The sequence below is a fragment of the Ambystoma mexicanum genome, chromosome 3q, assembly GCF_040938575.1.
Source record: "Ambystoma mexicanum isolate Mex_15411 chromosome 3q, UKY_AmexF1_1, whole genome shotgun sequence".
NCBI classification, from domain to species: Eukaryota; Metazoa; Chordata; class Amphibia; order Caudata; family Ambystomatidae; genus Ambystoma; species Ambystoma mexicanum.
Window position 1 is genome coordinate 761,600,992 of NC_090926.1, and position 72,089 is coordinate 761,673,080.

Here is a 72,089-nt window from a genome sequence, read left to right on the forward strand (position 1 = left end):
TTCCTCTACCTTTACTGTTGTCTTCGTGCTCGCTAACTTTCTACTTTTTGTTCGAGGTTGCTGCCGCTTATTTTGGTAGGTTGCCTCTCCGCTTCCCTGTTCTTCCATCGCTCTAACTTTCAATCTACCATTTTTTCTTAACGCCACTGCTTGGTCTGCATCCTTACTCCGGCCGCGAGGGTGCTTCTTCGCACTGTGCTCCGCGTCCGTGAACAGGAGCTTCCCAGCTGGTCTCGCTATCGGCTGTTCTCTCAGCCCTTCTGTCTGGTGTTTTCTTTCTTTAACGGGCGCGGAGGCGCTGGGCTTCGCCGCTTCTGCGTTCCCTTGAGCCCCTGTTGCTAATCCTACCTTCCTGCCTTTTTCGGCGTGCTGCCTTCCGGCGGGTTGTTCCTTTCCGCTCCGCCGTGGTGGTTCAGCGCTGCTTCTGGCTACTTGGGGCATTCCTGCTTTTCGCTGCCTGACTTGGCACAGTAGTCCCTTCCTGTTGTATCTACTCCTGTGTATCTTTACTATACCTTCCTTACCTACCTTTCTCCCAGGGTCTGATACCCTTCCACTCCGTATCTTGGCATTTGCTTCTGGGATTCCTGCCTTCAGCTACACTGAGTACGTTATCATACCTGGTATCTTGGAACTGCAACCTTAAGATCTGTACCATCTAAAGGACCTGTCTTCTGAACCCATCTACGGACTAGGGTTTTTTCTGCCTTCAGGCTTTTTCCCTAGAGCTGAGGCTGGCCCCCTGGGGTTCCCCGGTGACAGGTCCACTCCTCTGTCGAGGTGGCCTTCGGAGGGGCCAGACCTTACCTTCACGAAAAGAAGACCAGAACACCGAAAGGCAAGGGTCCAAGGGCTAAGGAGAAGCCCGGCAAGATTGAGACGGACCCTTGCGAACTTACCTCGGAGGAGTCAGGTGAGGAGAAAGGGGAGGTGTACTCGGATCTTGACAGTCAGGGTCCATAGACCACCAAGCAAATCAGGTCAAGTGGATCATGAAGACAGGCCTGGTGGACAGGGAAATCGGGGGGTCGGACCGCAGGACACAAAGCTGATGAACAACCTGGGTTGTTAGATCACGGGGAGGTTTTCGTGGCCACCAATCATCAGATCAGAAAGGTGAAAGAATGCCAGGCACAAGCAGCATTTGGCCATAGTGCTTCAAAACTGTGCAGCGGGTTGGGGTACCACACACCATAGACCACCAAGCGGGTCAGGTGGATCACCATGACAAGCCTAATGGACAGGGAGCAACATTGGAAAAATGTGCATACCAACTGTGCAGGGGCCCAAAGGGGTCATAATGGAGGTATGAATTCCTCATTAAGGCCATTACAAAAGGAATCAAGCCAGTGGATCCACTGGGCTTCTTTAGATAGAAGACTCGCAAGAGCATTTGATGAGTGGAGAACTATGTCTACTATCCACCAAATGATTTCGTCAACTGAATGGTGAAATTCTACATAGTGGCTTACAAGTGGTGCTCTCATGATCTTACACCGAATTCTAGAACTTCACAAATTCTGATGTGGGCCGCGCGCATCGTCTGGCCCACGTATCGGAGGCCATAAGGGCACTCGATAACGTACACCACTTGTTTGCTTTTGCAGTTCATAAGGTTGCGAAGCGTCCACGGCCTTCCATTAACCAAAACGTCCTTTGTCTTTCTGGTAGATTTACCAGAAAGACAAAGTGACCCACAGCACTCCTCAGATTCCATAGTCCCACTCTGGGTGCTGGTTTGACAAATCTAGAATGAACAAGGTGGTCCCTTAGGGTCTTGCCACGTTTGTACACAAATCTGGGAATTGGCTCATCCTGGAGGCAAAGACGAGTCAGGGGCCAATATTTGAAGATTAATTAGCAAATTTTTTGAGAGTGGGTCCCGTGTGTGATGACACAGGTAATACTGGTGCGCGAGTCTGGAGTTTTAGTTTCAGGTGTCAGCAGGGCCTCCCTATTGTAGAATCTGGCACGATTTTATGATTTGGAAATTATATGGCGTGGGTATCCTCTCTGGGTCAGTCTACTGTCTAGATCCTGTGCATGTTGGTAAAAGTCTTCAATGTCCGTGCAGTTACGCCTAATTCTCAGAAACTGGCCAAACGGAAGGTTCTCTCTAAGATGTCTCGGGTGGTCACTGAAAAAATGAAGGAGGGTGTTTCTATCGCTTGGTTTGCAAAAAAGATTACATTTTATTCTTCCTTCTTTGGGCAAGGGACGGGACAGGGGAGAACAAAACAACGATCTTCCTAGGCCCAGTGACATTGAGATTGTGCAAGTGCATGGGAAAGGGAAGGGGGAAAAGGGCATGGAAGAGGGAGAGTGGAAAGTGCAGAGCAGAGGACAAACAGATAAACAATAATAAATACAAATAAAATATATAATGGAGCAATAAACAGGGGTAGTGCAGCCAGCAAGTGGCAAGTGCTGTGTTTACGGCAGCAGAACTGGGTAAGTCTGATAAGTGCATAAAAAGAAGAAAATGGGTGTATGGGGGACTGTATGGGTACAGATACAGTCCCCAGTGCAAGGGGTGGCAGGGAAGCAGTGCAGAAGCGTGGCAGGGTGAGCAGGTAACTGGGCCAAGGGGACAGAGAGTGGCCAGGTGCACAGTGCCAAGAGAGAGCAGATCAGCAAGGGAGAGGGGGAGCAAAGGCAGATGCATAGAGGAAGGTCTTGAGGTGCTTCCGGAGATGGTTCTCCTCAAGTTTTAGAGTGGCAGGGAGGCTGTTCCAGAGGGAGGCCCCGGCCGAAGACAGAGATCTACCTCCGACTTGTTTCTTTGAGAAACGACTGACCCTGAGGGAGTTAGAGGTAGAGGAGCAAAGAGCTTGAGAGGGGAGGTATTTGCGGAGGGATAGCTGAAGGTATTTTGGACCCAGGCCCCAGAAAGCCATGTGGACAATGCAGAGGGTTTTCAATTTAATCCTTGCATCCACTGGGAGCCAATGGAGAGATTTCAGAGCCTTGGCATTTTGGAAGATTACCAGCACATGAAAACAATAGGAGGGCGGTGAGAACGACACAGAGGTGCTGCTTGTCCCACTGAGGTTACCATTTCTGAATCCCTAGGCCACAAACCAGGACATTCAGCTTTCAATGTTGCACTACCTTGCATCTTTTGTTCCGAGAACTGTATGGGAACGAAAGTCTATGGGGGTCATTACAACCCTGGCGGTAGGGGGTTAATAGGGCCGGTAGAGCTGTTGGCCCCGTTAACCCCCTACCGCCTCATTACGAGGTCCGCTCGCGGGACCCGCTAAGGACGCCTGGTAAAACCAGTAAAACCAGGCGTCCTTTGCGGGTCCCGCGAGCGGTCCAGCTTGCTAACAACGGGCCCGTCATTAACGGGCCCGTTGTTAGCATGCTCCCCATTCCCATTGAGCCCTATGGGGGCTGGAATGGGGATGCACAGGGTCCGGGTTCCCTGAATGGGGAAATACCCGGCCCTCCAAGGTTGGAATGGTCCGGTATTTCCCCATTCAGGGAACCCGGACCCTGTACCCGGAATGGGGTAGCCATGCCGCAAATAGCGGCATGGCTACCTACATAGTTGTAATGACCTCCCATGTCTGCCTGTGTCTGAGTCGAATGAAAAGACACTATTCTCCAACTGTAGGTCACATGCGTGGAGACCACATTTCAGATTATTCTGATCAGCATTTATGAAGATTTTAGTGATATTTACTGTAGGTGTTGTTACCTCCTCTTGTCTCAAGAGACTTGTTCGAGCTACCTTTCCTATCAATATTAAGTCTGGGTTGGTGGGAATCTGACCTTCCAACATTACTTGTTTCTTTACTAATCAAAGAAGGCTGTCTCACATGTTTGGGAAAGAGTATCGTCTGTACGTTTGGGTGCTGATTCAAGCTTGTATTCGTTGTTTAACCTTGTCACACATGTGCTCTTTATTGTCTGGCCTGTTCGGCTTGGGTTTTCTGCTAACACAGAGAGCCAGCTCCCTCTGCAACCTTGAAGCTTCGCCACTGTCTTCCATTCAATCGTGGCTGCGGTACAACTGCTACGACTTTTGTTGCCGGGTCGAGACATTGCAACATAGCCTACCCTGCTCCCAGCCCAGACTTTTTTCGCCCCGTTCCTACCTTTCTTCGGCCGAGACATACGTGAAGCTGCCAGCTTGCAGGACGTCCACGATACGGTGAGGAGCCGCGGAGACGCCGTGGAGACTACAGACACAGGAGCGGTGGTCCGCCCCTGACTACTCCGCGGTCGCTCCCCTTGCTGCTAACTGTGAGAATCTGAGTGTGTTACACACTTCACAGTGCAATTAGGTAGATAGCGTGAGACTCCTTGCTCACAAAGAACATCTCAGGAAACGAACACTAGCGTGATCACTACCCCGACTACGGGAAAGTAATTTGTTTGTTTGTTTTTTGGGTTTTTTTTTTCCTGTTTGTTTGCATAGTCAAGTAAGGAGGAGATTGTGTGAGTGGAGGCCCTAATAGTGCCAGTATCTCGCTGACAATATTCAGTTGAAGAACTGCAGGTGTGGGAGTGGACCTTCAGAAGCAGGAGACTGCGGGACGGTGTCCTTTGATCCTGCTTGTGAGTTGGTCCAAGGCTTAATACAACTCCTATTCTGATATTATGTGCCATCAACTTTTTTGCATAGCCCGCAAGGGTCCTTTTACTTGTGTGGTGGTAGTGGGCCAACGGAAGCAGGAGACTGCGGGACTGGGTCCTTTGATCCTGCGGGGGACTTGCTCCATATTTGACCACAACCCGCAATCTGTTGCTGCGTCCCACCTATCTACCACAGAGTCCGCCTGGGAACGGTGCTTGTGAAAACCTGTTTCAAGAGTTTCAAAGGGGGTGCTAAACTGATTGAAAGGTTAAACTTGTATTTGACACAACTTGCCCATAAACACACCTTTGATGGCGACTGGAACGAGACCTGCAACTAGATCAAAGAATAAACTGGATACAACGGTGGAACTGCTGTCCCCTGGACTTAATCAAGGTGATACCGCACAAGTTCTGTTGACAAAAGGAGAGACAGTGATACCAATAAAGACCTTAGATGACCTTAAGCAAGGAGGTAATATCCAAACCGAGACTAATAAGGAGTCGATTCACCCAGACAATGATCCACTAATGATAGACCCGATCCCAAATCACGTACCAAAGGTCCAGACAGTGATACACAAGCCGTTATTATCACAAAAGGAAAAGGCCATTGCTGCAAAAAAAAGTTGGGAGCTGGCATACATAAAGACAAAACTAAAAGAAGATGGCGGACACTTGACACCACAGAGGAAAACTAACAGGCAAGACCGCCTTTCGATGGATATTACAGAAATTGAGGATTTGATGATGAATCAGAGCAAAAGAAAGGAAGTATTTAACCTGCAGTCAAATATAAAGGGAGAGCCATCTTGGTTAGCCTCAACACCACGAGCCTTAATCCCTCCCGTGACGACAAAGGAGCATCAGACTTCTTCTATAGTAAACACCAGCATGCAACCTGGAGACAGCTCCCCACTATCAGGTAACAACCCAAACACTAAGCAATTCTGTCAGTGCCAATCTCATGTACCACCTACTAAAATAACAGAGGCGATCCCCACAACATTGCTCGACTTACAAAATTTGCTGTTAGCCGTAACCTCTCAAGCGATGATACCTTTCATGAAGTTATTAGAGAGTAATCATGATGCCCAAAAAGATCAAGCTACCTTGTTGGCTCTTATCCACTCGAAGCAGATTTTTGTGGAGTCCTTTATGAACACGATACACAACCGACTTAACCAAGAGGCTGAAACAAGCGCCCAATGGCAGTCGAGGCTATTTGAAATAGCGAGAAGAGATAATGAAGAGAAGGCAACATTGACAGCAGGCATGATGGAAATCATAGCAAAGGGCCATGGTGTGCAGTCAATAATTCGAAAACATAAAGTCGAAAGTCATAATCTCGAAAAAAATAAAGTCGAATTATTTATTTTTATATTTATCTTTTTTTTTTGGGGTCCGGGGTAAAAAAAAAAAGGGGTAAAAGAGATAAAATTATAAAAAGGGGGGTTGGGGGGAACCCCCCATTTCGAATAAAAAGCTACCTAAAAAAGAAATTGGACATTTTTTTTTTCGACTTTATTTTTTTGAGATTATGACTTTCGACTTTATGTGTTTCGATTTTATGACTATAAACCAAGGGGCATCAGCCGCCGAGTGTAAAATCACAAAACGAAATTGGACAAAGGGAATCCATGCCACAAGTAATAGCACAAGCACAGTTGGAAAGTGTGCAGGGCAGAATGGACACATTGACTTTGGACACCACCCAACAATGCGGGAACACGAATGAAGTTATGGAGGCTTCGACCTATTTACCTGAAAAGCCAATGGAAAACTTTGCTATTTTTGATAACAATAAGAACAACAATAACATGCCACAACAAACACAGAAAAAAATTACTAAAGTAACAAAAAAAAAGAAAATAAATGGTTCTAGAGCCTTCCTACGAAATTTGACAACCCCTAAAGAGAATAAGACGACACAACAGGGAGGGAAAAAAGCTGCAATGGAAAGTAAGACAGTGGAGCCACAAAGAGTTGATAGGAATGAAATGATACATATAGATATTACTATGATGGAAGAAGTTACACCTGATCCAATCATAGATCGACAGCGAAGAGATGTACTTAGCCAAGAAGCATTGATGAACCTATCAACTTACTCTAAAGAAGAGGAAGATAGTAACTGGGACTTGCAAGCCTCAACTAGTGAACAATCTCTAATTATTGTTGACTGCTATGAAGAAGGCTATACCATAGAATCTATCTACACAGATCTTAGCTGTGAAGACATATCGGACTCCGAGCTGGAGATGTCGAGACTTAGTATGGAATTAATTTCAGATAGCGAAGATTTTACATGGCAATATTCGGAGAGGAGTCAAAGAACTAACCAATCAGAAAATAGTTTAGACACAGATCCTAGATCTAAAGTGCGGCAACTTGTGCTTACTAATCCTATAGAAAATCTGCAACATACAAAATTAAAAATTTAGCAAGTGGAAAGTAATAACTGTCAACGTGAACTGATACTAAACAGAACAAATACTTTGCGATTGATGCACGCAATTCCTGCTCTTAGATGGGTCAATACAGGACACATAAAAGTGGTGGAATTCATGGATGAAAAGAAACCAGACGTGATTCTCGTACATTTTCATAATACAGAGAATATTGGAAAAGATTGCGAATGAGGCACCCCTCTTTTTGAAATTAGGATTTTCATGTACTGCTGTAACAACAAACATGAAGAAACCTATACGGGAATATCAGCATTATGTGAAGAGAACAATAAAACAGGAGAGAGAGGGGAACGATGGTACACATTCCCCGGGGAATAATTTAAAAATCAGAATGGCTAGCTCTGCAGAAAGAGTGATAAATAGATATAAGCAAGTACATTTTACTAACATGCCTTTTTGGAGAGAAGAGGAAACCCCAAATAGGAGGATGACAGCAATGAGAAAAACCAAATCATAACCATCAATTAGAAGATCTACAACTACACTGCCTCTATGTAGTTGGAACACCAGAGTATTTTCTCATCTCTTTCGTTTAAATTCAGACAATCTCTGTAAACACACGTTTATATGTTTACAAGAAACATGGATTGACATCATGCCTGGATGTGATGTTATACAGTGCTCATGAATCCTGCAATATCCTGTAAAAAAGGACGTCCATCAGCAGGACTATCGACTCTGATCAAAATGGAAGAGAATATCCAAGTGGCAAACTTTACTAACATTTCACCGTGGATTCAATTAACAAAAGTAGAAATTGTGAGCACCAAGATGTCATCTGGAACCCTGGTACAAGTACCGGCGCAGAGATTAGCAATATTTAATATATATTGGAACCAAGCAGCGACCCAGATGGAAGAATTCATTGACACTTTATTCTCGGCTGTAGATGAAGTAGTGTTGGACTCTAACGACACTGAAATAATTTTATGAAGCGACCTTAATATTCACTTATTCGACCGACAAGGACTAGCGATTGAGAAAAAACTCCTCTCAGCAAGAGCGAAAAATTGGATTAAAGAAACCACATGGCGACAGCTCTACTGTACTAATCAAATGAACCACAGCTCAAAATGTAGTACTTGGAGGAATGGAAAGGTTTTTGCGACTTTAGACTACATCTATATGTCACCAACTTTAATGTCACAAGTAAAGACACAAGACATCACAAGATCAGACAATAGCGATCATCAAATTGTCAGAATTACATGGAAAGGACCGTATAGTGAAAGTAGTAAAGCTCACTTACCTCTCATGGAATCTAATACTGCAGTCACTCGACTACGTATTAGTGACAATCAAATGAAGAAACTAGTAAGCACATACATCAGTCCTGAGGTGTCTGGCATGGAACAAATAAACTATGAATGGATACTTTTACCGTTTTTACGAAAGATCCATAAACAAGAATCCTCGAGGAATACCCATACTCACGCATACAATTTGCAAGTAGTAAACAAACAAAAAATAAATTGAGGAGAATGCTCACGGAAATAAAAAGAAAGAACGAGGCCAACTCATGGAATGCCATTCGACAAGCAAAACAAACGTACAGAAATTGGACAAAGAATGCAAAAACACTGCTCTCTCAACAAGATGCAGAAGCAATCCTAGCTCTTTTGAAAATCAACAATATGCGAGGATTGCGGAATCTACTAAATCCGCAAATGGACAACCAACACAAACTAATCCAAGGGATTGAAGAATCTGTATGGATTAAACATTTTATGTCCATATATAAACGAACAGTGAAAAATCAACTCATCAGAACGGAGCAGAGTGAATCAATTGTTTGGTCAAATTCTTGGACATTGGAGGACATATTAACAATCATAAAGAAGCTCAATTCATCAAGGGTCCCAGGTCCTGATGGCTTAAGTAATATGCTCATAAAGAAACATCCAGAAGATTGGGCCAAATTCTGCCTCCATCTATTTGCCGCAATTGAGAAAGTGAAACAAACCCTGATGACATGGACAACAGCTATTTTGATACCAATATACAAAAAACGCAATAGACAACAGCCTATAAACTATAGATCAATCGCACTCTTGGATCCGATTGGGAAGATTTTTGCAATGCTCCTCCTTAACAGACTCAACATATGGATCAAAGAAACCGAGCAATTTGATATCAGGCAGCCGGGATTTACTAAGAGCACTGGCACTCATGTAAATCTTATGATCTTGAACCTATTGAAACAGGAGGCATTGGTCAATAACCACACCACTTATGCAGCATTTATAGACCTGCATATGGCCTTTGATATGGTTAATAGGACCACACTGTGGGGAAAATTAAAGAAGTGGAACTGTCCATTGACGCTATTGGAACCAATCAAACAACTAAATACCAATACCACTTTAAGAATTAGATTATCACAAGGTCAATTGTCGGCACCGATTGAAGTGGAAAATGGTCTCAAACAGGGGTGTCCCCTTGCAGCAACGTTGTTTAAGTTGTACACCATGGATCTCCCTGAGCCTCCTCGCTTTCAGAAGGCAAATCCACCTAAATTAAACAACCACCAGATTCAGCATTTGATGTATGCAGATGACATAGTTATTCTAGACAAAACAGAGCTCGGTCTACAAAGAAGTCTCAGATAATTGGAAACTTATATGTTGAAAAATGGCCTAGAGATCAATACCGCCAAAACAAGAATCATGCCACTCTCAGCAAAGAAAGGACAGAACAGAAATCAACAATCCTTTCAGTTCTACATGAATGAACAAAAATTGACCACGGTAACTGAAATCAAATACCTAGGAGTCCTAGTGAATCAATCGGAATTAGAAACACCTTGGATAAAGCACCTGAGAACCAAAACAGCTTCACTGGTGAGACAAGGGTTATTCATACACAGACAATTTGGAAAATACTCCTTACAACCAATCCTCATATTTTATCGACAAAAAGTGATTGCAATCCTGAGTTACGGGAGTGAGACTATGATTAATCTTGACCAATCTATCTGGGATGGTTGTAGGTCATATGGTCGAAACAAAAGGATCGAATGCCTTTTGATCGACACTAAAATGATCGAAAAAAATTGTCGATTTTTTTTTTATGGGGGGGTTCCACCCCCAACCCCCTGTTTTCTTTATTAAAAACATTTTTCTACCAACCCAAACGAATATATATATATAAATAAATAAATAAAACAAATCAACCTTTTTTTTTCGACCATTTGACTGTCGATCAAATGGTCATTCGATCCCTTATTTTCGACCATTTGACTGGACACCATCTGGGATATCTTGGAAGGCCTCTTTTGGAGGAAAATCCTTGGGTTATCGAATTAATTCCCGATTAAAAGAATCAGACATGAGATTGCGACACAATCATTAAGATCGATAGTCGAGTGGAAAAAAAATCGACTTGTATAGAAGAATGATTAATGAGGATGAAATCCCTGCATATAAACTATTCCAACAAAGAAACATTACTGTGGCCAACACGGCATTAGCATTATGGAAGAACGTAATGAAAAGCGTGATGGCAGCAAACAGTATGACAACGGAGATGCTTGTGAATCGCCCTCAATGTGCTAAACGAAGACTACAGCAAAATGATTGGATATCTACTCTAACAGAGAAAACAAGATATCAGATGAATTTGCACTGTGAATTGGACAACCGTGCTATCAATGATTTGCCTGCGTATCTGAAGCAATTTTCAGATAGGAACATAAGGGGTCCATTTTTTAGACTACGACTAAATCAATTATCAACACAGGAACTCATGCCAAATAACAGGCAAATCCTGAAAGAGGAAGGATTCTGTCGATTCTGTAAGAATAAACAGATGCTCGAAACCATTCATCATATCATCATGACTTGCCCTGCGCTAGCTGAAAAAAGAAACTGGTTTTCGAGAAATGATAACAACACCTGGGCATGAACTCAATTGACAGGACAGATGGAATTTAATACTGTCAGGGAATAACAGGAGTCTAACAACTGTTATAATTCAATTTTGGAATCACATAATCATGATGACGGGGACATAACCATTTGAAAGGGAGGACTTACAGTAGTATTGAATGTAGAAAGGAAATGACCTTAGATAGTTTGAGAGTATGGGCAATGGAAAAATATGTGTGCTAAAAAATTATGTTTCTCATTATTGTGAATTTTGTTACTGTACGACTGTATGGATAAATGAAAAGTTTTGAATAAAACTAGAACATTAAAAAAAAAAAAAAATATGTGGCTGCGCCGCCCATCTTGGTTTGCATGGCCACTCATTTTGGTTGCATTCTGCATAAGAAAGCATTATGTGTATTCTTGTGCGTCTTGCATTTCAGAATAGAGAGAGAGAATATGTTTTGTAACCTAATGGATGCCAGCACGTTCTTCATGTCTAAGTGCACTTTTACCTATTGTTTGTGTATCTTCATGGTGGATGTGTATGTGTTTCATGTCTAGTGCATCTACGTGTGTCAGTGATCAGCAGTGACGTCATTTTGATCCCAGCACATTCATGCCCTTGTTAGCCTGTAGGTTTAGTTCTTCTTCGACCCCTGTAGGGTAGGGCTGTCCTAGCGAGTACCGTCTCTCTCATCTGTGGTACAGTGGTTGGGATGAGTCAGGGACCACCAGTGATGTGTACCTGCAATTTCTGTAGCATTGCGATGGGGACAATGAAATCAATGGCATATTCATTTGTATCTCTTCATGTTTCTTAATATCGTTGTTTAACATTCCGCCAATTACACAACTGAAACCCCTTTCAATCTAGAAAATTTGAGCAATTTAGTAAGATATTTCCTGGTTTTCCTCCATTTTGTGAACTGCCTTCAATTGCTAAAATAGCATGCAACACCTCGGGTGAGGAGGAAATGCAGTCTGAAAAGCCATCAGAACATCAAACTTGCAAAGTAAAAGATTTCATTTTCTTTTACCTCCCCAGCCAGTCGCACACCTGCACTGCCTCTTGGCAACCCCTGCACTTGGGCTCTGTTTTCTGTACCCCTACAGTCCCACTACCAGCACTTGATACCTGTTTGTCTGCACTTACCCTTGCACTTGCCATTAGCTGGCCGCACTTTACCTATTGTTATTTATTATCCCATGTACTGCACTGTCCCCTCCCTTACCCCCCCGCACTTTTCCCTTTCCCTTCCCCTGCACTTGCGCGATCTGAATGTCACCTGGCCTAGTAAAATCGTTGTCTGTCTCCCTCTGTTCCCCCTCCCTCGCCTTGTCGCGCCTTGAAACACTTGCGTATAGGCGCTTTATAAATGACTTATCATATCATATGTGTCTACCAGTGCCACATAATCAGTAGTAGGCACACTGATAACAGAAATTAGTGGTAGTATTAATAGTAGTATTAACAACCACAACAGTGTCATAATTAGTAGCCTGAATAGTAGTGCCAGCACTAGCAACATGAGTAGCACTAGTACTACCAGTTCTACTAATAATATGGGTAGCAACAATAGAACTATTACTACTTCTGAAATATTGTCGCACTCATACTAGTAATACTATCAATAGTAATAATGCTAATATAACTCTAACTAATGATAGTAGTGATACTAGTAATAATGAACAAGTACAAATGGCAAATGTTTTGGCTTTGGCGATGCTTGTTGTTTCATTGGGAAAAAAACGTTTCCCCATCTTCTGATGTAACCTTTGAGGTAACCTTAACAGCCTAGGGCCCACATTAGAGGCCCCAGCGACGTGAGGCCAGTGCTTAATTTGTGCCAGTGGTTGCCGGTGGCCAACACCGGCAGTCTTTTTTGGGCACCGGAACATGATTGGGCCGGCTGGCCACGTGTAATTGCTTCGGCTTCGTTGCAATTGCTTTGTTGTTCAACTTTCTTTCCTGCAAGCTTTAGCTTCCATCATAAATCATTCATTGCTTTGCAGGGCCTCAGCCTGGCCGGGCCTGGGAGTTCACGACAAGGACAGCCAATGAAAACCAACATTCTGTTGTGTTTGATACATTCTGTATAGTAACACAGAATGTATAGTTTTCATTGGCTGTTCTTCTTGCGAGCCACTGAAATGACATGGTGACGTGGGGGGGGGGTGGGGGTAATGTGGGTCTGTTGAGTGGCGCGCCACCCTCACTTCACTTGTTGTTGTTAAGGCGTGGTTCACTGGTTGCAGTGACTCGTGAGAGCAGAGCCTCCCTCAGTCTCCTTGCACGAACGTGTGGTCCCGTGACGTGCATTGCGGCCTAGAAGGTCTATTGCCTAGTTGCTTCACGTATGTTTAATTTCCAGCTCAGTAAGTAATTTCTTTTTGGACTGTGAAAAAAATGATGCATTTTTTGTTTGCAAATATTTTGTATCATCATGTCGGCTGCCGCCGGGCCTACATTACATTATTATTGCGGCGGCTCCGCGGCCGCTGCCGTGGATATGGTGCCGGGCCCGTGGCCGTGGCCGCCGGCGCTGCAATAATATTGTAAGTAAATGCTGCAGCAGCCATCTGATCATGATCATGATATGAGCCTCCCTTCTTCATGCCTACATGCGGCGGCCCACCGTAATCAGATGCTTACCCTGACAGCCATGATGCCCAGCAGACACGGACATCCATCCAACACCCCCACTTTCTAAAATGAAGGCCCGCGCCGCGTTCCTCCCGGCTGCAGCTTCTGCCTGCGCCTTGCGCTCGCGTGCTCTGACCGCTTTGGGCTTTCTAAAATGTCAGCAACCTGCCAGGTTTTATTCATGAGAATTTGGGAACCTCTGCCGACCTTTTCATTGATGAGGGGGTGTATTAAACGGCTAGAGGTATTATTAGAGGCAGTGTGAGTGGATGGACGCTCCCGTACCATGAGAGATGAAGTGGCGTATAGATAGGCCTCTTCAAAGCAGGCTGCGGCCTTTCATTGTGTCAGAAACGACACTTCCCGCCTGCACTTTCCACTGTGTTGACGCGAACAAACGTGCTATAAAACACGATTTATCACCTCTTCACGAGTAAACATCAGCCACGGCGTTTCTTTTTTCAAAGCCCGTTTCCAAGAGAGCCAGAACAGATAAAGGGGACGTGCAGTGCTCCTTTCTGACAAGCGTTTAGTCATAGGACGCAAGTTTCAGTGCTTTCTCTGAAGGCACTGCAAATGTAATAAACAATGTCAAAATCTCCCATAAATCTATACAAAGTGGGTTTATTGATAATGATTTGTTACTGAAATAGCGCTTTCGCAAAAGCGCTGTAAATAGAGAATGTACATACACATTGGAAGCTGCAGAGGAATGCAGAGGAGTTAACAGTCCACTTTCTGTGATGTTGTCAGGGTGAAAACGGTGTGAAGTCCCTTCCCTATCAATATATTCAAAGGGCATATGATGCCATTTCCTGTTTGTGATGGTGTCCAACTAAGGGCACGTGAAGTCCCCTCCAATACAGCTGCTGTTTTGGCAAACTGACAACGTTTCTCGCACCCAGTAGCATGAAAGCCAGTTCCTACCTCCTTGGGGGGAGTGGGGGGTTGCGGCGAGAACTGCTGACTTGCCATGGGGGCAGATTGCAGCCCAACGCATCTGCCGAAACTGAATTACTTCAGCAAACCTGGCGCACACTGTTCTCCCGCTATTGTTCCTAATTCTTTTACAGTGGCTAACTACCATCAATTAACAGAAATAAAGACAGTTGATAAACGAGGTGCACAGTGGGGGAGTGGAGCCTGCTTCAGCATAAAGTGCTGGCATTTGGGACACTAGAAGAGGTTGGGGGCATCCCATAATGACGCACTAATATAGCACAGAAGACACAGCTGAAATGTGGATGTGACGGGTGTACTCCCCTCACACGCGACCTTTTTTTCCTCTAAGCCCCATTTATACATGTTTGAGTACACTTCAGGTAAGTGCCACAAAAGATGTATGATGTAATCTCCATCACCTCAATATAGATGATGGATTAGTTTCTCACTCCGCAAGCAATTATTGCTGGGCTGGTTTATTTATTTTGCATTTTTTAAAGCACTCACAGCCCCCGGGCATGGAGATGTTGTTACAGGTATTGTTTGTTTTTCAGTATCGTAATTGTTTTTTTTTGTCTTGGCTGCGTATTTATAATGCGCTTCAAAACCCAGAGGTTTCTAAGCTCGGACCCCGGGATCGAACCTGTGTTGTTTCGTGTAGTCTTGCTTCCACAGTGAACACGTTGACCCTGAGCTACCCTCTACTTTTGTGGCCGATTGTGAAACACTGGTTTACTACTGTCAAACTACATTTGCGTTTTTTTGTCTTTAAACGCACCGTTTTCAAATGGGATTACCGTACACCCTGGTTCAAAAAGGCGGCATCAAACACGTTCTCACATTTGCCAGAAAAAAGGCAAAAACGTGTGTTGTAATGCTTGGATGTGTAACTGGGGTTTATTTAAAGCGGGTGATGTAAATCTCAGTCAATAAACATGTGACCCAAGAGTGCCAGAATGAGTGAGCGATAATCCATGTTGGGGCCGGATATGGTGGCCGTGGCCCGCGGCCGCCGCAATAATAATGTAGGCATGAGCATGAATTGATTGAATCAATGATCATTCATGCCTACATTATTATTGTGGCGGGCGGCCCCGGGCGCCGTGGATATGGTGTCCTCCGGCCGCCCGCCGTAATAATAATGTAGCCCCGTGGAATGGATATTGTGGCTGTGGCCCGCGGCTGCCACAATAATAATGGAGACATGAATTGAATTTGAATCAATCATGCCTACATTATTATTGCGGTGGTCATGATGCCTACATTATTATTGCGCTGGCCCCAACCGCCGTGGATATGGAGGCCCGCGGCCGCCGCAATAATAATGTAGGCATGAATTGATTGAATCAATCATGCCGCAGAATACATTATTATTGCGCCGCCGTGTGGATAATATGGTGGCATTGGTGGCCCGCGCGCGGCCTCCGCAATAATAATGTTGAAGCAGACTAGTCAGCAGAGCAGAGGAATCAAGTCCAGTCATCAGCCGCCATTTCAAGTTTCTTGGCTATGCACTAGTCTTGCCGCTTGGTGATGGACAGTGTTATGAATGCCAGTCAGGATTAATGTCTATCCTAGAGTGGGGTGATTGAATGGTGATTTTGAAGGTTTGTACTGGAGCAAAGTGATTCCGCGTCGAGGGCCTCCATACTACAGTTGGGTGATTGATTGGGGTTTAAAGTCTATCCTAGACCTAGAGTGTGGTGAATGATAGTTTTCACGTGTTGTGCTGGAGCGGGGTTGTGGGCTGGTGGTGGGCCGATCTAGGTAGGTCTAGCACTGAACTGGCGCGGGCCGCGCATCCGCACTGTTGGGCGGGGCCGCGCCCGGCATTAAGGGGTCAATATTTTTTGGGCACTGGCACTTATTTTTTTACAAATTAAGCACTGCGTGAGGCCCTTAACGAGGGTGCCCGGGCCAGTACATATAGATATTGGCACCATGGGCACGCGACCTGGGACGCAAATCCTTAAGAAATGCGGCTTTGACCACCTTGTGCTTATCAAATTCCTTCAAGAAAATGACAAAGACAAGGAGTCCCTGTGATGATGCGGGTCTGGGGAGGGATGTGGAGGCCTGGGGCGGAGGGGAGGAGGAAGGGAGCAGGGGCGGGGCTGAGCTGGGGCCAGTGCGGTGCAGCGAAGGGGCCCCCCTCGGTGACATAGAGCGCATTCCCGGGCCCTCGACCCCAGATTGCAATGTGCATATGAGTGCCTTTGCTTTGGCGGAGGATGTCAGACTGAATTACATGCGAGTCATATTGTTTTCTTTGGTACCGGTTCTGCAATTGTTGTGTCTACACACAGGACCATGCAGGGTTGGCCTGGATGAATGATGCTTTTATAATGACGCAATAAGCATGTATTAACTACAACTCCGTTATCACCGAGACCGGATATCGGCGCTGGGAGCGAGCCGAGGAAGAATGGGCGCTATTGTTTGGAGTGTGCCCGCAATGGGTGCCGAGTGGCTGCAGGGCACCGCTGTGCACAAACGGCCATTTTGTGGAGGACTGTGTTTGGCATTTGTACTGCAGAAGGGGCTTCGTACATATGCTGATGTCCTGGCCCTCCCAACCGCGCAAGGCGGCACAACTACACTGGTGAATAACATTGTAATTTAACGAAAAGGTCACGGCAGGTTCCTAAAAAAGATGAGTGTGCCCGCCATTCAGTGTAGCATCGATGCAGGCACGTGATTTCACCAGGATAGAGGCCGAATCAGAAGCCGCCCCAAGAGAGTGTCGCGAGATTTCATATCTCGCCGCTTTCGCTGCCAGAGCAGCCCCCGCATTAAGGGTCAGGCCTGGGTTGGCACAAAGAGAGTACTTCATGCCAGGCCCGCGTTGGCATTATTCCAGGAAACGGTCTGTGGTGCAGAGCTGGTCTCTGGACTTGGCTGATATCTGTCGCTTGACGCGTGCATTCATGGGCGTAATTTTAGGGGGGGTGACAGGGGTGTTTGTCCACCCCAACTTTCAAGGCACACGATTTTGTCCCCATTCATTTGAATGGGGCATTTTTTTTCCAGATGACATGTCCCCCCAACGTTTTCAGCAACGTTACTCCACTGCGTGCATTTGACATTTTACAGCAACATAATATAAATAGTCTGCAGACCATGAACTGGCCGCATTTTATTCACTACTGAAGTGTGCATGTCCATTGGGTAAGTGCTGCTGGGTACGGATCCGGGATGCGCACTCAAGTCGAGCACATATTCTGGAATTCATGGCCTTTACAAGTCGCTTTCAGTTCGGCCTTTCAATTGAGTGGAGCCGACGAATTTAGACCCCTTCCATGCGCCCAGCGTTTACACGCGCGCACAAAACACAAGGAAGTGCGGGACAGAGTATTGGAGGCGTGTCCCTGTCTAAGTTATGTTGTGCTTTTACTAGCAATGCCAACAGCAATCTCCAAGACTGACCATCGAAGGCCCTATTGAGGAACTCCTGAAGATGGTAAAATTGGCGGGGGGTGGGGGGCTCTACTCCTTGGAGTACGGCATTGTGATCATGTTTTTGTTCTCTTGGCCTCCAGAATGGGTTGCGATTTTTGTTGAGCTCCTTCAATGTTATACTTACCGGTTCTATGTCATTTCATCGACACCTGTTTTTACAGCGTGTGTTTTTCCGCAGAATTTTAGCTGGAGTTTTTTGGACATTTTTTTTCATTATTTTTGGGTGGGCCTCCCAAGCCCACCGTCAATTACCTATTTTTTTTATTCCCGAGCCCCCACCCCCTCCTCCCGCCCTTTATATTAAAAAAAAATCCACAGAAATACACCAGTCGGAAAAACGGGTGTCGATGAAAGGACGTTGTACCAATCTACCAACCCATTCGAAAATAATAAAAAGGTGTAATCGGGGATACTGCAGAGCCCTGCAGAAGTCTAGCCAGAAAGGTTGAATCCGTTCCTGGACTCTAGGACATAAGATTAGGATGCAATGGTCTACACAGCGTCGCAAACTGGCAACAGGTCAAGCAGCGCCCGGACCCCTGCCCGCAGCCACCCATAACGCTGGTGGGAAATTGGATTGCCACATTATCAACCAGGGGTGTAAATCCCAGAATGCAAAGTTAAAACCAGGACTGGACTTTATCTCCCAAATGGAACGGATCCTGTTGAGATGTATGGCTTCACCAGGCTAATTGGCTTCAAGAGGCACAGGCACAAAGAAACGGCTTCACCGGCCTGGATTTTTTCCATCTACAGTTCGTGGTTTCGGTGCTGCTGACTTGGTGTTCAGGGCTCTCTAGGCATTATCGGGAGTACTCCTGACCGCAGCATCCTCAGCTTCCATGAGTTCATTGCTTATCTCCAGCGCATCCCTTTTCACAGAGAGCCCGGCTTGTGCTTGCCTGAAGAGCACATCCTATTTCTAGCTTTCCTAGCCCAGCTTCCACCCAAAACGCTGCTCATTTAAAAGTCTTACAGTCACAAAAAGTCACTATTTGCCAGAACATTCTATTTTTTCAGCAGTTTAGTATTGTTTTTTTTTAAATATGGTTCAGGTTATTTTTTTGGCTGTCACTTGTCAGTTAACCGGGACCTGCTCTCCACGAGGAGAAGCTAAACGGGATTTATTTTGATCCGTGCATCAAGAACCTATTAGGGGCTAAGTTAGTTTTTCAAGTTCTTTTTTTTAAAGAAAGTGCCTTGTGTGGTCCCAGAGCCCAAACTTCGTGGGCGAAGAGGGAGCGAGGTGCACCATGTACTGAGCAAGGGGAGCGAGGCGCACCATGTACTGAGCAAGATGAGAGGTGAAGGGTGTACAGAGCAAGGGGAGCGAGGTGCACCATGCACTGAGCAAGGTAAGAGAGGAGAGAGGTGCACCATGTACAGAGCAAGGGGAGTGAGGTGCACCATGTACAGAGCAAAGGGAGCGAGGTGCACCATGTACTGAGCAAGGGGAGCGAGGTGCACCATGTACTGAGCAAGATGAGAGGTGAAGGGTGTACAGAGCGAGGTGCACCATGTACTGAGCAAGGGGAGCGAGGTGCACCATGCACTGAGCAAGATGAGAGGTGAAGGGTGTACAGAGCAAGGGGAGCGAGGTGCACCATGTACTGAGCAAGGGGAGCGAGGTGCACCATGCACTGAGCAAGATGTGAGGTGAAGGGTGTACAGAGCAAGGGGAGCGAGGTGCACCATGTATTGAGCAAGATGAGAGGTGAGGCATGTACAGAGCAAGGCAAAAGAGGGGTAGTATGTGGCGGTTTGAATTGAGAACTGCCACCCATAGGCCTTCAGCCTGTTGCCATCTATCATGTCAACATAGTAAGAGCAGTTGTCTGCGACTGTCTTGGGGCGATTGGAAGTGCAGTTGCACAGCTAGTTTCACACCTCCTGCTGCACGGCCACCCATATCGGAAGTGTAGCCCTTTAAAGCGCGCAGTCTGTTGCCTTGCAGGAATCCTTTCCAGCCTATGCATGTTGCATGTCACATTCCAACATTGGGCACGGGTGAACCCAGTATGGACCTTCCATCTGTGTGGCAGACCGTCTGGAGAGTCACATGTTGCCGACGCCGCGCTAAGAGTTTCAAGGCAGGGGGCCCTGTGGCTCCTGCCATCTATAATCGCTGCCCAGCTCGGCGCTAGACGTTGATCGCCAGACTCGGTCATGGCAGCGGGGAGATCTGCTGGTTTCAAGAACCGGAGCACACCCTTCCTGCCCCAGGCGAGCTCTCGACACATGGTCCGACGCAGCCACCTTCCTTTGCAGAAGGCACTCACTGCTGCAGCAGAAGCGTGCGAGGTAGCCATTCCCCGGCCGGAATGTCTGAACTGCAACCTCCGGGCTCCTGCAGAAGACGAGCAGCCGAGCTCGGCTTAGGGGAGCTCGTGGCTTTGGTGGCCAGTCGGGCCGCCGCCGCCGGGTCCGAGACAGAGCTGAGACAGATGGAATGCCGGAATGTGAACAGGTCGGGGTGGCTGGCGTGTACCCGCGCCGTCTCCCTCCTGGGTACGCGACGTGGCAGTGGTGCATTGTGCATTCAAACCTTGGATCTGACTGAGTCCTACCTCGTGGGCCGGCATCACCCCTGCGGCCTACCAGCATTCTGCCAGCCCCCGCGCGCGCAGGCCGAGGGCTGACAACTTAACAATGGCGACGAGGCGAGATGAACTCCACTACACGCTCGGTGCTTTGAAGGCACCCTAACGCCATACAGCCATCGCGGCGAAATTTTTGGACACCCGGTGGGGGTGGAATCACACACGTGACCCCCCACCCCAAAAAAAAGAAAAAAAAAAATTTTTTTTTTCCTCGATTCCTTCTCTCTGCCACTCCGTTTTTCGCCACATCCACCATGACCAAAGCTCTTCCTCTGGGCACTGGAGAACCCGGTGGCATCTGGCATCCAACACCAGAGGGCAGCAACACAGTGTGACGGGAGTGCCAGGCCCGCCAGGCCCTGAACTGTAACACAGCGCCTGGGAACGGCAGCACCTCCAAGGTAGGCCCGACGTCGCGGCGCTGGTAGCCGTCGGAAGAACTCACGACAACACTAATCAGATCCACGCCAACATGGCGGCCGGCACATCCACGCCTGGGCCCACCACGCCGTCCAGAATTGCGGCGAACCTATCCATGACGTCACCTCCACCTCGCACACACGGGGTTTCGTCGACACTGGTCCAGCCGTTTGACCCATTCACGGATCCATCATCAAGCGGACCCAGATGGCAGCTGTGGATTCAGAAATTTGAGATGGCGATGGAGTGCAAAGAGATTACGGCGCCCAGGAAACTGAAGGCACACCTACTACTCAGCGTGGGTGACGAGGTACTGCGCATTTTCAACTCCCTGGTGGTGACACGAAAGCCTAAGCAGCCTGGAAAGGTGCGGATCTGCATAGACATGCGTCTCCCTAACACTGCCATTAAAAGAGAACGCCACATAACCCCAACGATCGACGAGATCGTGGCTGACCTCACAGGGTCGTGTATATTCTCAAAGATTGATCTCAAGGCGGGGTATCATCAACTCAAACTCCGTAGAGACTCTCGCTACATTACAACGTTCTCAACGCACTTGGGGCTGCGGAGATACAAACGCCTAAGTTTCGGAATATCGTCTGCTGCTGAGGTATTCCAGCAAACCATCCAGGAGGTCATCCGAGGCATCCCTGGCGTCCTCAACGTGAGCGATGATATTCTGATTCACGCCCCCGACAAAGAAACACATATCAAGAGGCTTCACGCTTTACTGGGCAGACTACAAGATGCTGGGCTCACAATACACCGGGAGAAGTGTGAGTTCCTCAAATCGGAGATCACCTTTTTCGGGTACAAGTTTGGCAGCACAGGCATCTCCCCTGACCCGCAGAAGGTCGCAGACATTCAGGCGGCAAGCCCACCGATGACCCCCACAGAAGTGCGCAGTTTCTTAGGCATGGCCACCTACTGCGGGAGGTTCATCCGAAACCTGGCCACACTATCTGAGCCGTTGCGGGAACTCACCAAGGCCAACGTCAAGTGGGAGTGGGGGCAGACATGCCAGGACTCGTTCGAAAGCATCAAGGACTCCCTCTCCGCCGACACCAAGATGGCCTACTATAGCACCGAGCTGCCCACAGAACTGTTCGTGGATGCAAGCCCTGTGGGGCTCGGAGCCATCCTAATGCAAGTCACGAAGGAAGGGGAAAAGAGACCGATAGCATATGCATCGAGAGCCCTCACAGAGACCGAACAAAGGTACTCACACATCGAAAAGGAGGCCATCGCTGTGCTGTGGGGGTGCCGGCATTTTCACCTCTACTTATATGGGCGTCGGTTCACGACGATCACGGACCACAAGCCCCTACTACCCATTTTCATGGGGACGTCAGCACACCCTCCGGCACGAATCACCAAGTGGTTATTACACCTCCAGCAATATGACTTTGATCTCATCTACCAACCGGGCAGCGGAAACCCGGCGGATTTTCTCTCCAGGCATCCGCGAGAGGCCACCCAACAAGAGATCCAAGTAGCTGCAGAGACGGAGGAACACATATGTCAAGTGGTGCACGCAATGAGACCCAAGGCGGTGAGCATCGAGGAAATCGAGGTGGAAACGCTCAAGGACCCGTGTTGTGACTTAGTGAAGGATGCCATCCTCTCCGGTGACTGGAAGACCTTCATGAGAAACACGCACAACAGAACAGCGGAAGCAAAAGGGTTTTTGTCCGGCATATTCACAGTACGGCAAGACTTGTCAATCACGGAAGGTGGACTGATACTACGAGGAAACCGCATCGTAATCCCTCTCAAAATACAAGACAGGATAGTGGCCCTAGCGCATGAAGGACACCAAGGACTGGTAAGGACAAAAGCCCGTATTCGGCACCGAGTATGGTTTCCCCAGATCGAGGAGCGGGTCGAGACACTCGTTAGCACGTGCCTATCCTGTCAGATAACGGGGGCCCCGCCAGACCCGGAACCTATCCTATCAGCAGAACGTGGCCGCTCTCGCTGGGAGGCCATCAGCATTGACTTTTGCAAGCTACGAGAGGGCCTCCACCTGTTGGTGGCCGTCGATGATCACTCCCGATACCCGGAAGTTGAGATAGTTGAATCCACAGCAGCTGAAGTGGTCATTCCGGCCCTAGAAAAAATGTTCGCAACTCACGGGCTACCGATCTCAATCAAAAGCGACAACGGGCCGCCGTTTACGGGAGAGGATTTCAAAAAGTATCTACAGGACCTCAATGTTAAATATCATCATATCACACCAAGACACCCCCAGGCAAATGGGGACGTAGAAAGGTTTATGAGAACTATCAACAAGGTGCTCAGGGTGTCCAAGGCTAACGCCAGCCCCTGGAAGGTTGACCTCTTCCGATTCCTCCGGAACTACCGGGTCACGCCCCACAGCACAACCGGCATACCACCAGCGGACCTCATGTTCGGCACCGTCATTAGATCTTCGATCCCGCATCACCCAAGCAGGACCCCGGACGCGGTCAACGAGGAACGCACAGAAAGAAGGAGAAGGGATGCTAACGCACACATGAGTGGCAAGCGGAGAGCGAGGCCGTCCCATCATCAAGTGGGTGACCAGGTCATCATGCTACGAAACCCCTCCAAGTCAAAACTTGACACCAGGTACGAGGAACTTCCATGGACCGTCAGTAACCGGCATGGAACCATGGTAACTGTGACACGAGGACGCCGTCAAGTGACAAGGAATGCGTCATGGTTCAAGGCCATACCCCGTACCCTGTGGACCGATAAGGAGGGCCATCGGGAAGGCGAGGACACTCATCCCAGCGAAGAAGAGCCTGAGGCCATCCCTGAGGAGATAGGAGCGAGGGATGGAACCTGGGAGCCGGTGGATGCACCCGGCCTCGAGGGCCCGAACAGCGAAGGTGAACCAGAGCATGAAGCAAGGGGGAGTGCTCCCCGAGAAGGGCGATACAGGCTGAGAACAACGACGAGACCGCCAGCCAAGCTAAGTGACTATGTGTGGTAACTAGTGCCCTGGTGCCATGAACCCCAATGGCAGGGTAGCTGGGTGTTGAAGACTGTAAGTTCATGTTGGACTTTCGCCGTTGTTTGGCAGTTAGCGTGATGTTTTGTTTGTTTTATAATAAAGGAGGAATGTTAAGTTCCGCCCTGCGTCCCGCTACGCGGTGACGCAGGGCGTCCTTAAATAAAAGCCCCGCCCCCGCGTTCGGGAGGCAGTTCTGGGGCCGACCAGCAACCGGTGTGGGTGTGTAATCCTTCGGCTCCCGCTGGAGCTGCGCAACAGGCCGTGCGGCCTACCAGCATTCTGCCAGCCCCCGCGCGCGCAGGCCGAGGGCTGACAACTTAACAACCCCCTCCCCCCGCACCAGATGCAGAATGCCACCAGACAGAGCCGCTTGTAGCTTACACAGGTGAGCGAAACGATAGGCCACAGGTGCACACCAATAGCTCAATCTACCTAAAACAATGTACATCATAAATTACGCAGTTTAACGAAATTTCCAGGTGCTGCGGAGGTAAACATGACCTTGACACACAGGTCGCAAATACAAAGAAAGGTGTCCCAAAGTGCAGGATACCCCCGTGCCCTGCACAACATTACACTGAAAAATTAGAAAGTAATAATGAATAAACGGGAAATTCAGAAAATATTACAACAGAAATCTTTTCAAGTGAAATAAAGGTCCGGTTAATCAACATAGCATGCACAAATTAAATAAGGATGAGCTCTGCGCGTTTCGAGGCAAATCTCTTCCGCAGGAGCAAATAGTTCAAATATCTGTCAATAGTAACGAAAACAGGAAAAGTTAAAACTAAATAAGTGTTATCCTGGTACAATATTTTTGTTAATAAAAATGAAATTATAATAGGATCTACCTGAATAAACACCAGCACAGATTCTGGTAATGGACCTCATATATATATAAGACCTTAGGGAAATAAGAGTATTTATGAATCCATCACCGAGATACTCTACCGTGGAGGTTTCATAGAATGGCCTGGCAGGATCTGTCCTAGTGACTGATTATACTTTTATTTTCAATGTAAGCAGGTATTCAGTGTTGCGCAGCCCGTCTTTCATATACTCTGGGATAATTGGCCTGTTATACGGTCTTTTACTACTTCAAGATGGTGGATAGTTTACATAGGATTTGACACTGGTCTGCATGTAGGTCACATGACATTTGAATGAAACAACTTATTCGTGAGCTTTCCCCCTCTAAAGTGGAGGTTCGGTTGACTGGACTAGTGACTTATTATACTCTTATTTTCAATTGTAGCGGCTATGCAGTGTTATACAGCCCGTCATTGTCTGCTTGTTTTGTGGTCTTTTACCATTTCGATGGTGGACAGTTTACATAGGATCTGACAGTGGTCTTCATGTAGGTCACATGACATCTGAATGAATGCTGCAAAGGCTCTATAAAAAGCGGCCATTTTGTTTAGCATACATGGATTGGTGGCATTCTATGGAGTGGGATGCTGACTATATGTACCGTTACAAGTAGACTGCACTGGTTGCTTGGAAAGTGGTAAGGAATAAGTTACTTACCTGTCACTCCGGTTCTCCACAATTGGTATCCTTCAGAGATTCACATGCTGTGAATATTCCCCATCGCCAGGCTGGGAATCCTTAGTAACATAGAGCAGTTTAAATTTAAACTGAAATTCTCTGTCACTTTTGTGCTCTCCTATAGTCCTTTTTGGGTCATACTGCCCACAAACAATAGGAACACCTCCCTTAGCTCCTCCTCTGTCAGCCATCTTCAGATTTGGCAAGCGCACGTGAGTGGCAGTAAGAGCCAAAAGACGAGCAACGCGGGCAAGGTGGGAGGGTTGCATGTGAATCTATAAAAGATACCAATGCTGGAGAACCAGAGTTACAGTTAAGTAACTTATCCCTTCTCCAGCATTGGATCTTTCATAGAGTCATATGCTGTGAACAGATTATAAAGCAGTATTACAACAATACATATAGGCGGAGGCAAGCACTCAGTATAACCTACCACCAGAGACTTATTAACCTCATGCAAAAAGGTTCTGCAGAACCGACTGGCCGACTCTAGACTCTTCTGCAGAATCTCTGTCGACACAGTAGAACCCGGTGAATGTATGCATCGATCTCCAGGTGGTTGCACAACAGATGTCAGGCAGCGGGATCCCAGAGAGAAATGGAGTAGCTGCAGACACTGCTCTGGTGGAGTGCAACCAGGGCCTGCCCAGGAGAGGCCTGGTGGCAGAATAAAATGCAGGCTGCGATCAATTTTGAAATGGAGGACTTGGAGAGAGCTTTCCCGGCCCCAGAAGGTCCAAATGCAAAAAACAGTTGATCCGTTGTACGGAATGATTTAGTGCGTGGCACATAGTACTTGAGGGCATGCACCACATCCAGCGGGTGCAGGGTTCGCTATGCTGGAGACGTCAGTGAGCCAAAGAATACTGGCAAAACCACCCACTGATTGAGGTGGAAAGAGGATGACACCTTTGGCATAAAGGTCATGTTAGTATGCAGAATGGCCTTGTCCTTGTGAAACGTCAAGTAGAGTGATTTAGAAGAGAAAGCCTGGATCTCACCCACTCGTCTGGCTGATGTTATGGCCACCAAAAAGGCTGTTTTCCTTGAAAGATGTATGGGGGATGCCTGGTTCTTGGGCTCGAAGGGTGGCCACATTAGCTTTGCGAGTAGCACATTTAGCTCCCACGCTAGTGCAGGGTGACAAACAGGTGGAAAAGACTAGAACAGTCCATGTAAGAACTCTTTCACCAGCCGGTGAGACCATAGGGACACCACCCCTGTGGAGCGGTTGTACCTGGAGATGGCTGCCAGGTGCATCTTAATCGAGGAATGTGTCAAGCCAGATTCAGCCAGGGGCAACAGATAAGGCAACAGTGCCCCCAGCCGGATGGTGTGAGATTGCAGTTGATGGATCCTGCACCTTACCTGAAAACGTTTCCACTTGCTCTTCAAGGTGGGCAGAGCTCTTGCCCTGGCCAGGACCTCCTGGCAAGCTTACGGAAGAAACAGAGCCCCGAACCCTAAGAACACAGGAGCCAGGCCATCAGATTGAGAGAGGACAGGAGTGATTGGTGCAGGTGCAGCTTGATCAGTGCTTCTGACAAGAGGTCAAGGAGGTCGGAGTACCAAAATTGTCTCCGCCACGCAGGGGCCACTATCAGTTTGCACTGATACAGTCTGAAAGTGTGTAGGACTCAAGGCACCAGAGGAATTGGTGGGAATGCATACGGGACTTCCCCTACCATGGAAATGCAAAGGTGTCCCCCAAGCTTTCCGGGTGGGGAAAGCGGCTGGCAAAGGTCTTGCAGGAAACTGTTGTCATAGGTGGCAAAAATGTCCATCTCCGGAGTGCCCCAAATCTGAAACAAGTGAAGCTAGTCGTCGTGCAATTCCCACTCGTGACAAGAGCACAACTCCCTGCTGAGGGAGTCCGCTAGAGTGTTCTGAATCCCCGACAGGTGGAGGAGAATAAGAAACATGTCGTGCTGTAGAGCCCGATACCATAAGGCTTGGGCTTTCTTGGAAACCTGTGGGGACCTCGTTCATCCTTGCTTGCAGATGTAAAACATGGATGTTGTGTTGGTGTAAATCCAAACTACCTTTTCCTGTAAGGAGGGGAGGAAGGTTTTCAGGGCCCAAAATATCACCCATATCTCCGACAGGTTGATGTGCTGGGTTTTCTCTTTCTCCAACCAAAGGCCTCTTGTATGTTAGTCTTGACAATGGGTGCCCCAGCCCTCCAGTGAAGCATCCGCAATGATGGTGGCTTGATGGTCTGGTATCCTGAAGGGGGCGCCCTGCAGTAGATGTTCCTTCATCGACCACCAGCTAAAACTGGAGTCGGAGAAATTGTTAGGGCCCAAGGACTAAATCCAGCAGTGGTGGCTTGACACGTTGTGATGCAATTGAGTCTTTCTGACAATATACCCCTCAAGAGTACAAAAGGGCAGATTGAGGTGAGTATTGCCCGAAAATATTGGTACACCCTGGTACCTAGACAGCTGGCTGCAAGAAAATGTAATTAAATATTAAAATATGACTCAAGACGATGCAATAACTAAGCAAGATGATGAGCAGATACTCACAAGCAGGAAATGGAGACTGGGACTGATAGTTCCAAGCTAGATTGGTGAGTATCCTGAAACAAGAGAGGTAGCTATTACCAGTAGTACAGGATAGTAAGAAAAGGAAGAATCAGGCAGTTGTGTGCTTACCAATGATTGTCCTGGAGGAATTCTGAAGAGGAATTTGTTGTAATTAAATGGTAGTCCTGGGAACATAAAGTCTTGTTTTCCTATTCCCGCTGCCACAAGGACACCTAAAGAAGTCTTTAACCCTTGCGCCGATGAGCTAATGTCCTTGGATCCTTGCGCCGTTGCGCTAGTGTCCTTTAAGTTCCTTAGAGTCTTTGGGCCGAAAAAGAAAGAAGACTTGACGATGATCTGGAGATGAAGCAATCCAATAGATGTTCCGGTTTTGCAGCAAGTGGGTAAGACGTGAGGGGTAGGACGAATGCAGTCCAATAGACTTTCCGGTTTGGCAACGAGCAGGTAAGAATTGAGGGATGAGACGAATGCAGTCCAATAGACATTCCGGTTTGGCAGCAGGCAGGTAAGACGTGAGGGATGAAACGAATGCAGTCCAATAGACATTCCGGTTTGGCAGCAGGCAGGTAAGACGTGAGGGATGAGACAAATGCAGTCCAATAGACGTTCCGGTTTGGCAGCAGGCAGGTAAGATGTGAGAGCTGAGACGAATGCAGTCCGTTCCGGGTCAACAACAGATCCAAGTAAGCAATGACAAAGAACGGGGCAAGGGAGGTCAAAGAGCAGACCAGGGAATCAAAGAACTGGATAACAAGGCACAAAATACATAGATTGGAATTTCAAATTCAGAAGCAGCGCCGTGCAGTGGAGGCGGGGTTAATATACAGATCAGCTGACTGCACGCACAACTCGCCGCCGTAGGCTTGAACGCATATGTGAATGCAAAGGGCGCCAATGTTTCCAGGGAAACCCATAGCGTTCTCTGAAGGAACGCGTAAACAGGGACGAACAAGGGCTACGAGGGTTTAATGAGAATCCTGAATTCAAATGTATACTGTTAAACCTACTGGGGAGTCGGTAATGTTTCTTCTTGTGTGTAGCAGATCTATGACAAGAAAAAGAGGAATAAAAACGGTACCCTGACAGCAATGCGGTCGTCCCAGGACCCTGAGACTTGGATCTAGCGAGCATCCAGGAATTCCTGTTACCGGCAGTTGGTGACCAATGGGATGCATGATTGTAACATCCCCAGCAGGGACTTGTAGTTGCGAACAGTCATTGTCTGGGCACTGTTGAGACAACGCACCTTGTGCAGAAGGGCTGTTACCCTCTCATCTGAGGGTTTGGTGGTGCAGGTCTCAGTGTTTAGCCTTGTTCCGAGGTAGAGTGCCTGTTGAAATGGAACCAGGCATGACTTTGGGAAGTTTATGGAGAACCCCAGTTGCTGTAGACACAGGATGGTGGTAGCAGTGTTGGTTTCTGCCAGCGGATAGGAGGGGGCTCTTACCAAACAATCAGCTACATACAGATAGACGTGAACACCTCTCCGCCACAGGTGAGCAACCACTGGCGCAAGGCATTTGGTGAATAGCCGCGGAGCAGACCTCAAGCCGAATGGAAAGGCCTCAAACTGATAATGCACCCCTACCACCATGAAGCGTAGGTAGAGCTGTTGTGAGATGCTAATAGGGATGTGAAAGTAAACGTCCTTTAGGTCGAGGGATGCTAAAGAGACTCCTTGCTACAGCTTGGACAACACCTTTTATAGCGTGACCATGCATAACGTTTGTGCCTTTAGGAACTTGTTGAGCACCCTCAGATCTAATATGGGTCACCAGCCCCAATTTGTTGTGCAGTGATTCTTTCCTTACCAGGAAGTAGCGGGAGCATACTCCTGTGCCCAGCTCGTCCCTGGGTACCTTCTCCACTGCACCCTTCTGCAGCAGTGCTTGCACTTCCTTGATCAAGAGGTTTCGCAACTTCTCTGATTTGTGCACAGGAGGAATGTCCGGTGGATAGTCCATGAATTCCAGTGAGTGTCACTGCTGGAGGAAGGATAACACCCATTAGTCGGTGGTGATGTGTGACGATTCTTCGATGAACCTTGACAGCTGTTCTCCCACTGGGGTGTTGAAGTGGGAGAGCTTGGACCCAGACTGGTCATGCTTGTTTGCCGGACTGGTCCTTATATTGGGAAGAGCCACAGTGTTGATGAGAACCCCTGTAGGACTGGGACAGTTTCCTGTACCGCTCCCCTGATTAATACGGGATCATGTAGGAGGAGGAAGACTTGTATTTAGCGCTCTTTTCCTAAACGAAAGGACTGGCGCCTTTGCTGTAGTGTACCCAAGGAGCGAGCAGTTTTTGTGTCTGTTTTTATGGATTGTAAGGGGCGCGTTGTCTTTCATGGGCGAGTGCGGTCCAGTTACTTCACTGACTCCGGCCCGTTTGATATTGTTCAGGTAGGGTCTTATTGCTGTTCTTTAGTTTTGTTGCTATCCTGCATGCCTTTCTTTGTTTAAAATGTGTCTTTTTTTCTCCCTTAGGTATGTAGAGCTTCAGCGTGGCAAACTAGATTGGTTGAGCCCTACTGGTAAATGATGGCGCATTAAGAGCACTATGATGCGGTAAGTAAGCGCTATGCGCAGCGCTGCAAAGTCTTTCCTTTGCTAACCTGTGTTTTCCTTCCTTGTAGGTCGCGGTGTTCTTCAGCGCGAGTGGAATGTCCGGAGTGGTGGTGCCAGCAGAGAGGCAACCAGCCATGTAAGCCTTTTGAACAGTTCGTAATTTGTAAATGTCTCTACTGCTTTCTTTAATGTTGCCTCTATCTTCCTCTTTCAGGTCGTTCTGTCCGGGAGGCGTGCAGATTCGAGGAAGCTGTTCTCAGTAGCTGCGAGTGTTTAAAGATGAAGACTGCAGGTAAGATGCTGCTGCTAATGATGTTCCTTTTGTCTCCTTGCAGGTTCTGCTTCTCTGAGGTTCGAAGGAATAGCTGGACACGGTGAGCGTCACGTTGCAAGCTGAAAAGTAACGCGAAGCATGTTGCTTTGCTCGGGTGTGGTTTAAATAGCCCCAACAAAATAGTCCAGGTAAAGTAGTCCCTAGGCTACCACACCGAAAACACTAGACCGAATAGCTTGGTTCTTAGGAACCAAGCTATGTGGAGGCCTCCATGTTGGCTGACAATACAATAAAGTAGTTCCCAAGCACATTGTTTTTCATGGTGTATGAGCCTGGCGCCATAAGCGCCAGGACTGGCCCCATGAGGGCTTTTGAAGAGGATGCCAGGCTCTAGAGGCCCGAGTCCTGACTCCACCTGGCCAATGGGTTTGCCAGAGGGGGTTTTGGGCGAGGGTTGTGACACTCCTCCGGTGCAAAGCCGAACATTGTGGCCACCCTGGAGATGAGCGCGTGGAAGGTCCCTACTTCATCAAGTGAGTCCTTAAGTGGAAAGTCATCTGGTTCCGCATCAGCGGTGATGAAATCATCAAACTCATCCGTGTGGGTAGTGTGTGTGGAGGTCCTGTCGTCAGGATCTGTGTCTGTTCCAGTATCTGCTAATCTCTCTAGTACTGAGTGGTGTTTTTCCTTCCTGGTGGGGCAAGGGATTTCATCCATCTCCCTGGAAGTCCTGGGAAAATCTGTGCGAGGTTGCCTAATAGGTTCAGTAACCAGGGCTGGTAAAGGTAGCCGTTGTTGTAAGGTTGGCACCAGAGTTGTCAGAGTAGATAAAATGTCCAGTGCCATGTCTCTTTGTGGAGGCAGTGATGGCTCTGGTTGGATGGTTTGTGTTGTATGTAGAGGGGTTAAGGTTGGTAGCCTGATCAGACTTGATTCACCCCGTGGTGAACTACTGGGAGCTGATGTCCGGTCCGCAGACGACAGTGGTGACATAATGGCCCCCTCCTCTGCTTCATCGACAACCAATTGGGATAGACTCGGCTCTGGTACCACAATACTACCTGGTAGCATGGCCACCCCAACGTTAAAGAATGTTGCCCATGGACGGGCCACTACTGCAGACACTGCGCTTGTGTGGGTGTCAAAGACACCAGTGACAATGGCAATGGTAACAATTGCATGGCAGTAATCATTTTGCCAGTCGACGAGGGTCTGACAGTCATGGATGGAGATGCCATGGACGAGATCCTCATGGACGTAGTAGTCAACTTTCTTGCCGATGACATGGGAGTCGTGGCCGATGATGGTTTTGTTGATGATGAGGTTGTCATGGCCGATGATGGTTTCGCTGATGGTGAGGTAGTCATCGTGACCGTTGGTGGTTTTGCTGATGAGGTGGTCATCGACGGTACCCTGTTGGATGGTGTCGATGGTCTCGGAGTAGAAGACCTGGAGTGAGACTTGGTCGTCAACGCTGACAGCTTCGTAGCCGATTTCGACTACAAGTTTGTTTTCGACCCTGAAGGTGAAGAGTGTCCACCAGACTTAGAAAAGGACTTAGAAGAAATCTCCTTGTGGCGATGGAAAAGGCCCTGGCTTTCCCCTCCTGCCTTCCTCCATTGGGAACTGACCTTCGGTGAAGACCGGTCTTTGTGCGATGATCTGGGCTTGTTGCCAGAGGTTTTTTTATGTCTCCTCTTGCTGGTGGCCTGGACTTCATGTGACGTAGACCTTTTACCAGAGGTGGTTTACTGGGCAGTCCTGCCCCACCCTAACAGGGCAAGACGCCGTATTGAAGCAGAGTCAGAGGCCCTGCCGGCATCATCGAGCCACACGACGACAGTGACGATCCCTCAGCATCTTGTTGGAAAACGACTGGCAGATTTCACAGTCCTGGATAACATGGTGAGTGTGAAGGCAGTAGAGATAGTCGTTGTGGTGATCCTCCACGTAGACATTCTTCAGTCCACAGCAGGCACAGGGCTTGAACAGGCTCTTCCTCATAGATTCAGTCGCCATGAGGAAGGCCCAACTGCACAGACAAAGCTTTGTCGAAGATTATCAGCGGCGGGAATGGTCCACGGAGGTAGCACTGTCACTGCGGATGCTGGACATCGAGTAGATTTCGAAAATATTAATTTTTTGTAGGAAAAATGTTCATTTTGATATATACTCTTAGAAAATTCGAAGAGATGATTTTTATGGACACCCAACACTAATGTGCAGTAAAAAGTCTGTAGATTGGCCGGCAGGGGAGGTGCTAAGGGAGGTGTTCCTATTGGCTGTGGGCAGTATGATCCAAAAGGAACTATAATAGAGCGCAAAAGCGACTGAGAATTTCAGTTTAGATTTAAACTGCTCTATGTTACCATGGATTCCCAGTCTGACCACAGGGATTATTCACAGCATGTGAATTTATGAAATATCCAATGCTGGAGAAGTGTATCTTTTCTTATCTTTTTAGGTTTTCTTTTCTTTGTTGTCATTCATTAAGCCTCTTTGAACCTAGAAATTGTCAGTGAGGACTACTACTTATGAATGACTGAATTTCAAAATTGTCGATCTTATTTACTTCTTCCGAGGAGGTAGACTTGCATTACAATTTGGATTGTTTATAACAACATGTGATTATTGTGAAAGTTAGTACTTATAGGCTTCACTTTATTTTCGGGGTGTTCATGAATTGTTTGATGTGCTATGGTGTAGTTTGGATCCAGCATCATTACTCTTTAGGCTCGCATTGGGAAACTATGTCTTGGGTCAACTTTAATTCTTTTAATATTTTGCACGTGCCTTGTGGACATTAACAGAGTGTCCTCTATTGTTTTTCTTTTCTTATTTACAGACTTATTGTTTTGGGAAAAGAAATGTAGGGATTAAAGAAGTGATTGAATATTCACTATTTCTCCTATTGAGGAGGTATATTTCTGATCTTACTCTCTTCATATGAGTGTACCGGTGATGGATTTAGATAGGTTTTAGAACTATTCTTATTCCCCTAAGGTCTTATATATATGGGGTCCATTACCAGAATTGGTACTGGTGTTTATTCAGGTAAATCCTATTATAATTTCATTTTTATCAACACAAATATTGTACCAGGATGAAATGTATTTAGTTTTAACTTTTACTGTTATCTTTACTATTCACAGATACTTGAACTATGCGTTCATGAGGAAGGGGTTTGCCCTGAAAAGCGGAGAGCTCATCTTATTTTATTTTTTCATGCTAGGTTGATTAAAAGGACCCTCATTTCACTTGAAAAGATTTCTGTTGTAATATTTACTAATTTTCTTATTTATTCATTGTATTACTTTCTGACTGATTTCTCGGTTTAATGGTGTGCAGGGGACAGGAGTATCCCGCACTTTGGGATACCTTTCTTTGTTAGCTTACACAGGTGACCCTAAAGCAGGACCAGCACCTGATCAGCAGAGGACAACTGAGCACCTCTGCTTCCAAAACGCAAAGGGTCTCTTAATGGCACCACAGATTCCTGATCTCATTGGTTCACCCATTTGAGACTGCCAGTCTCCTGGTTGATTGCAATTGTTGTTTTATGCCTAATAAAATGTGCTGGAGAGGCCCTATCCTAAGTACTAAGACTGGGTGCAAATATCCTAATGTAAATGTTAAAGGTTTTCATACTGCACACAGGTGCTGCGTTGTTAGTGTTTGGTCCATTTAGCTCTTGTTGCCCTTACTAGTGGCATGCCTTTGGATGACCCTCCCTTTCCCATTTCCATCCCTGGGTGTTCCTTGGCCTACTTCCATGGCCCTAGCGTTTCTGGCTTATCACCCTTTCTTTTCCGGGGCTCTATGTTGGCTGGGGAGGTTGATGGGGGGTGCAGTACTTCTCTTTCCGGTCCTATCCCTCAATCTGTTTTTTCCTGGTTACATCTCTTTTTTTCCCATGCTTGGTTAATCGGGAGCTGTGCAGACGTCGTCCAGTTGGCTTCGCTGTGTTCGGAGTTGAAGAGCCAGGTTTTCAGCAATTTCCTGAATTTTGTATGGTCCTCCATGGTTCGAATTTCCCTCTGAATGGAGTTCCATAGATTTGCGGCTAAGCAGGAGAATGCTGTGCTGCCCAGTCTTTTCTTCCAGTACCATTTGGGTTCAAGACTAATGTTGTTGCAGGATCTCAGGGTTCTAGCTGGTTTGTAGATGGAGAATGTCTTTTGGATAAAGTCTGCTCCCTGGCCATGTATTGCTCTGTGTGTTATGCACAGGGTTTTGAAGGAGATTCTCTTTTCGACTGGGAGCCAATGTAGCATCATGAGCGCTGGTGTGATGTGATCTCTTCTGCTGAGTTTCAGGGGGAATCTGGCTGCTGCATTTTGCATTCGTTGTAGTTTCCTCATTAGGTATTCTTGCATTCCGAGGTATATGCTGTTGGCATAATCAATCCCGGACATAATGATGGATATGATGGCCAGTGTTTTATGCATGAAGGAGAGGAATGGTACGATCTTTTTGATCATTTTCAGGAGGAAGGAGCATTTCCGGATTATTGCATTCACTCGTGGTTCAAGTGTTAACTCGTCCATGAGGATTCCAAGGTTTTTTACAGCTTTGGATGGCGTTGGTTGTTTTCCCAGCTCTATTGGCCATGGTATGTGCTGGTCGTCCCCTCTGTCTTCCGGTGTAATCATGATTTCAGTTTTGTCAGGATTGATTTTGAGTTAGTTAATGTTCATCCATTGGTTGAGCTTCTTGAGACACTCTCCTAGGGGTGCCGTCTCATCTTGTATGCCCCTGAATTTGAAAATGATTTGTGTGTCGTTTGCGTAGTTTTAGCATGTCAGTCTGTGCCTTTTGATGAGGTTGATTAGCGGTGCCATGCAGATGTTGAAAATAAGCAGGGATAGCGAGGAGCCTTGTGGTACTCCACAGGAGGAATCCAGTTGTGTGGATTTGAAAGGCTTTAACCAGATCATTTCTGTCCGTTCAATGAGGAATTATTTGATCCAGAGCACTGCTGTGTCAATGAGCCCTATTTCTTTGATTCATTTTATTAGGATGTTGTGGTTGTCAAAAGAAATTGAGAGATCGAGTAATATCAGTGCTGATTTGGTGTTGGAATCTGCATTCATCTTTAGGTCATCCCATATTGCGACTAGTGTATGTTTCAGTTCCATTCAGGGGTCTGAATCCTACTTGTGCCTGATCAGGCAGTTGGTTATTTTCAACGTGCTCTAAGTAGTTGATCGTAGACCTAGGTCTCTAGTATTTTTGCCGGGTTAGGAATTGGTCTGTAGTTTGAGTGATCTTCCACATCACCTGTTTTGTATGTCCTTGAGTAGAGGTTTGATGTAGGCCATTTTGAAAGCTCTTGGTACTTTCTCTGCTGAAAGGGATTGATTGAAGAGGTTTAGGTAGTATTCCGCTGGTGTGTCCTGTGCAAGGATAGATTTATAGATGTCTCAAGGGCAGGGGTCCATCAAAGAACCTGTCTTTTTGCTCTTTTTCACCAAACTTACTTAGTAGCTTTTCTCTTGACATCTGTTCAAGGCAGTACATTTTGTTAGCTGGTCCTGGGGTTGGTGGTAGCTGGTGGGTTGTCTGGTCAATTTGTTGGCTTTGTATGCTGGTGATTTTGTACTTAAATGGTCTGCGAGATCATCACATCGTTTTTGGGAAGGTGTTGGTGCATTGTTGCATCCTGGTGGGTTTCTCATCTCATTTATGATGTTGAATAATTATTTTTGAGCGTTGGTGTTTTTTTTCGATCTGCTTGTTATAGTATTTCTTTTTTGCTTTTAGAATTTCAGATTTGTATGCTTGGATTTGCAGTATTATTTTATTCTTTTTCCTTGGTCATGTTTGTTCCCCCATTTTGGTTTCTCGTTTTCTGTTAATTCTTTTCACCACTTATAGGTGGGGTGTGTACCATTTTGCAAATGCTTTCTTTCTTGATGGGACGATGTATTTTTCCGGGAAGATGGAATGTATTGTTTCTGCAATCCATTTCTGGATTAAGTTTGCTTTTTCGTCTATATCTGTCGCATCCAATGATGTGGTCTCTGGCTTCTAGCCGCTCCTCTAAGTTGCTGTTCTTGATGGTTCTCTGGTTTATTTTCCAAATAGGTGGGTATTTTTCAATTTATTTAGGTGGCTTTACTGGTATTTGGATCACAAACGGGTTAATGAGGTGGTCGCTTCATAGTATTTGGGTGGGTGGTGAAGTTTTGACCAGATTTTTATTGGCAAAGATTGCATCCAGGGTGTGCCCTGCTGTGTGTGTCGCTCCTTTCACCATCTGTTGGAGGTTTATGGTCTTGAGTTGCTTGATTAGCATTTTATGCAAGTTGGGGTTCCCATTTTCGAACCATAAATTGAAGTCTCTGAGAAGGATCAGATGTTCATGCTGTATGGCTAGATTTGTGACTGCTTCTATGAAGGTGTCTGCGAAGGTTGCGTCATAGGTTGGTGGCTTCTAGATTATAATGACTGTGATATTTGATTGTGGGTCTGTGGTAAATTGAAGGATGAGGGACTCCCAGTTAGGGATTTTTAAGGGATCAGCTATTTTTATTATTAGGTGTTCTTTGTAGGCTACCACAAGTCCTCCTTGTTTGCATTTGAAGTTGTTGGGTAGGCAGCTATGTAGGATCACTTTGTAATTTTCAGCTAGCCAGTTTTCCGTGATGAATAGGATGTCAATTCCCCCATCGTAGAGTAGGTCGTAGATCTTGGTTGCGTGTTTGGACATCGATCTAGTGTTGATTAGGTTGCAGTGTAGTTTCCTCTTTATGGTCGTTTGTTTTGTTATGGCTTGTTTCTTTTGGTGGTTTTGTTGGTGGCTCTCCCTGTCACGTGTGGGTTGTTGAGCAAGTTCAATTGTTCTAATTTCGTTTTTTGAATAGATCGGTTAGGATTCTTATTGGGTTTATGGCCTGCTCTGGTTCTTCCTGAGATTCAGGACGGTGTTGGCAGAGGTTGCCTTGGTGTTTGGTGATATACGGGGTGAGGGTGTCATTCCTCAATCATCTAGTCGTTTCATCATTTTTTCTTTGAGGGTTCCGATATCCTAATTTCGTGTTTGTTCTGGCTGGCTGTTTGTTCTGGTGGTTTATCTGTTGCGAGGTAGGGTGTAAGGTAGGGTGATTTTAGTCTATTTTTGGGGGCTGCTCTTATTCTAGTGCTGTGTATGGGTGTGCGTTCTGTTGGTGTTCTGTAGTTCGGTGTCATGAAGAGCTGTCATAGTTCCCCTGTGGTTGTCTCTTTGGCTTGCCCTCTCTCTCGTCTGCTGGTTCTTTGGCGTGGCATTTTCTGTTCTTCAGGTATCTATCAGATGGCCTCACGGTTGCGAGTGGCTTCCCATGATTTAGTGGTTTGCTTCATGGTTTTGAATGGATTCCCGTGGTTGTTTGCTTGCCTCATGGTTGCATGTGGCTTCCTGTGGTTAGGGGTTGTTTGCCTCACAGTTGCAAATCGCTACCCATGGTTGGTGTTTATGGGGGTTGCAGGAGTGATTGCCCTGCGGAGTTGTTGTTTTGTGTTTCTGACTGCTCTGTGATTGCTCTCCTCTATGGCTTGGAGTTAGGCTCCTTTGAGTGGTTATTTCCTTGCCTGTTTTCTTTAAGTGTTCGGGTTGTGAGGTATCAGGCATGTCTTAGTCTGATTGATGGTAATACCAGTGTTTGTTGGGGGCTAGGTAAGGTGGGCCTGATGGTTTTGCTGGGGGGCAATGGGAGTGGGTTGGACTGGATGGGGAGGGGATGCCTGATTCTTTCGTTGGAGTAGTTGTCTGCTAGACTATATGTGGGTTCTGGCTTCTTGGTTTTTTGGGTGGATGGGGGTGGGGTGTGAGAAACAGCTGAGCTGTTGAGCGTTGGTTGGGTGGGACAGTTCACCATGTTTTGAGAAATGGCTAACCAAACAATTTGACTAGATGTGAGAATAGTCTAAGCAAAGTCGTTCACCTAGAGGTGAGAAGTGGATAAGTAATGCAGTTCGCCTAGATGTGAGGGTAGTGTAAACCACACAGTTCACCTAGATGTGAGGATAGACTACGCAGCACAGTTCACCTAGATGTAAGAGTATTCTAAGCATCACAGTTCACCTAGATGTGAGAAAAAGCTAAGCAATAGAATTTGCCAAGATGTGGGAGTAGTCTAAGCAACACAGTCCACCTAGATGTGAGAATAGGCTAAGCTGCACAGTTCACCTAGACTTGCAAAATGGCTAAGCAATATGATTCGTCTAGATGTGAGATTAAACTAAACAACACAGTTCACCTAGATTTGAGAAATGGCTAAGCGATACGATTCACCTAGATGTGAGAGTAGAGTAAGTAACACAGTTCACCTAGAGGTGAGAGTAGAGTAAGCAACACAGTTCCCCTAGATTTGAGAAATGGCTAAGCAACACAGTGTCATGATGCATACCCCCGGGCATCCAGACCACGTCCATCAGCCCCGAGAGCAGGCATCATGTTGCCTTGAGAAAACCCAGCAACCCCTGCTAGGGGCTGTCTGGGTTCAGTCCTGGCGCCTATGGGCGCCAGGCTCATAGGTGCACACTTACCTGATGCAGACCATGCTGCAAGAAGATCCAAGCCCATGTGAGGCCTGGAAGGGACTACTTTACCTTAGGGACTATTTTGTTACTCGGGTGTGGTCGGGGAGGAATACCTACCTGGGACTACTTTGGAGGCTATTTAAACCACGCCCGAAGAGCAGCATACGCTTTGCGTTATTCTGCATCCAGCAGCGTAACGCTCACCGTGCCAGCAGCAGCCTCCAGCCTTCTGCCACGCCTGCCTCGAACCTGGAGCACCTATAAAGAAGGAAAGAAGCAAAGGTTAGAACAAGAGTATTACCTGATTTCTTACCTGATCCCGGATTCATCGCATCTTCAAACCAGAGGAAAGACTTTGTTTTAAACGCGTCACATCGCTAGCAGCAGCACCGCGCCATACTCACCGTTCCACGCAGCATCTCTTCGATCCGGCACTGTCTCCATCTTTACATCGCCGAATCCCGGCACCCAAGGGGGACAAGAAACAACAAGGTGAGCAGAGAGAACAGACAGAGACAATCTCTATAGCCGCCATATGCTTACCTGATTTTACCGCCGGAGGTATTATTCATCAGCACGCTACATCTTCTTATGCCGTACCTGTAAGAAAAGGAGAAAGCAGCAAGTTTAACCCTTGGCATTATTTACCAGACAGTGTTGTTTAACACAGACTTTTACCGGAGCGCTTTCAGCTGTCAATCTTCTTATTGGGTCAAAGCTGCAAGATAAAAAGAGGAATTGGACATGAGTGAATTCCAGACATTTTGAACTCTTACGAACTATATACTTACGGCTCTTCGCCAGGACCTTTTGGAGTCAGGATTCTTCTACAACTCTTCCAATATCTTCAGGCCAGTGAAGTAACTGGTCATCAACGCGCCTCTTTGTTCTTCACAGGATGGAGGGCTCATCCTTCAAGAATATAAGGTGAGATTGCTGAGAGGGCACTTCAGAGGTGATTAGTGGGGAGGACAGTGGGGGTGCTATCACTTGAATCCACAAGTGGCTAAATCCATCTCTCCACTTGTAGGAGAATATTTCTACGGGTCAAGCAGACAAGATTAGAAGGGAAGATCCAGTCAGTCATCGCTGCACTACGCATCACGTGGGTGGAGGCCGCAGCAGTCCGGGTCCAACCGACGCCCCTGTGGGAGCCAGGTGAGCGTAACAGAACGCGAAGCCTATCTACAAATCCCCACCCGGGCGTTATGGAAACCTCAGAAACCGACCAACTGGCCCAACTATTGGGGGAACTTAGGGCGGAAGTACACTCCGCTCGCCAAGAGACTAACGCCCTCAGAAGAGAACTAATTGTATCGAAGGAGCGCACAGATGATCTCGCTAGACAACTGCTACAAAACCAAGCCGGACAAACACCCCTACATGGGCTTGGGGGGAATCCAGCCCCGGTTTCATCAAGCAATCCTGTGCAAGTGATTTTACCAGGAAATATTCCGTTAGCTCCACCCGAACGCTTTTCTGGGGACCCCAAGAGGTTCACCATGTTCATGAACAAATGCTGTTTGCACTTTTTACAGTCCGGGAGCCTTTCCAAATGACCAAGCTAAAGTAGCCTTTGTATTATCATATCTTAGTGGCAGCGCAGCGGATTGGTCCATTCCGCTAGTCAACCAGGATGACCCTCTTCTCCGGGATTTTCAGGGTTTTCAAATGAGCATGGAAAGACTATTCGGCAGACATTCACAGGGACAAGCCCTGGATAACGAACTCTTATCCTTACGACAGGGTAACCAGGATCTGCTAACCTATATCGCAACCTTCAATAGATTGGTGGTGGAAACCGGATGGCCTGAGGAAAAACGAATTACATTGTTTCATCGTGGGCTTCGGGGAGAACTTAAAGACGTCTTGGCTCAAGTTGTGAACCCACCTCAGGATTGCGCAGAGTTTATAGACTTAGTGGTCCAGCTGGATCATCGAATCCAGAATAGAAAGGCTGATCGAGCTAAGTTCGAAAATCGGGTATTGGTTAAATCCAACGTTGCCCCCAAAGGAACATATGCATCAGAACCTATGCAAATCGGGGGGGTCAAAGGACCCTTAACTCAAAAGGAAAGGGAAAGAAGACAGATGCAATTGTGTCTGTACTGCGGAACCTCAGGACATTTTCTTCGGGATTGCCCTATAAAACCACCCAAGAAGGTGGTAGGAGTTGCTGATAAAAGCCCAAAAGAGCCTGATTCGGAAAACGACCACGCCCGACAAGCGTAGAGGTCCGCTTGCCGAGCTTAAAGAAGGACACTCAGACCTTGCATCTGATCATACCAATGGTCCTAATTGATCCTAGACAACCCTCACGTATGCACGCAGTAAGGGCATACATTGATAGCGGAGCCATAGGGAACTATATGGACCACGAATTGGCTTCAAGGATGAATCTACCTCTTTGCAAAAAGAGCACTTCGGATGTCATCACCACAGTCGATGGAACTGAAATTGCCTCTGGGCCTGTAACTCATTCCACTACAGAGTTGACACTGTTGGGTCAAGATGGGCATCGAGAGATTAGTGTTTGATTTAATCAAAGCCCCGCAGTTTCAAATAATACTGGGGATGTGTGACCATGTGTCATATTATGCACCTGGGTTAACTGGTTTGAAGGCATAGAAGTGGGGAAAGCATACAAATTGTAAATGCAGGAAGTCCTACATGTATGGACTTTCCTCTAGTGATTGCCTCTGTTTTGGTTACCTAGGAAACATCTCTCGAGGACGCGGAGCCAGAGTATGACAGTTTGTCATGGGCGTACTGAGGAGGAGAAAATGAGAAGTGCCCAGCTGATTAAGAAGCGGACCCCGTATATGTGAAAGAAACGATGAGATTTGAAAGGCTGATCAAGGCGGGACGTCCATGAGTGAGTCTTGAGAGCTCGTCCCCGGCAGATAAAAAAATAAGGAAGTGAAACTGACGAGGCGAACGTATTCGCCGTGAAACTGACGAGGCAAACAAATTCGCCGGAGGCCGATACGAAGACGGCATCTGAAAGGCGTTACATCCAAGCCTGGCAGAGTTCGCGTAAACGGAAGGTGAGCAGGAGCGAGAGACAATCTCTTTCCTTTTATGTGGGCTTGCGTGAACGAAGACCGGGGAAAGAACCCAACCGACCGTTGTCGTTGGAAAAGTTGATGAAGATGGCGCCGTTGCGCCTGTGTGCAAAGTGACTTGTTAAACGTTAGGAAGTTAGTAGTTCAAACAGTTATGTGAGAAGCGCTGTCACACTAACAACGTTTAGAGGCTCTCAGTAAGCTAACGCCATGCTAGTACCAATGGAAAAGACCAACGCCCATGCGCTATAGCATATCCTGAAAGGGGCATAAGTTCAGTATTGTGAATGGGGAACGGAGGCCGGCCTGTTTTCCAACACCGACGGGGATTTGGCCACTGAAAGAAAAATGAACAATTTCACCTGAAGTCCGATCCTTCATGAAAAAATAAGAGAAACTACCTTTCCCACTGCAGTGTTGTTTTCATGGGGAAAAGGAGGCTGTCAAGCAACCAAGAATTAAACTAAAGAGACAGAAACAAGTTGCAACCCATCCATTAACCAAAGGATACGAATACAAACAAGAGGGCAGAGAAAGGAGAAGTAAGAGAAAGAGAGACTTTAAAGTGTTGTATCCAAGAGTCAAGAAAGAAGGGACTTTAGAGAAGGACATATATATACATATAAGGACACTTACCTGAAGTTACTCCAGCAAAGTCCTCATGCTGAAGCCGAAAAAGTTAAAGAGAAGATGTATCCTTTTCAAAAGACAAATACCTAGAAAGAAAGTTAAAACCAGTTTTAATAAAAGAATTGGGTTCTCCTTGTAATCCAAACAACCTACGTTTTGGCTCAGTGTCTTCTTCATTCATACTAAAAGATAACCTGTTACAATTTGGTGTCAGAAGTGGGATATTTGAGAACGCCATGGAGGACCTTATCAAGACACTAAGCAAAGGTCAACAGCTGTTACAACAAGCCTTACAATTGCAGAACCAACAAGCCCAAGCCGACAGGTTAGCCTTCCAACAGGCTTTACAAATGCAGCAGGCGCAGTTGCTTGAAGTTGCAAATGCTAGAAACTCGCCACAAGTCCCCACCTCAGTCTTGCAAAAATATGCAACTGGAGAGGACCCAGCTCATTTTTTTGTAAACTTCGAGAGAGTGGCTCGGAATGCACAGTGGCCCGCAGAGAGATGGTGTCACTACATCGCACCATTGATGACCGGTGAGATGCAATGTGCGTATCAGGCGGCAAATCCCGCTGGAGACACCAATTACGGGGACATGAAGAACGTGGTGCTGGAGCGAATGGGACACGATGAGGAGACTTATCGAATTAAGTTCTGAGAATTAAAGCTCCTCGGGGAAGAGACTCCGAGACAACTATTCTATAGAGTCAAGGAATTAGCCGAGAAGTGGCTACAACCTACAACGTCCTCACCTGCTGAAATGACTGAAAAGGTAATTCTAGAACAGTTTATAGAAGCACTTCCAGGCCCCGTACAAAGATGGGTCAAACAACATCACCGCTTATCACTGGCAGAGGCGGTAGATATAGCCTCCGCTTATCAGAAGGCCGGACAAGGCAGAGTAATGTCCTTCCCGACAAATATCAGACCTCCCACCGGAATGAACAAGGTGATATCTCGAAGTGGCCACACTCAATACTTAAAAGACCCGAAGGAGAAATCAACCGCTCCAGACCTAACAGTGAGGGGCCTGTTAACTATCGGCAAGGTCCAACAGCTATCCGCAGACCCCAGTGCTTCGATTGCGGGGAATGGGGGCACCTCGCTAGGTTTTGCCTGAAAAAACCCAAGACTGAACCAATGGACGTGGGAGTTTTTGACTCCCTAAAAGAGAACAAATCTTATGAACAAATTCACGGGAAACAGCCAAAATACTTGTACACCTGCGAAGCTGAGGTGGATGGGAAAAGGACCACTGCCTTGATCGATTCAGGAAGCCTGCAGACCGCCGTAACATCGGAACTGGTAGGTGATGATTATAATTCCTCTGGGGAAATACCTATACGGTGTGTCCATGGGGATGTCAAAGTCTGCCCGTCTAAGAAGATTCAGGTTAAGGTAGCCGGAGAAACAATATGGGTAAAAGCTGCCATATTACCTACTTTACCCAAACCATTACTAATTGGGTCTGACATTCCAGAATTTTCTAAGTTAGTTCAGGAAACTGAGAAGAGCTGGTTGGAAATAGCACCTTTTCGTGAGGAAGAAATACTTACCCCACCTCTCAAGACACAGAAAAGTAAAAAGAGGAGATTAAAACAGGAGTGGAGAGTCAAGAATGTCTACCCGGTTGCTGTTGATTGGAGATTAGACGAGGATGGAGACAGCTTTAGATTAGCTCAAAACTTGGATCCGTCACTACAGTATGCCAGGGAACGAGCCTTAGAAGATCCCCCAGGACAAGGGCCTCATTTCGTAAAAGAAAGGGGACTGTGTACAAGCTGAGTAAGTCCCGAAATGGGGAGGAACTGAAGCAATTGTTTATTCCTAGAAAATATTATGAGACCGTACTGGAAGTCGTCCACGTACAAGTTGGGGAGGGACACCTGGGTTCGGAGAAGACGACCAAGAAAATTCTAGACAGATTCTACTGGCCAGGAGTGTATAACCAGGTAGTTAAATTTTGCCAATCATGCGAGGAGTGCCAAAAAAAGAATCGTGCCAATAGCCGCTTGTCCTGGAGCCATTTAGTCGAATAGGAATGGATATCATGGGTCCGTGGGAAGTGACAAGGAGAGGTCATAAATATGTCCTTGTGGTCGTCGACTATGCCACCAGATATCCAGAGGCATTTCCATTAAAAGCCACGAATGCGCAACAAATCTGTGATGCCCTTATTCCTTTTATTGGACGAGTTGAAATCCCTCGAGAAATTGTCACTGAACGTGGTTCAAATTTCATGTCCAAAATACTTGAGCAGGTCTGTAGCACGCTGAAAATTGAACATTTGAAGAAAGCGGTTTACCATCCACAGACCGATGGTTTGGTGGAGCGCTACAACCAGACCATCAAGCAAATGCTAAAGAAAACTACGTCTCCTGAGAATAAAGATTGGGACCGCGTCTTGCCATGGATATTGATGACTCTACGGATCTCTCCTCAATCATCAACAGGGTTTTTGCCATTTGAGTTGTTGTTCGGAAGACCGGTGCGGACGCTCCTCGATATATTGAAAGAGAATTGGGAAGAGCAACCAGATGGTGAAATAACATTGACGAAGTATGCCTCTCAACTACAAGGAAGAATTGAACAATTACAAGCTGTGGCTAGGGATAACCTTCTGCAAGCGCAAGGGGTCCAGGAGAAGTATTACAATCAAAAGGCACAGTTACGTACGTTTAAGGTGGGAGATCCAGTTCTAGTGTTGTTGTCCACATCGGAGAATAAAATGCTAGCAGCTTGGAGGGGACCCTATGAAATTCAAGAGGTGTTGGGGCCTCTGACGTACAAGGTGAAACAACCAGGAAGTAGAGTACCTTGTCAAACTTATCATGTAAACTTGTTAAAAAAAATGGGTAACCCCTGGCCATGATCACACTAGATGTAAGTCCTGAAGTACATTTTCCAAAATCCAAGGAGAAAATAGGACTGAAAGGTCTAAATGTTAATTCAGAATTGACAACGGTTCAAAGGAATGAATTGTCTCTTCTGTTACAAAAATTCTCAGAGGTGTTCTCTTCCTTACCGGGGAGGACTAAATTAACTCACCATCGAATTGTGACCAAACCAGAAACAATAGCACGACTCAGACCATACCGAATCCCAGAAGCTAAGATAAAAGCCTTCAGCCAAGAGGTTCAAGAAATGTTATAACTAGGGATCATTGAACCGTCTCATAGTGATTGGAGCTCCCCTGTAGTCCTGGTCCCAAAGCCAGATGGTAGCGTGGGATTTTGCATGGACTTCCGAAAGCTTAATGAAGTCTCTAAGTTCGATGCCTACCCAATGCCAAGAATAGATGACTTACTGAATAACTTGGGAAAAGCCAACTTTCTGACCACCATTGATTTGACCAAAGGTTACTGGCAAATCCCATTGTCACCGTCCGATAAAGAGAAGACCGCTTTTGCCACCCCTACCGGGCTGTATCAATTCACGGTGTTACCTTTTGGTTTACACGGGGCTCCGGTGACATTTCAAAGACTAATGAGTTATATTATAAAGGGTCATGAAGAGTATGCAGATGACATCCTAATCTACAGTCACACTTGGCAGGAACATCTACAACACTTAGAAAGAATACTCCAAACCTTGAGGCAAGCGGGCTTACACATAAACCCAAAGAAAACCCATGTTGCCACCTTTCATACCAAATATCTAGGGTATTACGTGGGCCAAGGGATGATTAAGCCACAGGAGGAGAAAGTAAAGGCTATTAAACAACTGAAGTTCCCGGAAACTCTGAAACAAGTACGAGCTTTCTTGGGATTTGTGGGATATTACAGGAGGTGTATCCCGCATTTTTCTACCTTGGCTGCCCTGCTAACAGATTTGTTGAAAAAGTCCTCTTTAGAGAAAAAAATGTGGCAAACTAGTGAAGCTCTGCGGGCCTTCAACAAACTAAAAGAGGCACTGTCTACTAAAGCTGTTCTTCATTGTCTGGGTTTTAATGCCCGGTTCTTCCTTCAGACAGATGCCTCAGGCACGGGCATTGGAGCAGTGTTGTTCCAAAATGATGGTGACGAAGAAAGACCAATTCTGTTTATAAGTCGAAAATTATTACCACATGAGTTGAGTTATCCGACGATCGAAAAAGAATGCCTGGCAGTCAAATGGGCCATTGATGCTCTGCGGTACTATCTTCTCAGAAGAGAGTTTACAATTGTGACTGACCATTCTCCCTTAGTCTGGCTGGCCTGTAATAAAGACTCCAACCAGAGAGTGCTTGGGTGGTTTCTTTCCCTCCAGCCCTTCTCTTTCAAGACTGTTCATAGACCTGGAAAGCTACTAACACAAGCTGATTATCTATCCAGAGCTGAAACCCTTCCCTAGCGTAAGGGCCTAGTGGAGGGGGTGTGACAATGTGTCAGATTATGCACCTGGGTTAACTGGTTTGAAGGCATAGTAGTTGGGAAAGCATACAAATTGTAAATACAGGATGTCCTGCATGTATGGACTTTCCTCTAGTGATTGCCTCTGTTTTGGTTACCTAGGAAACGTCTCTCGAGGACGCGGAGCCAGAGTATGACAGTTTGTCATGGGCGTACTGAGGAGGAGAAAATGAGAAGTGCCCAGCTGATTAAGAAGCGGACCCCGTATATGTGAAAGAAACGATGAGATTTGAAAGGCTGATCAAGGCGGGACGTCCATGAGTGAGTCTTGAGAGCTGGTCCCCGGCAGATAAAAAAATAAGGAAGTGAAACTGACGAGGCGAACGTATTCGCCGTGAAACTGACGAGGCGAACGAATTTGCCGGAGGCCGATGCGAAGACGGCATCGGAAAGGCGTTACATCCAAGCCTGGCAGTGTTCGCGTAAACGGAAGGTGAGCAGGAGCGAGAGACAATCTCTTTCCTTTTATGTGGGCTTGCGTGAACGAAGACCGGGGAAAGAACCCAACCGACCGTTGTCGTTGGAAAAGTTGATGAAGACGGCGCCTTTGCGCCTGTGTGCAAAGTGACTTGTTAAACGTTAGGAAGTTAGTAGTTCAAACAGTTATGTAAGAAGTGCCGTCGCGCTAACAATGTTTAGAGGCTCTCAGTAAGCTAATATGAACAAAAATGGTACCAGGAGAACAAGAGAGACTGAAGAAGGTGGGCAGACAAATATGAAGCTCAAATCGGTATATTCATTTTATTAAGATTTGTCTAAAAAAACACATAGACGCATATTAATTTAATTAATTCTAAAAAGCATTTTACTAATCATACATCCATACATTCACTCTCTAATGCAATATTGACATGCTCATATATTATATTGGGAATGAACTGTGATTAATAACATTGTGAATGATTTACAGCACAATGGAAAAGAAGTGGTTTAATGAAATGATCAGCTTCTGTAAATTCTTAGCATGTCAATATATTATTTAAATATTGCATTAGAGAGTGAATGTATGGATGTATGATTAGTAAAATGCTTTTTAGAATGAATTAAATTAATATGCGTCTATGTGTTTTTTTAGACAAATCTTAATAAAATGAATATACCGATTTGAGCTTCATATTTGTCTGCCCACCTTCTTCAGTCTCTCTTGTTCTCCTGGTACCATTTTTGTTCATATTACTTGGTGTTACCTCTAGGTATCAGTGAAAGTTGAGGTTCCCACTTTGGGTTTGTTGTTCTCAGTAAGCTAATGCCATGCTAGTACCAGAGGAAAAGACCAGCGCCCATGCGCTATAGCATATCCTGAAAGGGGCATAAGTTTAGTATTGTGAACGGGGAACGGAGCCGGCCTGTTTTCCAACACTGAAGGGGATTTGGCCACTGAAAGCAAAATGAACAATTTCATCTGAAGTCCGATCCTTCATGAAAGAATAAGAGAAACTACCTTTCCCACTGCAGTCTTGTTTTGATGGGGAAAAGGAGGCTGACAAGCAACCAATAATTAAACTAAAGAGACAGAAACAAGTTGCACCCCATCCATTAACCAAAGGATACAAATACAAACAAGAGGGCAGAGAAAGGAGAAATAAGAGAAAGAGAGACTTTAAAGTGTTATATCCAAGAGTCAAGAAAGAAGGGACTTTAGAGAAGGACATATATATACATATAAGGACACTTATCTGAAGGTACTCCAGCAAAGTCCTCTTGCTGAAGCCGAAAAAGTTAAAGAGAAGACGTATCCTTTTCAAAAGACAAATACCTAGAAAGAAAGTTAAAACCAGTTTTAATAAAAGAATTGGGTTCTCCTTGTAATCCAAACAACCTACGTTTTGGCTCAGTGTCTTCTTCATTCATACTAAAAGATAACCTGTTACAGGATGCCATGGTTGGAAACACATAATCCTTGTATTGAATGGCGAGAGAAGAGAATAACATTCCCGGATTGTGCACACACCTGTTACCCGGAGAAAACCCTGAACAAAGGCCTGGCCACAGTCATCAACCCAATCGTGCAGTCACCTCAGGAGTATCAAGAATTTCAGGATGTTTTTAAAAAGAACAGGCCAATACATTACCATCTCACAGATAGTACGATTGTCAAATTGACCTCTTACCCGGTGTACAACCTCCATGCAGTAGGATCTACTCCCTTACGGAAACCGAACATCTTCACCTACGACAATACTCTGACCAATACCTTGCTAATGGCTTCCTTCGTCCATCCAAGTCTCCTGCATCCTCAGCTTTATTCTTCGTGCCTAAAAAGGAAGGTGACCTTAGAACGTGCATAGACTACCGCGCATTAAATCAGATCACGGTAAAAAACCGGTACCCATTGCCTCTGATCCCCGAATTACTAGACCAAGTAAAGGATGCTTATATCTACACTAAGTTAGAGGGGCATATCATCTGGTACGTGTAAAGAAAGGCGACGAATGGAAGACAGCCTTTCGCACCAAGTACGGATTATTCGAGTATCAGGTGATGCCCTTCGGGTTGTGCAATGCACCAGCAGCCTTCCAGTATTTTATGAACAATGTCCTTAGTCAACTCATTGACGTCTGTGTTGTCATATACATAGACGATATTCTAGTGTACTCCTCAGAATCAGACAATGTTAAGCACGTATGTGTAGTCCTTGAGAAACTCTGCCAGCACAAGTTATATGCAAAATTGGAAACATGTGTTTTTCATGTTACAGAAGTTGAATTCCTTGGATTTATCCTGACTCCAAAAGGAGTCCGAATGGACTCATGAAAGGTGGACGCAATTCTCAAGTGGCCATCAACTAGTTCAGTTAAAGGGGTACAAAGCATGCTCGGATTTGCCAATTTCTACCGCAGATTAATTCCAGACTTCTCACATGTTGTACATCCCATCACAGCACTTTTTCGAAAGAACAAACGCTTCTTGTGGACCGAAGAGGCTGAAAAGGCCTTCCAAGAGCTGAAAGCGAAATTCACATCTGCGCCTGTCTTAAGGCATCCACGCCCAGAGCTTCCATACATAGTGGAAACTGATGCATCCAGTTTAGCCATGGGAGCTGTCCTGTCCCAGAAGGATCCTGAAACTGGTCAACTTCACCCAGTGGCAATTTGGTCCAGAAAGTTCTCGGCACCCGAGTTAAACTATGCGGTTACCGATAAAGAGTTATTAGCCATCAAATCCGCCTTTAAGGCTTAGCAACACTATCTTCTCGGTGCTAGGCATACCATTACTGTAATCACTGATCACCGGAACTTGCAGTATCTAAAAACAGCCAAAGCCCAATCATTGCGCCAACTTCGATGGGCATTGTTCTTTGCCGAATTCGATTTTGTAATCACTTATCGACCAGGCTGTAAAAATGGCAAGGCAGATGCCTTATCCCGAATAGGAATGGAAGAAGCATATGCCAACCCGGAGCCGGTGCCTATAATTTCTGAACAAAGAATTCTTGGCATAACTACTTTACAGACACTAGTAGAAATTCATTTAAAAATCCAACAACTCTTCGATCCAGCAGCCCTGCAGGACTGGGTAAAGAAAGGCCCGGATTACTCAGTCATCAATGATCTACCCTACTATCAAGGACGACTATTTCTACCACACAAGGAATTACAGGAACTTGTCATCTCCAATTATCATGATACCCTGATGGAAGGTCACCCAGGTATCGCAAAAACCGAAGCTAAAATTAAGAGACAATTCTGGTGGCCCACCTGGCAAAAAGATATAAAGTCATTTGTGATGTCTTGCGGCATTTGCGCCCAAAACAAAAGTCAGAAGAAAAAACCTGCTGGCCTTTTAAACCTTTGGATATTCCACCTGAACCATGGCACACCTTGTCTTTAGACTTTATTACTGATATACCTCCATGTAATGGATTTAACAAGATTCTAGTTATCGTGGATCTTTTTTCCAAGATGGCCCACTTTAATACACGGGTTTCCTTCCGTATTGGTCTCTGACCGAGGTAGTCAATTCATTTCACATTTTTGGAAGAAATGTTGCCAATTGGCGCAAATCGACATAAGGTTATCAACCAGTCACCATACCCAGACCGATGGTCAGACGGAGAGGACCAACCAGACCCTTGAACAGTACCTACGTTGCATGCTTCACCAGACGGAAAGTAATTGGAAAGATATTTTATGGATTTCCGAATATGCATACAATAACTCTGTACATTCAGGAACCGGACAAAGCCCCTTTTATACCTATTATGGACACCACCCTCGAACCTCAGAACTCGATTCGCCTCAGCACTTAGAAATGCCCGCAGTTAGCCATTTGCATTCTACTATTACACAAGCATTCAAGGAAGCAACAGAACATTTGAAGCAAGCAAAAGAGAAATACAAGAAAAATGCTGATCTACATAGAAGTGAACCTCCACTGTACCAAATTGGAGATCAGGTTTGGCTAGCTACAAAACACATACCTCTGAAAGGAACTCAGACTTTTAATCCTAGATATTTGGGACCTTACACCATTAAGGCCATTATCAACCCGGTGGCCGTCAAACTGGAATTACCCTCCAATATGCGAATTCATCCTGTCTTTCATGTTTCTCTTTTAAAACCAGTTCAACCAGGAACAAGATTAACCAAACCACCAGATCCTATCTTGATAGATGGAGAACCTGGATTCGAGGTGAAAAACATCCTGGACTCCAAGGTGGTTAAATCAAAACTTTTTTACTTAATCGATTGGAAAGGTTACGGGCCACAGGAAAGGTCATGGGAGCCTAGTGACCACGTTCATGCACCTCGATTAGTGAAGAGATTCCATCGGGACTTCCCAGACAAACCAGGTCCAAGGGGAAGAACGACTTTAGGGGGGCCTTGAGGGGGAGTGCTGTCATGATGCATACCCCCGGGCATCTAGACCATGTCCATCAGCCCCGGGAGCAGGCATCATGTTGCCTTGAGAAAACCCAGCAACCCGTGCTAGGGGCTGTCTGGGTTCAGTCCTGGTGCCTATGGCGCAGGCTCATATGGGACATCAGTCCTGGCGCCATAGGCTCCAGGCTCATAGGTGCACACTTGCATGATGCAGACCATGCTGCAAGAAGATCCAAGCCCATGTGAGGCCTGGAAGGGACTACTTTACCGTAGGGACTATTTTGTTACTCGGGTGTGGTCGGGGAGGAATACCTACCTGGGACTTCTTTGGAGGCTATTTAAACCACGCCCGAAGAGCAGCACATGCTTCGCGTTATTCTGCATCCAGCAGCGTAGCGTTCACCGTGCCAGCAGCAGCATCCAGCCTTCTGCCACGCCCGCCTCGAACCTGGAGCACCTAGAAAGAAGGAAAGAAGCAAAGGTTAGAACAAGAGTATTACCTGATTTCTTACCTGATCCCGGATTCATCGCATCTTCAAACCAGAGGAAAGACTTTGTTTTAAACGCGTCGCATCGCCAGCAGCAGCGCCGCGCCATACTCACCGTTCCACGCAGCATCTCTTCGATCCGGCGCTGTCTTCATCTTTACATCGCAGAATCCCGGCACCTTAGGGGGACAAGAAACAACAAGGTGAGCAGAGAGAACAGACAGAGACAATCTCTTTAGCCGCCATATGCTTACCTGATTTTACCGCCGGAGGTTTTATTCATCAGCACGCCACATCTTCTTATGCCGCACCTGTAAGAAAAGGAGAAAGCAGCAAGTTTAACCCTTGGCATTATTTACCGGACAGTGTTGGGTAACACAGACTTTTACCGGAGCGCTTTCAGCTGTCAATCTTCTTATTGGGTCAAATCTGCAAGATAAAAAGAGGAACTGGACAGGAGTGAATTCCAGACATTTTGAACTCTTACGAACTATATACTTACGGCTCTTCCCCAGGACCTTTTGGAGTCAGGATTCGTCTACAACTCTTCCAATATCTTCAGGCCAGTGAAGTAACTGGTCATCAACGCGACTCTGCGTACTTCGCAGGATGGAGGGCTCATCCTTCAAGAATATAAGGTGAGATTGCTGAGAGGGCACTTCAGAGGTGATTAGTGGGAAGGACAGTGGGGGTGCTATCACTTGAATCCACAAGTGGCTAAATGCATCTCTCCACTTGTAGGAGAATATTTCTACGGATCAAGCAGACAAGATTAGAAGGGCAGATCCAGTCAGTCATCGCTGCACTACGCATCACGTGGGTGGAGGCCGCAGCAGTCTGGGTCCGACCGACTACCCTGTGGGAGTCAGGTGAGTGTAACACACAGATCACCTGGATGTGAGAAATGACTAAGCAATACAATTCACATAGATGTGAAAGTAGCGTAAGCAACACGGTCCACCTACATTTGAGAAATGTCTAAGCAATACGATTCGCCTATATGTGAGAGTAGACTAAGCAACACAGTTCACCTAGATTTGAGAAATGGCTAAGCAACACAGTTCACCTAGATTTGAGAAATGTCTAAGCAACACAGCTCAAATAGATTTGAGAAATGGCTAAGCAACACAGTTCATCTAGATTTGAGAAATGGCTAAGCAACACGGATCACCTAGATGTGAGAGTAGGCTAAACAACACAGTTCACCTAGATGTGAAATAGGCTAAGCAACACAGATCGCCTAGATGTGAGAGTAGGCCAAGCAACACAGATCACCTAGATGTGAGAGTAGGATAAGCAACAGACTTAACTATGGTGTGAGAAATGGATGAACAGTGCAAATCGCCTAGGTGTGGGACGCTAACACATATGGTCTGTGTGATTGTGGGTGCATGCATTCGATCGTAGACTTATGGGTCCCTTAACCTTTGTTTTAAGATCTAGATGTTGGCGCTATAGCTCTCTTACAGAGCTCTTGCATTGGTATGTAGTTGGGCCCTGGTGTCAATCTGCTGATCCAGCATGTAGATAAGAGTACATCAAGGTGAGAGCTCAGTTATAGTCAGACATTTTGTAGAAGCTAGGGCTGCTGTGTAAGTTGCAGAACGAGTTGTTATGGCTTGCTTTTTAAGAGCTTGTGATGCTTCCATGCCGCTTGGTAGGTTATGTTTTTTCACTTTTATTTATTTATTTATTTTTACAGCTTCGTTTGTCACTTTTGAGCGACATGGCAATGTGGATAACAAGCCTGACAATCCATAACCATCAGATGCTACGTGTTGCAGAGTAACCTTTAACTGGGTCACCGCAAATGAAGGAAAGCAATATTTTCATAGGTGGTGTCTTTGAATGGTATTAAAGGCCTGACAATGTATCTATCGGGAGCGTATTCTTGTGTGTGGCAGCTTTGAGCTGGGTCACATAGCAATAAACTTTAGTCAATGAATCCCTATTTTATTGGGAGCATTTACATTGTTTATTGCTGCTTAATATAATGCAGTATAGTAAATTCATCTCTGCATTACATTTTTCACTTACAGATTAGTGTTTAGGCAAGATAGTCTATTTGTTTACATGAGATTTTTACAAAGATAAGGGGATATGTTGAGCATCTCTTTTGTTACTGCAGCATGTCATATTTCATGTCAGTGTATTGTACGGAAATGATTTTGTCCATTTAGCACTATTTCTGAAAAGTTTCAAATTCGGGGTGACCATGTGCATTCTCACACCACTCTCCCCACTCAACCCTTCGCGATCCATCCTGTGTGAAGATATAACAGGATTTCAGGAAGAAAGCACTAGTATATTTATTTATTTATTTATTATTTATTTCTAGTATTTCTAGTTATTTCTTGTATCTAGTACACACAATATGGGTGTGCACATGTACGCAGGCTGAGTACTGGAGCATGCACAAAACAGTAGGTGTTAGAAGAAATAAGATTCCAAACAAGGTTGCAAAGCAAATAGCGAAATTGGCAAAGTGCCAGACATCATGAAGTGAAAATATTGTGAAAATACTCTACAAAACCAAGCATTGGCCAAGCCCATGTTTCTGGCTTTACAAGTGCAGAAGGTAACCCTTTATTATCTAGTGAAGCATTTACAAAGAATAGTATCCTTTATGCCTACAAAGCTACACCTATTGGCTTTAGCGATGCGTGTTTACTTCTAGTGGCAGGCAGGGAGAAGGTTGTTTTTTACATCCTTGAGGATGCAGACTTGCTTCTCTGTCCCCTTTGTTTTTAGCAGGGGCTATACACACCATTATCCAGAGGCCTACAGAGGTGAAGCAGCCAAACCACCACAAGCTGTTCTGCAGTCTCTCGCCATGGGCGACAAATACTGGGAAATGTGATCAGACACTCCTTCCAAATATGTTATTAGTAGGATTTCTTGAAGTGATTAGTATAGAGGACCCAACACAGGTTATGTTCAGCGTGATTAGTACAGAGTAGCCAACACAGGTTATGTTCAGCATGGCTAGCACGTTATGTTCAGCATGATTAGTACAGAGGACACAAGCAGGCTATGTTCTGCGTGGCTAGCACAGAGGACACAACCCAGGTCATGTTCAGGATGGCTAGCACAGAAGACGCAACACAGGTTATGTTCAGCATGGCTAGCACAGAAGACGCAACACAGGTTATGTTCAGCATGGCTAGCACAGAAGACGCAACACAGGTTATGTCCAGCATGGCTAGCACAGAGGACCCAGCACAGGTCATGGCCAGCATGGCTACAACAGAGGACCCAACACAGGTTATGTTCAGCATGGCTAGCACAGAGGACCCAACACAGGTTATGTTCAGTCTAATTACTACAGAGGACACAATACAGGTTATGTCCAGCATGGCTAGCACAGAGGACCCAGCACAGGTTATGTTCAGCAGGGCAGGCACCGAGGACTCAACACAGGGTATGTTCAGCATGGCTAGCACAGAGGACCCAACACAGGTTATGTTCAGCATGGCTAGCACAGAGGACCCAACACAGGTTATGTTCAGTCTAATTACTACAGAGGACACAATACAGGTTATGTCCAGCATGGCTAGCACAGAGGACCCAGCACAGGTTATGTTCAGCAGGGCAGGCACAGAGGACTCAACACAGTTCATGTTCAGCATGGCTAGCACAGAGGACCCAACACAGGTTATGTTCAGTCTGATTACTACAGAGGACATATTACAGGTTATGTTCAGCAGGGCAGGCACAGAGGACCCAGCACAGGTTATGTTCAGCAGGGCAGCCACAGAGGACCCAGCACAGGTTATGTTCAGCAGGGCAGGCTCAAAGGACTCAACACAGGTTATGTTCAGCATGGCTAGCACAGAGGACCCATCACAGGTTATGTTCAGTCTGATTACTACAGAGGACACAATACAGGTTATGTCCAGCGTGGCTAGCACAGATGACCCAACATGGGTTATGTTCAGCGTGGCAGGCACAGAGGACCCAGCATGGGTTATGTTCAGCGTGGAAGGCACAGAGGACCCAGCACAGGTTATGTTCAGCAAGGGCAGGCACAGAGGACTCAACACAGGGTATGTTCAGCGTGGCTAGTACAGAGGACCCAACACAGGTTATGTTCAGTCTGATTACTACAGAGGACCCAACACAGGTTATGTTCAGCGTGGCAGGCACCGAGGACCCAGCATAGGTTATGTTCAGCAGGGCAGGCACAGAGGACTCAACACAGGGTATGTTCAGCGTGATTAGTACAGAGTAGCCAACACAGGTTATGTTCAGCATGGCTAGCACGTTATGTTCAGCGTGATTAGTACAGAGGACACAAGCAGGCTATGTTCTGCGTGGCTAGCACAGAGGACACAACACAGGTAATGTTCAGTCTGATTACTACAGAGGACACAATACAGGTTGTGTCCAGCATGGCTAGCACAGAAGACCCAACACAGGTCATGACCAGCATGGCTAGCACAGAGGACCCAACACAGGTTATGTTCAGCATGGTTAGCACAGAGGACCCAACACAGGGTATGTTCAGTCTGATTACTACAGAGGACACAATACAGGTTATGTCCAGCATGGCTAGCACAGAGGACCCAGCACAGGTTATGTTCAGCAAGGCAGGCACAGAGGACCCAGCACAGATTATGTTCACCAGGGCAGGCACAGAGGACTCAACACAGGGTATGTTCAGCATGGCTAGCACAGAGGACCCAACACAGGTTATGTTAAGTCTGATTACTACAGAGGACCCAGCACAGGTTATGTCCAGCATGGCTAGCACAGAGGACCCAGCACAGGTTATGTTCAGCAGGGCAGGCACAGAGGACCCAGCACAGGTTATGTTCAGCAGGGCAGGCACAGAGGACTCAACACAGGGTATGTTCAGCGCGATTAGTACAGAGGACTCAACACAGGTTATATTCAGTGTGATTAGTACAGAGGACCCAATACTGGTTATGTTCAGCGTGATTAGTACAGAGGACTCAACACAGGTTATGTTCAGCGTGATTAGTACAGAGGAGACAATACAGGTTGTGTCCAGCATGGCTAGCACAGAGGACCCAACACAGGTCATGGCCAGCATGGCTACAACAGAGGACCCAACACAGGTTATGTTCAGCATGGCTAGCACAGAGGACCCAACACAGGTTATGTTCAGTCTAATTACTACAGAGGACACAATACAGGTTATGTCCAGCATGGCTAGCACAGAGGACCCAGCACAGGTTATGTTCAGCAGGGCAGCCACAGAGGACCCAGCACAGGTTATGTTCAGCAGGGCAGGCACCGAGGACTCAACACAGGGTATGTTCAGCATGGCTAGCACAGAGGACCCAACACAGGTTATGTTCAGCATGGCTAGCACAGAGGACCCAACACAGGTTATGTTCAGTCTAATTCCTACAGAGGACACAATACAGGTTATGTCCAGCATGGCTAGCACAGAGGACCCAGCACAGGTTATGTTCAGCAGGGCAGGCACAGAGGACCCAGCACAGGTTATGTTCAGCATGGCTAGCACAGAGGACCCAACACAGGTTATGTTCAGTTTGATTACTACAGAGGACACAATACAGGGTATTCCCAGCATGGCTAGCACAGAGGACCCAGCACAGGTTATGTTCAGCAGGGCAGGCACAGAGGACCCAGCACAGGTTATGTTCAGCAGGGCAGGCACAGAGGACCCAGCACAGGTTATGTTCAGCAGGGCAGGCACAGAGGACCCAACACAGGTTATGTTCAGTCTGATTACTACAGAGGACACAATACAGGTTATGTTCAGCAGGGCAGGCACAGAGGACCCAGCACAGGTTATGTTCAGTAGGGCAGGCACAGAGGACTCAACATAGTTCATGTTCAGCATGGCTAGCACAGAGGACCCAACACAGGTTATGTTCAGTCTGATTACTACAGAGGACATAATACAGGTTATGTTCAGCAGGGCAGGCACAGAGGACCCAGCACAGGTTATGTTCAGCAGGGCAGCCACAGAGGACCCAGCACAGGTTATGTTCAGCAGGGCAGGCTCAAAGGACTCAACACATGTTATGTTCAGCATGGCTAGCTCAGAGGACCCAACACAGGTTATGTTCAGTCTGATTACTACAGAGGACACAATACAGGTTATGTCCAGCGTGGCTAGCACAGAGGACCCAACATGGGTTATGTTCAGTGTGGCAGGCACAGAGGACCCAGCATGGGTTATGTTCAGCGTGGAAGGCACAGAGGACCCAGCACAGGTTATGTTCAGCAAGGGCAGGCACAGAGGACTCAACACAGGGTATGTTCAGTGCCATTAGTACAGAGGACTCAACACAGGTTATGTTCAGCGTGATTAGTACAGAGGACCCAATACTGGTTATGTTCAGCGTGATTAGTACAGAGGACTCAACACAGGTTATGTTCAGCGTGATTAGTACAGAGGACCCAATACTGGTTATGTTCAGGGTGATTAGTACAGAGGACCCAATACAGGTTATGTTCAGCATTGCTAGTACAGAGGACCTAACACAGGTTATGTTCAGTGTGGCTTATACAGAGGACCCAACACATGTTATGTTCAGCGTGGCTAGTACAGAGGACCCAACACAGGTTATGTTCAGTCTGATTACTACAGAGGACCCAACACAGGTTATGTTCAGCGTGGCAGGCACGGAGGACCCAGCATAGGTTATGTTCAGCAGGGCAGGCACAGAGGACTCAACACAGGGTAAGTTCAGCGTGAATAGTACAGAGTAGCCAACACAGGTTATGTTCAGCATGGCTAGCACGTTATGTTCAGCGTGATTAGTACAGAGGACACAAGCAGGCTATGTTCTGTGTGGCTAGCACAGAGGACACAACACAGGTAATGTTCAGTCTGATTACTACAGAGGACACAATACAAGTTGTGTCCAGCATGGCTAGCACAGAAGACCCAACACAGGGCATGGCCAGCATGGCTAGCACAGAGGACCCAACACAGGTTATGTTCAGCATGGTTAGCACAGAGGACCCAACACAGGTTATGTTCAGCATGGCTAGCACAGAGGACCCAACACAGGTTATGTTCAGTCTGATTACTACAGAGGACACAATACAGGTTATGTTCAGCAGGGCAGGCACAGAGGACCCAGCACAGGTTATGTTCAGCAGGGCAGGCACAGAGGACCCAACACAGGTTATGTTCAGCAGGGCAGGCACAGAGGACTCAACACAGGTTATGTTCAGCATGGCTAGCACAGAGGACCCAACACAGGTTATGTTCAGTCTGATTACTACAGAGGACACAATACAGGTTATGTCCAGCGTGGCTAGCACAGAGGACCCAACATGGGTTATGTTCAGCGTGGCAGGCACAGAGGACCCAGCATGGGTTATGTTCAGCGTGGAAGGCACAGAGGACCCAGCACAGGTTATGTTCAGTCTGATTACTACAGAGGACACAATACAGGTTATGTCCAGCGTGGCTAACACAGAGGACCCAACATGGGTTATGTTCAACGTGGCAGGCACAGAGGACCCAACACAGGTTATGTTCAGTCTGATTACTACAGAGGACACAATACAGGTTATGTCCAGCGTGGCTAGCACAGAGGATCCAACATGGGTTATGTTCAGCGTGGCAGGCACAGAGGACCCAGCATGGGTTATGTTCAGCGTGGAAGGCACAGAGGACCCAGCACGGGTTATGTTCAGCAAGGGCAGGCACAGAGGACTCAACACAGGGTATGTTCAGCGCGATTAGTACAGAGGACTCAACACAGGTTATGTTCAGCGTGATTAGTACAGAGGACCCAATACAGGTTATGTTCAGCATGGCTAGTACAGAGGACCCAATACTGGTTATGTTCAGCGTGATTAGTACAGAGGACTCAACACAGGTTATGTTCAGCCTGATTAGTACAGAGGACCCAATACAGGTTATGTTCAGCATGGCTAGTACAGAGGACCAAACACAGGTTATGTTCAGTGTGACTTATACAGAGGACCCAACACATGTTATGTTCAGCGTGGCTAGTACAGAGGACCCAACACAGGTTATGTTCAGTCTGATTACTACAGAGGACCCAACACAGGTTATGTTCAGCGTGGCAGGCACCGAGGACCCAGCATAGGTTATGTTGAGCAGGGCAGGCACAGAGGACTCAACACAGGGTATGTTCAGCGTGATTAGTACAGAGTAGCCAACACAGGTTATGTTCAGCATGGCTAGCACGTTATGTTCAGCGTGATTAGTACAGAGGACACAAGCAGGCTATGTTCTGCGTGGCTAGCACAGAGGACACAACACAGGTAATGTTCAGTCTGATTACTACAGAGGACACAATACAGGTTGTGTCCAGCATGGCTAGCACAGAAGACCCAACACAGGTCATGACCAGCATGGCTAGCACAGAGGACCCAACACAGGTTATGTTCAGCATGGTTAGCACAGAGGACCCAACACAGGTTATGTTCAGTCTGATTACTACAGAGGACACAATACAGGTTATGTCCAGCATGGCTAGCACAGAGGACCCAGCACAGGTTATGTTCAGCAAGGCAGGCACAGAGGACCCAGCACAGATTATGTTCACCAGGGCAGGCACAGAGGACTCAACACAGGGTATGTTCAGCATGGCTAGCACAGAGGACCCAACACAGGTTATGTTCAGTTTGATTACTACAGAGGACACAATACAGGGTATTCCCAGCATGGCTAGCACAGAGGACCCAGCACAGGTTATGTTCAGCAGGGCAGGCACAGAGGACCCAGCACAGGTTATGTTCAGCAGGGAAGGCACAGATGACCCAGCACAGGTTATGTTCAGCAGGGCAGGCACAGAGGACCCAACACAGGATATGTTCAGTCTGATTACTACAGAGGACACAATACAGGTTATGTTCAGCAGGGCAGGCACAGAGGACCCAGCACAGGTTATGTTCAGTAGGGCAGGCACAGAGGACTCAACACAGTTCATGCTCAGCATGGCTAGCACAGAGGACCCAACACAGGTTATGTTCAGTCTGATTACTACAGAGGACATAATACAGGTTATGTTCAGCAGGGCAGGCACAGTGGACCCAGCACAGGTTATGTTCAGCAGGGCAGCCACAGAGGACCCAGCACAGGTTATGTTCAGCATGGCTAGCTCAGAGGACCCAACACAGGTTATGTTCAGTCTGATTACTACAGAGGACACAATACAGGTTATGTCCAGCGTGGCTAGCACAGAGGACCCAACATGGGTTATGTTCAGCGTGGCAGGCACAGAGGACCCAGCATGGGTTATGTTCAGCGTGGAAGGCACAGAGGACCCAGCACAGGTTATGTTCAGCAAGGGCAGGCACAGAGGACTCAACACAGGGTATGTTCAGCGCGATTAGTACAGAGGACTCAACACAGGTCATGTTCAGCGTGATTAGTACAGAGGACCCAATACTGGTTATGTTCAGCGTGATTAGTACAGAGGACTCAACACAGGTTATGTTCAGCGTGATAAGTACAGAGGACCCAATACTGGTTATGTTCAGGGTGATTAGTACAGAGGACCCAATACAGGTTATGTTCAGCATTGCTAGTACAGAGGACCTAACACAGGTTATGTTCAGTGTGGCTTATACAGAGGACCCAACACATGTTATGTTCAGCGTGGCTAGTACAGAGGACCCAACACAGGTTATGTTCAGTCTGATTACTACAGAGGACCCAACACAGGTTATGTTCAGTGTGGCAGGCACCGAGGACCCAGCATAGGTTATGTTCAGCAGGGCAGGCACAGAGGACTCAACACAGGGTAAGTTCAGCGTGAATAGTACAGAGTAGCCAACACAGGTTATGTTCAGCATGGCTAGCACGTTATGTTCAGCGTGATTAGTACAGAGGACACAAGCAGGCTATGTTCTGCGTGGCTAGCACAGAGGACACAACACAGGTAATGTTCAGTCTGATTACTACAGAGGACACAATACAAGTTGTGTCCAGCATGGCTAGCACAGAAGACCCAACACAGGTCATGGCCAGCATGGCTAGCACAGAGGACCCAACACAGGTTATGTTCAGCATGGTTAGCACAGAGGACCCAACACAGGTTATGTTCAGCATGGCTAGCACAGAGGACCCAACACAGGTTATGTTCAGTCTGATTACTACAGAGGACACAATACAGGTTATGTTCCTCAGGGCAGGCACAGAGGACCCAGCACAGGTTATGTTCAGCAGGGCAGGCACAGAGGACCCAGCACAGGTTATGTTCAGCAGGGCAGGCACAGAGGACTCAACACAGGTTATGTTCAGCATGGCTAGCACAGAGGACCCAACACAGGTAATGTTCAGTCTGATTACTACAGAGGACACAATACAAGTTGTGTCCAGCATGGCTAGCACAGAAGACCCAACACAGGTCATGGCCAGCATGGCTAGCACAGAGGACCCAACACAGGTTATGTTCAGCATGGTTAGCACAGAGGACCCAACACAGGTTATGTTCAGCATGGCTAGCACAGAGGACCCAACACAGGTTATGTTCAGTCTGATTACTACAGAGGACACAATACAGGTTATGTTCCTCAGGGCAGGCACAGAGGACCCAGCACAGGTTATGTTCAGCAGGGCAGGCACAGAGGACCCAGCACAGGTTATGTTCAGCAGGGCAGGCACAGAGGACTCAACACAGGTTATGTTCAGCATGGCTAGCACAGAGGACCCAACACAGGTTATGTTCAGTCTGATTACTACAGAGGACACAATACAGGTTATGTCCAGCGTGGCTAGCACAGAGGACCCAACATGGGTTATGTTCAGCGTGGCAGGCACAGAGGACCCAGCATGGGTTATGTTCAGCGTGGAAGGCACAGAGGACCCAGCACAGGTTATGTTCAGTCCGATTACTACAGAGGACACAATACAGGTTATGTCCAGCGTGGCTAACACAGAGGACCCAACATGGGTTATGTTCAACGTGGCAGGCACAGAGGACCCAACACAGGTTATGTTCAGTCTGATTACTACAGAGGACACAATACAGGTTATGTCCAGCGTGGCTAGCACAGAGGATCCAAATTGGGTTATGTTCAGCGTGGCAGGCACAGAGGACCCAGCATGGGTTATGTTCAGCGTGGAAGGCACAGAGGACCCAGCACGGGTTATGTTCAGCAAGGGCAGGCACAGAGGACTCAACACAGGGTATGTTCAGCGCGATTAGTACAGAGGACTCAACACAGGTTATGTTCAGCGTGATTAGTACAGAGGACCCAATACAGGTTATGTTCAGCATGGCTAGTACAGAGGACCCAATACTGGTTATGTTCAGCGTGATTAGTACAGAGGACTCAACACAGGTTATGTTCAGCGTGATTAGTACAGAGGACCCAATACAGGTTATGTTCAGCATGGCTAGTACAGAGGACCAAACACAGGTTATGTTCAGTGTGGCTTATACAGAGGACCCAACACATGTTATGTTCAGCGTGGCTAGTACAGAGGACCCAACACAGGTTATGTTCAGTCTGATTACTACAGAGGACCCAACACAGGTTATGTTCAGCGTGGCAGGCACCGAGGACCCAGCATAGGTTATGTTGAGCAGGGCAGGCACAGAGGACTCAACACAGGGTATGCTCAGCGTGATTAGTACAGAGTAGCCAACAGAGGTTATGTTCAGCATGGCTAGCACGTTATGTTCAGCGTGATTAGTACAGAGGACACAAGTAGGCTATGTTCTGCGTGGCTAGCACAGAGGACACAACACAGGTAATGTTCAGTCTGATTACTACAGAGGACACAATACAGGTTGTGTCCAGCATGGCTAGCACAGAAGACCCAACACAGGTCATGACCAGCATGGCTAGCACAGAGGACCCAACACAGGTTATGTTCAGCATGGTTAGCACAGAGGACCCAACACAGGTTATGTTCAGTCTGATTACTACAGAGGACACAATACAGGTTATGTCCAGCATGGCTAGCACAGAGGACCCAGCACAGGTTATGTTCAGCAAGGCAGGCACAGAGGACCCAGCACAGATTATGTTCACCAGGGCAGGCACAGAGGACTCAACACAGGGTATGTTCAGCATGGCTAGCACAGAGGACCCAACACAGGTTATGTTCAGTTTGATTACTACAGAGGACACAATACAGGGTATTCCCAGCATGGCTAGCACAGAGGACCCAGCACAGGTTATGTTCAGCAGGGCAGGCACAGAGGACCCAGCACAGGTTATGTTCAGCAGGGAAGGCACAGAGGACCCAGCACAGGTTATGTTCAGCAGGGCAGGCACAGAGGACCCAACACAGGTTATGTTCAGTCTGATTACTACAGAGGACACAATACAGGTCATGTTCAGCAGGGCAGGCACAGAGGACCCAGCACAGGTTATGTTCAGTAGGGCAGGCACAGAGGACTCAACACAGTTCATGTTCAGCATGGCTAGCACAGAGGACCCAACACAGGTTATGTTCAGTCTGATTACTACAGAGGACATAATACAGGTTATGTTCAGCAGGGCAGGCACAGTGGACCCAGCACAGGTTATGTTCAGCAGGGCAGCCACAGAGGACCCAGCACAGGTTATGTTCAGCAGGGCAGGCTCAAAGGACTCAACACAGGTTATGTTCAGCATGGCTAGCTCAGAGGACACAATACAGGTTATGTCCAGCGTGGCTAGCACAGAGGACCCAACATGGGTTATGTTCAGCGTGGCAGGCACAGAGGACCCCGCATGGGTTATGTTCAGCGTGGAAGGCACAGAGGACCCAGCACAGGTTATGTTCAGCAAGGGCAGGCACAGAGGACTCAACACAGGGTATGTTCAGCGCGATTAGTACAGAGGACTCAACACAGGTCATGTTCAGCGTGATTAGTACAGAGGACCCAATACTGGTTATGTTCAGCGTGATTAGTACAGAGGACTCAACACAGGTTATGTTCAGCGTGATTAGTACAGAGGACCCAATACTGGTTATGTTCAGGGTGATTAGTACAGAGGACCCAATACAGGTTATGTTCAGCATTGCTAGTACAGAGGACCTAACACAGGTTATGTTCAGTGTGGCTTATACAGAGGACCCAACACATGTTATGTTCAGCGTGGCTAGTACAGAGGACCCAACACAGGTTATGTTCAGTCTGATTACTACAGAGGACCCAACACAGGTTATGTTCAGTGCGGCAGGCACCGAGGACCCAGCATAGGTTATGTTCAGCAGGGCAGGCACAGAGGACTCAACACAGGGTAAGTTCAGCGTGAATAGTACAGAGTAGCCAACACAGGTTATGTTCAGCATGGCTAGCACGTTATGTTCAGCGTGATTAGTACAGAGGACACAAGCAGGCTATGTTCTGCATGGCTAGCACAGAGGACACAACACAGGTAATGTTCAGTCTGATTACTACAGAGGACACAATACAAGTTGTGTCCAGCATGGCTAGCACAGAAGACCCAACACAGGTCATGGCCAGCATGGCTAGCACAGAGGACCCAACACAGGTTATGTTCAGCATGGTTAGCACAGAGGACCCAACACAGGTTATGTTCAGCATGGCTAGCACAGAGGACCCAACACGGGTTATGTTCAGTCTGATTACTACAGAGGACACAATACAGGTTATGTTCAGCAGGGCAGGCACAGAGGACCCAGCACAGGTTATGTTCAGCAGGGCAGGCACAGAGGACCCAGCACAGGTTATGTTCAGCAGGGCAGGCACAGAGGACCCAGCACAGGTTATGTTCAGCAGGGCAGGCACAGAGGACTCAACACAGGTTATGTTCAGCATGGCTAGCACAGAGGACCCAACATGGGTTATGTTCAGCGTGGCAGGCACAGAGGACCCAGCATGGGTTATGTTCAGCGTGGAAGGCACAGAGGACCCAGCACAGGTTATGTTCAGTCTGATTACTACAGAGGACACAATACAGGTTATGTCCAGCGTGGCTAACACAGAGGACCCAACATGGGTTATATTCAACGTGGCAGGCACAGAGGACCCAACACAGGTTATGTTAAGTCTGATTACTACAGAGGACCCAGCACAGGTTATGTCCAGCATGGCTAGCACAGAGGACCCAGCACAGGTTATGTTCAGCAGGGCAGGCACAGAGGACCCAGCACAGGTTATCTTCAGCAGGGCAGGCACAGAGGACTCAACACAGGGTATGTTCAGCGTGATTAGTACAGAGGACTCAACACAGGTTATGTTCAGTGTGATTAGTACAGAGGACCCAATACTGGTTATGTTCAGCGTGATTAGTACAGAGGACTCAGCACACGTTATGTTCAGCATGATTAGTACGGAGGACCCAATACAGGTTATGTTCAGCATGGCTAGTACAGATGACCAAACACAGGTTATGTTCAGCGTGGCTTATACAGAGGACCCAATACAGGTTATGTTCAGTCTGATTACTACAGAGGACCCAACACGGGTTATGTTCAGCGTGGCTGGCACTGAGGACCCAGCATGGGTTATGTTCTGCGTGGCTTATACAGAGGACCCAATACAGGTTATGTTCAGTCTGATTACTACAGAGGACCCAACACGGGTTATGTTCAGCGTGGCTGGCACTGAGGACCCAGCATGGGTTATGTTCTGCGTGGCTAGCACAGAGGACCCAGCATAGGTTATGTTCAGCAGGGCAGGCACAGAGGTCCCAACAAAGGTTACGTTCAGTTTGATTAGTACAGAGGACCCAAAACAGGTTATGTTCAGTGTGGCTAGCACAGAAGCCCCAACACAGGTTATGGTTAGCAGGGCTAGCACAGAGGACCCAACACAGGTTTTGTGCAGCCGGGCTAGTATAGAGGAGCTAACCCAGATTATGTTCAGCGTGGCTAGCACAGAAGCCCAACACAGGTTATTTTCACTGTGGCTAGCATGTTATGTTCAGCGTGATTAGTAGAGAGGACCCAACACAGGTTACGTTCAGTATAATTAGTATGGAGGACGCAACACAGGCTATGTTCAGTGTGATCAGTACAGAGGATCCAATACAGGTTATGTTCAGTGTGATTAGTACAGAGGACCCAACACAGGTTATGTTCAGCGTGATTAGTACAAAGGACCCAACACAGGTTATGTTCAGTGTGGCTAGCACAGAGGAGCTAACACAAGTTATGTTTAGCATGGTTATTACAGAGGACCCAACGCAGGCTATGTTCAGTGTGCTTAGTACTGAGTACCCAACACAGGTTGTTCAGTTGTATTAGTAAAGCACAATGGGCCTCATTGCAATTACGGAGGTGTGGTAAAGTGGCAGTATTCACATTATCACCACTTTACCACTGTATCACCGCTCCACCGTACTACAAGTTTGGCGGTAAAGTGAAGGATCTGTCTCCAGAATTTTCCAATGAAAAATCCCAATGAGGTTCTATTGAGTCCAAAAATTGGGATTTACACTGAACTACCATCACTCATAATCCTGTGGCAATGCCCTGGGAAGAACAGTAACCAAGTTTGGCAGTAAATCTATGAGGTTTCTGCCAAACTCGTGATGAGGCCCAGTGTTTGCAGTTTCCATGGCGTCTTGGCACTGGTGGCTGCCACAGAGGCAGGCAGTCCTTCCACCAGGGACGGGGGTCGCCTTGAGGTAAGATCTCCCCAGTGGGGAATCAGCTGTGCTACATCCCGGGCTCCTTAGATCATGAGTCCCGCTTAATTAACCTCTGGATCAAGGGTGCTATGCGAGGGCACCATTAGAAAGCTCACATGTCTACCTAGGCCCAGCATTGCATGCCTAGATCTTGGCCTTTAGCTCAGTGCTTGCATAAGGTTAGAAGTTGTTCCCATTCAGCCATATCCCATACCTTAGCATTACTCTAGCAGGGAACAGCATAACCAGATAACCAGCTCCTCCAGGTGGTGCAGTGTGTGAGAGGGTGTCACTTGCCGCACACCCACAAAGGGCGTGCTTTCTTTCCAGGGTCCATCCTGTAGGGGTTGAAGCAGACACAAGAAGACCGCGCTCCATTTCTTCTTGGCCTCAATGGAGCCTTTCTTTCCGAGCTCGAAAAGCCACCTTCAGGTTCCTCACCTGGGACTGGGCATAGCATTGCGATAAGGATAGGTGGCCGTCCGTTGACAGGTTCTCGGTTTGGGGGGTGGGGTGCGGCAGAAGCATCACCCAATCGCACCGCCATTGCTTTAAGGAACAACGAGTTTGCGTGAGCCGAGCATTACACAACAAATCATATGCCCTCAACAATTACCAATGGTAATTTACCAAGGTCGTAGAACATAATCAATAAAAAAGAGTAAAACATAGATAGCATAAAGGTCTATACGTTAACAGACAAGCATAGCTGCCAGCATGATCCATTCCAATCTGTAGGTGCTTATCCAGTCAGAGTTTTTCCTTTGCATTCTGGGATTTGTAGTTCTATTTTTCCCATGATAAAACTCAGACTACAAGTCCCAGAATTCAAAGAAAAAACACGGACTCGATAAGCATCTACAGATTGGAATGGATCATGTTGGCAACTATGGACAAGCAGGGTTAGTAACGAGTTTGCTTAAAAGATCAGACTGAACTCGTGTTGGGTTGTGAAAAGTCCGAGTACAGATGAGAAACTGCAAAAAAATACTGGCTCCTCGGCTGTAGAGTTGCACAAAGTGCCGGTGTGTTGTAGTGTCGAGCATGGGCCCAGCCTTTCTCCTCCGCGCACAGCGTTATACACAACAAAGGGAGGGGACTAATGCGCTAGTGCTGCGATTTCATTCCCCGACTAGGGCAAGTTGAGGCTCAGGAGCTCAGAGCAATATTTGACAAGGAGGAAAGATGAAAACACTGCAAAGGGAGGGCCATGCATTCTATCACCATGGAATCCCCTGCCGTCTCCCGCCCGCGGCACAGACATTCCAAGCCGTACTCTGGCCAGAAATATTCAGCATCAGCGCGCGATGTCACAGAGTGCACCTCAGTTCTCCCTCACCGCTGCAGAACCACCATCCTCAGCCAGCCAGCCAGCCAGCCACCCACCCACAGGGTAATTCTCTCACAGCCCAGCACCGTTCAGGTACACCCACCCGCACACATGTCTCGGCACCGACAGTCACTCACACACGCAGCACGGGGCCATAGTACAGCTATGCACATGGTCGGGGCCTTAAAGGGGCTGTGGGCTAGCTGGGCCTAAACCCTCATACGAGCCAGCCCCACAGCAAAGAAAGCCACTTTTTGTCTTTCTTTTCCCGCTCCAGGGGCTCCAAACACTCGGACAGCATTGCCAAGGAAAGACACTTGTTTTTTTCTTTTCCTGTGCTGGGGATTCGAACCAGTGCCCTGCCGGTATCCAGCCAGTGTCACATCTCACTGTGCCGTTTCAAACAATAGACTGCTTGACACAAAGCCCAGCTCAGCAGATTCCTGCCGAGCTGGGCTTTGAGCTGGGCCTGTTGGGAATGGCCTTTATTTTGTTTGAATGTATTGATTGTGTGATCTAGTTAATCATACACTTTACACACGGACATATATATAACAGTTACTACAGTACACTTATTTATATATTTATTGAATTTATTTACAGCTGCCAAACCCGCAAGCATCACGGCGCTGGTACAACTTAATGGAAGGAAAGATGGAGTACCAACAGCATAGTCATAAAGCAGACAATGAAGGTGAAGGTGGGGCGAGATCAGAGAGGTCACCTGTAGACAGACTGGTCATATTTGTCAAAAAGCCAGGTTTCTTGTCTTTTTCAGAAGATGAGGTAAGGAGGGTTCTTCTCAGGGAAGGAGAGGGCGTTCCATAAAGTGGGAGCAATGACAGTGAAACCGACACCCACTGCTTCTTTCCTCATAAATCTGGGAATAGATAAAGTCAGGGCGGTGGAGGAGCGCAGGCAGCAAAGTTTCGATCTTTTGGAGATGCGCTGGTTGCGAAAAGTGGTTGCAACATTGTAGACGCATCTGTGGTTATAGATCACCAGTGGGCCTCCGTCTAGCTTGAGAGATGTGGTCCGAACGCTTTGGTCCCAAGACAGCCCGAAGTGCATTGTTTTGAATCAACTGTAGTTTGCATAGATTTCTAGATGATATGCCTGAGAGAATGTCGTTACAGTAATCCAACTTGCTACCAATGATGGCCCTGGTAACGATGAGGCAGTTGTCAGTGGGCCAAAATGTTCTGCTGAGGTTGATGAGCTTAGAGGTTTATGCTACTGAGGAGGCAACTTCTGAACTTCTTTTGCATCTTGTACTCATGGTGGCTCTGAATTATGCTGTTCCCATCTTCATCTTGTATCCTGGCTTGCAACATTATGTGTTACTACTGACATCTGCAATTGTATTCACTCTCCCCTCTCGCTTCTCCACTCTTTTGACTGCTCTCTGTTCTCTCCTCCTTTCCCTTCTCCCTTTTCCTATCTCATCCCCTCCTCCCCTTCCCCTTACTTCTTCTATGCACTTACTCTATCAGAATTGTCCCTGGACCTAGTATGATAGTAACCTCGTCTGTCTCCTCTTCCCTCCCCTTACTGGTTTTTTCCTCCCCAATCCCCTCCAGCACTATCTGAAATGTCGTCAGGCCTAATATGATAGTCGCTTGTTTTGTTCCACCCCTCCCTTTCTGCACCCCTCTCCCTCACCTCTTGTTTTTTTTCCGGCTCTACCAGAAATGTCGTCAGGCCTAGTACCGTAGTCGCCTGTGTGTTTCCATTTCCTTCCCACTCTCCCCCTCCCTTCCTTATCTATGTTTTAGCTCTTGCACTATATGAAATGTCGTCAGGCCGAGTACCATAGTTAATTTCACATCCTTACTGTTTCATGGCCTGTAAGAAAGTCATTGTTTTTTCCCTTGTTCCCTCCCTTGCCTTGAAGCGCTTTGAAACACATTGTGTATAGGCGCTATATAAATAAACTATCATATCATAAACTATCATATCAAGGGCCTTAACGTGCTTGTGCATAGTTAGCTCTGCATCTAGGTAGACGCCCAATGGTTTCACATGGCTCAAAACAGCGGTAGCGTTACCATCAATGGACACTGATGCAAATGCTGGGTCCAGGCATTTCAGTCGGTGTGGGGATCCGATAATGAGGACCTCTGTTATGTCATCATTCAGGCAGAGATGGTGTTCAGCCTTCCAAGCCTGAATGATGCTCCAGACATGATTGATATTGGTGAAGTCAGTAGTGTGGTTCCCCGTGAGTTTTAGCAAGACTTGAGTGTCATATGCAAAGTTTGTGTAAGGTATCCCAAGACTGTTGAGGTGGTCGAAAAGGGGTTTAGTGTACATGTTGTACAGAGTGGACGAGATGTAGGACCCTTGTTGAACACCGCAAGGCACGAGAATGGGGTCACGATC

The 72,089-nt window shown here is 46.9% G+C and overlaps 1 long non-coding RNA gene across 1 annotated transcript; it reads left to right on the forward strand.

The window, feature by feature from the left end:
- The first annotated feature begins 13,134 nt into the window (after window positions 1-13,134).
- Window positions 13,135-54,659, forward strand: LOC138581914 (uncharacterized). Its single transcript, XR_011304868.1, has 3 exons — window positions 13,135-13,300; window positions 47,641-47,971; window positions 54,552-54,659. It is a non-coding gene; the product is annotated as an uncharacterized lncRNA (long non-coding RNA).
- Window positions 54,660-72,089: the final 17,430 nt, after the last annotated feature.